Genomic DNA, 72,089 nt, shown 5'->3' with positions numbered 1-72,089 from the left:
ATTCAAACAAAATTGAATGCCTCAACTCCTACATTGTCAGTGTGGGGGGTCCCCAGTTCAAATATGATTATTTGGGTTGAAAAGGTTGAGAACGACTGGTCTAGGGCTAGGCCATGCCTTATAGAAATGGAGTAACCTAGTCTCGCCAGTTATGCTACGAGTTGGAAATAAGATGGATATAACAAAACCAAAGTATTCCAAGTGTTAGATTCAGCAAAATACAAATAGCAAATATGATATTATTTATTTGGGGGAATTATAGTCAAATTATAAAACAGGGTTGTGTGCTGTCATCCGTATCAACTTAGACCCACTTTGGAAACCATGCCTGAAGTGGGATTTATTAAGCAGGTTGGAAAATAGGAAACGGAAACCAGATCACCAAAAGACACCCAAATGCCACTATTTTGGTTAGGCTACATTGTTAAAGAATTATTGAAGATATCCTTGGCCCGGGCGGCTGGCATAGCTGTCTGGGCACCTAGGCTGGTAATCCAGTCTGACAGAGTGTCGTGGGTTCGAGTCCCGATCCCCCCGATAAGCTTTGCTGCGTGTCACCCCCCATTCCCTGTCAAAATACTTTGTAATATATGTAATATATCAATAAGGCAAAAAGCCAAAAATAATAATCTTAAAAGAAATATATCCTGCATATATAGTACTACCAGATTGTTAATTGCATTCTAACTCCTTGATTGCACAACTAGATTGACAAAGATACCAGGTGGTATGGAAAACCAGCAGCAGCTACTAATGGTCCCTGATCATTTGAGTTGAAAACCATGCACTGCTTTACACACTAGTAGGACTAGGAACTCTCACAGAACGGTTAATCTTAGTTATAAATGTTCTTGCCAAGATTTATAGAATAGAATTTGTTTCTCGATCTGCTCCTGGTAAAATTTGTTTTAAACCTCTACAAGGTTTAAAACAGGACATAACAGTTGGGAACAAACTGTCATGCATGATGACATTCTGAGAAAAAATAAATCAAAATATATCAATAATAGAACCCTAGGTGTTTGTAACTTTGTGAAGCTTCGTGTTACAGGCAGCTATAAATAGAAGAAAGGCTTCTATACCGTGTTTAAATATTACAAGCAAATATTTTGGCAAGAAATCCAAACCAAGTATTACTGCTCTCACTTCACAATTTTACAGCGCTTATAGGCCCTCGTGGGGAAATTGATTTTTGTTATTTTCTGCCAGCTTAGCAGTTTCCCAGCGTGGCATTATCAGAGTGTGTTTGAGCACGCGGCTAAACGCTAAAATGCGGCTGTAGAATGCCCTTATCACCCCGAACACACTGTAACTTCAGCTCCAGGTGTTTGCCGCTGTGTTACTGTATATAGGCCTACCTACCTAGCAGCGCACTTGGCCGTGTCGCTAATTAAAGCAATCCCGTGATTATCCTGAGAGGGAAATACCTGGATTAGAGGGAGATTTGCAACTCAAACCTAAGACATGGCTAATCAATTTAAAGCCATTAGACAATTAATTCACTTTGGGCGGTGGGTGGATATTGCGCATGCAGTAATCTGGCCTCTGAGTTGTCACCGTGTGTGTACAGATGGGTATTGAGCGTGCTGTGTACATATACAGTGACAGGAATGGCCACGAGCAACCTGTGAGCAGGAACAGAACAAACACTAGCATGTTTGATATTTGAGCTTGAGGTCAACAGCTTCTACATGGCAGGAAATGATGAGGTGTCAGTGGGAGGAGCCCAGGAGAAAGTAACCACTAACAGAGTAGGGTATCAGGTACGGTCGCCCCTAAACCATCTCGCCCCTCAATTATTTTCCGCCGAGCTCATGCCGACCGCCAGGGCCAGATTTACCCTCCCAAGAGCCCCCGGGCTAGACAACATTTCAGGGCCCCCTGGGCATTTTGAAATTTGGGAAAAAAATAGCCATATTTTGTTCTAATTTTGGGGTACCAAGCACCCCCAAAAGAGAAAGGCAGGCAGGCAGGCAGACAGACTAGTCGCTGAATGCAGGCTGCCATGCACAGCGACATTGGCAGGGGTTTCCACAGCTACCCCACAACACAGCGTCACTGTCTGAGCAGAGCTTTCAATGTTTTAACCATAATTCTAAATGTACAATAACTAAACATAAATCTCACTTGAATTGGATTGCAATACTTTACAATTTCAAATCATAAAAAAACAAAAAAAACAAAAAAACATTTTTTATTCTTTATTCTTTTGAGGGCCCCCCCTGTCAGGGCCCCCCGGGCTGTAGCCCACCCTAGCCCAATGGGAAGTCCGCCTCTGCCGACCGCTCTGTGCCGCGGTTCTTGTATTCTTTATTTTGTTTCACTGAGAATGAGGTTAGAAATAAGTTCAGGGTTAGGCATAGTTTTACTGGGGTTAAGTATAGGAATAGGGTCGGGTTTAGGCATAGTTTTACTGAGGTTAAGGTTAGGAATAAGTTTAGTTTTAACCGTTTAAGAATCATTTACTTAGGTTACTTTAGGAATACCAGGCCTCGCAGTTCTGCTGGCTGTACGCCCGGGGAGAGTTGGTAAAGGAGCGACTCGTCTGGTATTCCAGAGCAGCATGTCACGAAGATATGTACTATTTTTAATACATTCGGTAAACATAGATTCTATATATATATAATATATTTTGTATACATTATGGATACATCGTGTATGTGATACATTATATTCTGTCATTGTCTCCACCAGGCCGAAGGCATGGGGAGAGAGAGTATGCACTGTGTGTGAGTCTGTGTCTGTCCGTCCGTCTGTTACCTGCTAATCTCCGGCACCCTTAACCCGGTCGATGCCAAATTTTGCACACACACACTCCCTGCATGCCAACAATGAACCTCTGCCCCAAATTTTCCAGAGCGACCTGTTATAGCACCAACAGGAGGCCGACTTTTGAAAAACAAATCTTTTAATATTACTCCTCCAGATTCAGTCCAAAAATCCCACAAATCGTTACACACTATCTCTATAGTCATGTGTTCAAGGCGGATCTGTCCGATCTTTCATATTCCATCCTAATTGGCTAACATTAGCTTTCAAAGTTTGCAGGATTGGCCAAATCATGAACGCAGCGTGCAATTTACATTAGATCTTTCATGGACTTTGTTACTAGGCTGAGGAATATACCCCAACCTTTTCACATTGGCCTGTTATAGCGCCACCAACAGGTGAGGTTTTGCAAAACAAAGTTTTGGAACAAAATGCCTCAAATCATCCAATTGTAAGAAGAAATGGCACCCTTTTCACATTGGCCTATTATAGTGCCACCAGGAGGCCACAACCTGACCTGCCCTGGTGGAGACCTGTGCCCCGAGGGGCACTTTATCTAGTTGTGTGTGATACAGTCAGGATCTGTCTTAATTTGCTGTCAGTTCTGCTAACCTGAGTTTTGAATCGACTGGAGAATAACATCTTTGTTTTTCACTTTGACTCAAACTCCGGGTTTTTCTGCATTTGGATCTATAGCTTAGAAAAACCCTGACCGATATACTTTCTGTACACTTTGAGTGTATGATTCAATACATATACACATTCTGTATAGTGTGTATGATATATTATGTAAATGTAAGGTCTACCTATTCAGAAATGGTAAATGGCACATTTATATAACACCCTTTATCCAAAGCGCGTTACATTCACCCATTCAGACACACATTCATACATCAATGGCAGAGGAAGCCAACCTGCACATTGGGAGCAATAAGGGGTTCAGCGTCTTGCTCAAGGACACTTCGACACTAACTCTGGGGGAGCCCGGCATCGAACATCCTTATACCGCTCTACCCCTGAGCCACTGCCGCAGCGGCGCCTATTCATGATAGTTTACAGTTTAGGAGGGACTGCTATTAATGTATACAACAGTGGAATTCATATGGACCACTCTTAACATCCCCTGGTATCATGGCACATACAGTATAGGCCTTGCATAGCTGTAATATGAAAAAAAGGTGGCTATAGGTAACGAGCTAACACCTCAGCCACACATTGTCCTTTATCCTATAGTAAAGATGGTGTGAATATTCCTATATGGGTTTTTATGTATGTATTTATTCATTTATTTATTTATATTTATATATAAAAAAAGCACATTCATTCCAATTAAAGCGAGGCTGTGCAAGTGCAGCGAAGCAGCTCTGTTATTCAATTCCATTAGAATGAACGATGCAGCCGCATGCAACCATGCAGTTAACAGGAATTAAAACCATAGGCAAGATGACGGATTACACAGGAAATCGCGGTTGTGTGCGTGTGCGTGTGTGCACACACACGCTCGCTCACACATATTTTCACTTTTTTGTATATTCCATATTCCAATATTGTACATATAGAATTTTTACCAGCATGTCTACGTGACTATTAAATCCAAATGCTTTCAACACTGAATACACTGTTTAGGTCTATTTGTGGTTGCATGGCTCTCAATGTACTTGTCAGCATTTGCCAGCTGTAGTTATTACATGATATATGGCGGCGTTCTTGATGCATGCATGACAGTTGGCAGTCATTAATCATAGTTAGAAGATAGGATGTGGTTTAGGGGTCTGTTTCTCTGCTCCTCCTGGTAAGTCTCATCTAAGTGCTGCTCAGTGTTTGTGCGGTTCAAATTTAAAACAATGTCTCTGTGTTTTGTAATAGTGTGGTGTAATGATTCAGTACATTTGGACTGTTTTTTAATTGGATGTATATGTTATACACAGTATAGTGAACAATCAAATTCTGTTCTAAGATGTGACCACAATTGGGAGACACCACACAAAACCACACGGTGAGGCAAAGTCAATGTTATTTTATTCCACTTCAGAGCAATAAAAGCAGAGGAGTGGAATATTCAATGTTCAATGAAACGGGGGGGTCATAAACAAAAGTACAAAACACTGTAGGATGCATAATGCAGAGTCATTAAATGTATACAAGTCCCAATGCTTAGAATACAAGATGGCAGATTAAAGTGGCTTGTGCTACAGCATATAGTGCTTCCAGCCAGCACTAATGGCAGCCTGCAATGAAGTCATTAGCTCATGCCCTGCACCTGTTGAACTTACTTCTCTAATTAGAGTCATCAATGCTGACCTGCTGCCACTGCCACTATGTAGACTGGCTTCCAAAACACTGCAACTCAAAATGAAATGATAAAGAAAAGCATGCCTCATGCACACAAGATCAACATCAAAAGGAATCAACATAAAACCAGCTATAATGTAAATATAATCAGCAGTCTATTGTATGTAAAATTGTGTTTTTGTATGTTGTTTTTTTGCTGTGCATGCACACGCAGTCACGCACGCACTGCACACAGTCACAGTGTAGTGTACCACCACAAGTACTACACAAGCCAGATGTGAGTGTGAGCATGTGAGACATTGGTTTTCTCATACCGTGCCTTGTTTAAGCGATCCACATTCCATCATACAGATGTTTGTTCTGCCTCGACCGAACTTGGACAAAGCAGTTTTCAAAATGGAGGAACCGAGTTGTACATCACCAATCCATCCCACAGCCGAGACGGGCCTGATCGGAGCGCTGTCGAGGACAAAATATCTCAAGAAGAGGTGTGTGCACGGCGTGGGTGTGTCAGTAACCGGCTCAGCGAGTGTGTCTAAACTAGTAAAACCACATCATGGTGACACACCCCCTCCCTAGCTCTGGCAGCACCTTCAACAGAGTAGACTAGTCATGCAGTTAATTAGAAACAAAAGCTGGAAATAACTAATTAGATGGCAATTCTTTTTTCTTTCTTTCCTTTTTCTTTTTTCTTTTTTACCCCTGCCAAACTTATAATGGAGTAGATAGGCTTGCGGAATTTTACAGAAAATAATTAATTCAAGTTGAAGACAAGGAGAGACCAGGAAGACGAATGGTCACCGTGCCACCTCTCACACCCCTCGGAGCTGCCTGGGGTCCTTCTGTGGAGGGTCATAGTTCATATGCACTGGTTGGTCGGTAGTTATACATTTCCAACATACCAAACCAAAAAGTCTGCAAACTGACCGCCAGCATGGTAACTCTTTGAATAAACACCTTTATATCCTAAATATGAGGTCAGTGACATTTTGAAGCCCAGCGGTATGCACCAAATGGATGAATGTCTGTGGACACTGTGAGAGGAAACCTGCCATATAGATAGATAGATAGAGCCATGAGATATCCCATCATGGCTTCACAAATCAACATCGGTGTTGTGTGTAGCTGGAGCGCACGAGGTCGCCGACATTGTTTGGTAAAGGGACGACGAGAGGGTCCACTTTATGTAGATGCGTTTAGAACAGGACAGACAGAGTGTGATGCAAATGCCTCAGTCGAGATGAGATTACATGCGATTCAAGGGTAATGTGTTGTTTGGCGTGACCTCCCCTGTTTGCTTATTGTTTATTTCAATTACAGGTGTTGGTGTTATGTCTGGGCATAATCTGGGTATGGCCACTCCACCGTGCTCTTATCTGGAAACGGATGCTTTCTCCTCCACACGCCGTGATTAACATCAAGTGGCTCACCTCGCTCACCTTTCAGAGGAGACACGGAGGTCTGCCTGAGGAACATGCAATACCGGGCACTGGGCTGTGGGTATGTATCTAACCAGGACACGATGCATTGCATCATGTAGGATAGTGTGAATTCAAATACATACAGTTCTGTTTACTTAACCACTTAAACCCTATAGTTGACCAGATTCCCAAGGACTGTACACTGGGGCCATATCCTGTTTTTCGCTAAATATCTCTGCCCAAAATCTTCTAAATCGTCTTCTATTTTCACAAAATGTTTATCCCTGAATAGAATGGGAATGCTAAAGTTCAAGAGGTTAAGTCATGTGATCAAGTCAGATCTTTCCATATTCCTTCTCGATTGGCTTGCAAAGTTTGCAGGACGTCCTGGTGTGTTTTGAACAAAATGCCCAAATCATAAAAGCAGTGTGTGATTGCCATGAAACTTTGCAGTTTGCACACACATTGCCACTATAGGCTGCAGAGGAAGAAATGCCACCCTTTTCACATTGGCCTGTTATAGTGCCACCAGCAGGCAGATTTTTTACAAAACACATCTTTTGAACACAATACCTCAAATCATCAACGAGGGTCCGCCATGAAAGGCAAAGGAAGAAATGCCACCCTTTTCACATTGGCTAATTATCGTGCCACCAGGAAGCAACAATGGCTTACCTGACTTGGCAGAGACCTTAAGAGTACTTTTACTAAATGCATTTGCTTTAGCCTTTTGTCTGCCTATTTATTTCAAAATGTGCACTTTTTATTTTCTTTGTTAAGCTTTTGTTCTTGAAGTCTTGGTGACCTTGTGGACGACTATAAAACACTTGAGACCTACTATGTTTGAAACTTTGATGCCAGGTGTGAACTGTCATGCAGATTTATTGAGAATGTGTCTCAAATGGAGACACATTCTCAATACATCTGGATACACGACATACAGAGCTCTTTATAGGGATGGCAGGGGAGGTGGTCGGTAGAATGTCCAATATGTCCACGGGCCAATGTCCACCATGAGGCCTGCTGCCAGTATAAGGGAACAAAATACATTTTCCTCTGCTAGGATTATCTTCCCGTGATCCCTCGATAGCTTTTAATTGCTTAACTTGTGGTACATTTTTAACAAAACTCTGCAGTGAACTAAAAATGGAGATTAATGGATGCCTTGTTCCATGGCCATTTTGAGGACAAGATAAGAACAAAACCAAACAGATGAAAGAGAAAAGGACACATTTACACTCCAATTAGTATTTTGAGAGCCTCGTCCTGTATATCAAACGCAGTAAACACAGCCTCTGTAATGAGTCATTGAGCCATGGCTTTGAACGGGTCTCTTCTGTCACTGTCACGGCCACTGAGTGCCTCAGTCACATTCAAATTGGCCCAGAGTCCCCAGACATTGACAGAGGGCCTGTGTGTGGTAAGCGGCGTGGAGGCTAATTCCTCAACGTTGGGGCTAAGGCAGTCCAGCCACTGTCCATCACCGCGTCGTTATTTGCATTGGCCTTAATCAGCGCAGAGCCGCGATCAATGCACAGCCAAAGTGAGCTTTCTGTTGGCATTAGGGGCTGCCCTCAATCACTGCCGCTAAAGGTACAGCTTATGTGTTCCTTAACACCACTTCCAACCTGGCATCCCACGTTTTTGGACATTATAGGATTTTTCTTTTTTTTTCCAAAACATTTAAAAACAATTACGATAATGACAATTCCGTACATTTCAAAAGGAATTTTAAATGTTCGAAAATAGCAGATCTCACTACTGTGTATATGCCGTGATGCAAGGCATTTTGAGCTTGTAGATCAGCATTTTTTTGCTATTCGCCATACACAGTATGGGGCTTATAAGTGGTTAACATAAAAAGCCTTATGTCAGAGGAACAGGTCCGTGTTATCAACGGCATCATATTGTTCACTGTTGTGCAGCCACTGGTGCTCAGCATGCAGTCTGTGCTTTTAATGGCTATATTAAATTGATATTGTCATAGGCTATATAGCCAACCGAGTTCTGGGAAGGGTAGGGTAAATGCTACTGATCGCACTATTCACAGCACATCAAACAATTCTAAAATGTACTGACTTTATGTTATAGCAATTAGCAAGTAGCAATATTGATCATATTTGCGCATGCATGCACGTATCCCCCCCCCCTATTAGAATATAAAAAAGGCATGAATCACTGCAGTTTTCTCTATCTTTCCTCCCTCCCCCCCACCATATTGTCTCTCTCGCTTCCCAAAGTAGCCAGTTCTGGCTGATGATTTACGGCAAAATTGCTTATAAATTGGAGTGGAAAATGTTTTGCAGACCTGGCAGCTTTCAACTCCAGCGCCCATTTGTCACCCGGCATTTCCTTTTGTGTCGCGCTACAGGAATTAATTAGGCTGCGTGGTAGGAAAAGTTTACGGCCGTAATTTATGGGGAGATGGGATTCCTTGGACAGCAGCCATCTTGGTCCCGTGGCGATTCATTTTTTTTATTATTATTGTGGTATATTGTATGTCTTCAACTTTTGAATGAGGTCGCCCCTGCACGCTATAGCAGTAATCCGAGATTCATTCCCTGTACTCGGGGTGTTTGTGGCTAAGTCACTCACAGCCATAAACAAAAACACAGTGCGGTGTAGTTAAACAAACAGGATAATACACATTGAAGCGGATGTGAAAACATTCCTTCCAATTATATAAACCACCACCACACACAAACACACTGCACAGTAAAAACCCTTGGTTGTAATTTAGCCATTGAACCTCTCAGAGTATACAATTGTAACCCGTAAGGGTCCACGCAGATTACATTTGTATATTCACAGTCCTAAATTAACACGGAGGATTTTACTGTGCACACTCACACACAAACGTACACCCACACACACACAACAAGCATGGCATTCGCCTATACACAAATATACATACAGGCACACACACAGTGTTAGAATGGCTGTTAAAGCGCATGTCTTTGTCCATTGTTTACATTGTACTCTGGGCTATAGGCATTGTTGGAGGGTTGGCAGACCCCAGCAGAAATGGCCGCCTGAAAGACAAAGCAAATTAGGATTAATTACTGATTCAGAACAGAGTACAGTGGCTTATTGGAGCAGGCTGGTTGACGACTTGCTGCATGCCTGTGTGCGTGTGCACGCGTGAGCGTGCTTGTGTGTGTGCGTGCCTGTGTTTAAGTGTGCTTGCTCACGCACGGCACGCACACGTGTGCATGCATCATATGCCTGTGTGTATGAGATGAACATAATGTCCATTCTGTCCTTGAACAGATTTGAAGTGGAGGAAGGTATTGCATCCAGACAGACGTCTACACGCGTGCGCACGTGCACACACACACACACACACACACACACACACACACACACACACACACACACACACACACACACACACACACACACACACACACACACACACACACACACACAGCGAGCAGTAACAAGCTGTATCGCAGCTATACAGAAGGGTTCACCTTAACCTTGAGCTACATGTGTCCCATGAGAATTAACATGTGTGTGCATGTGGTCTGTCCCATTGGATCAACACCAGGTAGCACCCAGCACACACACACGCACGCACGCATGCACGCACGCACGCACACATGCACACAGAGCTGCTCTCAGAGCCATAGTAGGAGGTGTTTGGGATCAATGGTGTATAATTGGGTCTCCATGCAACATAATCTCACATTAGCAGAGCCAGCTGTGCAGGAACCATGCAGGGTCCCCGTGTTTACGTGTGTGTGATGTGTGTGTGACGTGTGTGTGTGTGTGTGTGTGTGTGTGTGTGTGTGTGTGTGTGTGTGTGTGTGTGTGTGTGTGTGTGTGTGTGTGTGTGTGTGTGTGTGTGCGCGCGTGATTGAGTGTGTGCACGTGTTTGTGAGTGTGTTCTCAAACATCCAAACGTATAGTCGTACCCACTTATTTGCCACTTGCACAACTGCATACGTGCAGTAGCTGAGCCGGGCCATGATCATAATGTCCTCTACCTGTGCTCTGAAACCACCCTGTATCAATCGGCAAGTTCTATACTCATCATCTGACACACACACACACACACACACACACACACACACACACACACACACACACACACACACACACACACACACACACACACACACACACACACACACACACACACACACACACATGGCGGGCGGGGGCGGTGGCTCAGGGGCTGCAGTGGCCGGATGCTAACCACACTGTTGCCAGTTCGAATCCGGGCTCCCCCATGAGTTGTTGCCTTGCATGGTTTCCGCCGGTGTGTGTGTGTGTGTGCGTGTGCGTGTGCGTGTGCGTGAATGGGTGAATGTAATGCGCAATCTATGTAAAGCGCCTTGGATAAAGGCGCTATATAAATGCACCATTTACCATTTACACACACACACACACACACACACACACACACACGCATCACATACACGCACGCATATACAACCCTAAACCCTCGGCCTGCCCTCACCACCTCATCCCTTGCAGCCCCCCCCCTCCCCCCCACCCTAAAAAAAGAAAGCAAAAATGAAAAAGAAAAAAAGGAGAGGAGAGGAGAAAAAGCTCCCTCACACAGCTTTTGTAATCAATGCCCACAGTAAATGGGATTCCTCCGGCCCGCCGGCAATTAATACATTTGTGTCCTTTTTTAACACTAGTGAGCCGAGCTTGAAATTACCAGCGACTGGCTCGCGCTCATTTGCATATTTATTACAGCGGCAGGACGAGATGGGAGGGGTGGGGGGGGTGGGGGGGGGGTTGAGCGGGCGGCGGCGGCGGCGGTGGTGGGGAGGTGGCGAATGATTGATGTGGAGCTTGCTTCCTGCATTCCAAACAGCCCATTATTAGAGAGAGAGAGAGAGAGAGAGAGAGAGAAGGCTGAAGCGTGGTCTGGCGTACAGTTGATTAAAGTTGAAGACAGTGGGATCAGATTTTGTCCTCCACCCTCCCCTCCTCTCTCTTTATGCCCCCCCACCATACTCCTCCTCCTCCTTCTCTCCATATTCCTGTGAAGATGGCCTGGGGGGTGGTGGTTGGGAGGGGGGGTGTGGGGAGGTGCGTTACAGGGCCGTCTGTAATGGATGTTGACAAGGAGTGGACTAACAGAAAAACCTGGCCCTGGATCTGCTTGAAAAGATTCAATCCGACATGTTTTCACAGCGATTAATTGACGACCGCACGTGTGTGTGTGTGTGTGTGTGTGCATGAGTGGGTGCACACGTGGGTGTTGGGGTGGCATGGAGGGATCACAAGAGAAGAGGTGTGAATGAGTGTGATTGTTCCGGGGGTCGCCCCTCTACCCCCACGACTCTCCCTGTCATTTTGAGCGATAGTTGGGAAATGTCCTTTGAATGATGCTAAAGACCCCCCCCACCCCCCCCCCCCCCACACACACACACACCCCAACCACGCACACACTCGTGTGCACGCACCCACACGCACGCACACAAACCCCCCTCAAATTATTATTATGGGGGGGGGGGGGGGGGCGATACAGGACAAGACTATGGTGGTTTGGTTTGATTGGATTGGACCCGCTATCCTCTGCCTCTCTCTGACAATAGTCATTAAGACATGCGAATCCCTTGACTCCTTCAAAACCGCTCTCAAAGGGCTGGACGGCTGCAGTTCCAAACTGGCCCCCGTAAATGAATCCCCCACCCCTTTTTCCCCTCACTGTATATATGTTTTCTTTTACCTTTTACCTCCTATATGATGATTTCCTGTTCTTTGGCTATATAGAAGTGTATATTTGTACGTCTATACATTTTTATGATGAATTGAACAAGGACCCTCTTGTAAACAAGTGTAATGCTTTATTGGGTCGTCCACTCACTTTTAACAGTCTTTGTATTGAGTTGTGCTTGAAATGTATACCGGTACTTGTAATTCTGCAAACTGTTAATAAATACTTCAATCAATCGATCAATGCTGTCAAACTGTCTCTCACACACACACGCACGCACACACACACACACACACACACACACACACACACACACACACACACACACACACACACACACACACACACACACACACACACTGTATATAAATCAATTGTGGTTGCATTATTTTTCCCACTCCACTACCAGATTTTATTTTATTTTTTATTTGCGTGTTCCAATGCTTATATGTGTACCTGCATGGCGCCCACTCCTCAGATTATTCCACATTATGCTAATCCAGTGCTACTGAAACTGTGCCACACAGAGCCGGGGTTGTGTATAAGCCTGACGATGGGAACGGGTCCCATGCACACACGACATCTGTGGCATGCTGCCCCTCCCCCCCCCCCCCCTCCTCTCCAAACTTCAGCTTCTTCTCAGAAGTGTGCGCCGCAAAGTCGGCTTTTGGCGGTGAAGGGGACAGAGAGGGGGGGGAGGGGGGAGGGAGTGCGCATGCAGCAAATTGGCAGCTCCATCAAATTATGCCGGCATTAAGGGGGTTTGGCAGGGTGTAATCCACCCGGCAAAGCCTACCAGCCCCTCCCTCCCTACAACGTGTAACTTTTGTCGACGTAAACGCCACATTTCATGCTCTGCCATTAATCTGTCGGATTACAGAATGCAAGCAGTTAGAGCAAGAGTTTTGGGGCGGGTGTGTGTGTGTGTGTGTGTGTGGGGGGGGGGGGGGGGGGGGGGGGTGAGAGATGGAGAGTAAGGGTAGATTTGTAATGAATTCTCTCTATCTTGGCTTAACTTTTGGAGGTGTGGGGGCTGTCAGAGCAGAGGTCTAAGGACCTGCATCAGACCTGTGGTTGCAGTGCACTTGCGTGGACCCAACTCTGGATGAAACACATGCTGTCCCCTCTCTCTTTTAATAATAATAATACTAATGAATGAAGAATTTACGTCAATCAGCTATTTTTGTCCTACACAAACATTACATTCACATTGACAATGAATGGATGATGTACGATGATAATAGCGCCCCTCACTTCTCACGGGTGTGATTTAAATGTTTTAAGGCACTTTGAGCAGGCCAGAAGTGGAGGACCTGAGGGGGCAGTTTGAGACATATCTATATATCTAGGCATGAGGCAGTCATGGAGGTATATATGGAGGGTCCTAAAAACAACCAGGCGCCACTGTAAAGAGGCTATAGAACTGGAGTGATATGTTCGCTCATCTAAGTTTTAGTTAAAACCGTCGCGTTCTGTACAAGTTGTATATAGTCCGTCAGTTGTTTGTGTCCTTCCTCTCGCTCTCTCTCTCTATATGTTGAGACGCTTGTCCTCTGTCACACCCCCCCCCCCCCCCCCCCCACACACACACACATAGGTCTATACCATGGTCTCTCCCCAGGGTTATTTGGAGCTCAGTTTAAACATGAGCTTCTCCAGGTGGGCCTCCACACACACTCGCAGGGTTCCTGCGGTGGAGGGGAGGATGTCACGTGGAGAGGATCGATCCCTCTCCTGGCGTGCTGGAGAGGCAGAACGTGTCTGGCACACTCAGGGTGCCTGGCCTCTCTCACTGGGGTTCTGAGAGGTTCTCACCATGGGAGGGATCAAGGAATATAAACCAGCACACACATGGGGGACCATGACTCTATGCTACTGCCAGGGGAGCAGACCTCACTCTATATGCTGCAGGGCCTGTTATAGTGTGTGATGGTTTACAGCTACAGCTAGAGCTCTCAATGGCTCTATATTTTCATATAATGATTCATTTGCAGAAACGTACAGTTCTCAGTCAAAAAGATATTTCCTAGAATCACAAGTTTCCTTACCCTCCATCAGGCGCCCCGGCTGACCGTGGGGGGGGGGGGGGGGGGGGGGGTGGGGGGGGCGTCAAACAGTTTTGATGCTACATAGCCTTTGCCTCCAATTGCCTTCACAAATCTCTTTTGCTATTATGTAAGTAGATAATGTTTAATATTGTCGTCTGTTTTAATGTTTTGTTTTTGTGGCTGATGCTATGCCAAGCTATGTTATAATGTTCCATTCACACCTTGAGGTGGTCTCTCTCTGTAATGAAAACCTGCATTCAATCATTTGTAGCCCCATCTACAAATACATTTCTTTCCATATCAGTGCTTGATCGTTAGGTGGATATAGATATAAAGTGTTAATCTGATTAAGCCCTATAGTGAGAAGTGGAAGTGGTGCCCATTGTTAAGTACCATCGGTCCGAAGACCCATCGGCATGACGCATTAACCTAACCATAATTGGTAAATGGTGCATTTATATAGCGCCTTTATCCAAGGCGCTGTACTTAGATTGTGCATTACATTCACACACACACATTCATACACAGATGCCAGAGGAAACCATGCAGGGTGTCAACCTGCGCATCGGGAGCAATTAGGGGTTCAGTGTCTTGCTCAAGGACACTTCGACACTAACTCTGGGGGAGCCACATGGGTTCGAACTGGCAACCTTGGGGTTCCCATCCAGCCACTCTACCCCTGAGCCACCGCCACCATAACCTCAAAACTATGGTTAAGCATCTACAGCACCGTTATAGCCAAGCTTTCACTCTTCTGTGAGACACAAGACAGGTGGGTGCTTTGACAGGGAGCGAGAAAGGGCTGGGAATTATGAAGGCTGCAAGGCTCTCTCTGTCTCTCTCTTTGTTTCTCTCTGTCTCTCTGTCTGTCTGTCTGTCTGTCTGTCTGTCTGTCTGTCTGTCTGTCTGTCTGTCTGTCTGTCTGTCTGTCTGTCTGTCTGTCTGTCTGTCTGTCTGTCTGTCTGTCTGTCTGTCTGTCCCTCCCTCTCTCTCGTGGGTTCGGATAGAGCTGGCAAGGTCCCTGTCACACTGGGGACGACTGCCGTCTCTGTCTCCCCATGGTGCTGACGGGCCACGCTCATACCCAGCCATCTTGCACCAGCACTCACCCGCTCGCTCTGGGGAATAAATTGAATGTCTGAACAGACGCCGTTTGTAAAACAAGACAAATAATGAATCACCCCCCACCCTCGCCTTGCCGCCACTACACCCCCCCCCCCCTCCCATCTCTCCTCTCCTCATCACCCATCCTTGTCCTCCTCCTCCTCCTCCTCTCACATCTCTCCGCCTCCTCCTCCTGTGGATCTGCATGTTATTTGTTTCCCCACCCTTCTTCCATTATTCTGTCTTTCTTCTACTATCTCTATCAGTCTTTTCTTTTCACCTCTCTCTCTCTCTCTCTCTCTCTCTCTCTCTCTCTCTCTCTGTGTCTCACTCTATCTCTGCGTTGGCATGTGTGTTTCTCTCTTTGCATGCCTCGACCCTTGCAGTCCTCTCTATCTCTGTGCTGTCACCGCGCCTCGTGCCAAACACTTCTCTCCCTCCTCTCCTCCGTCCTTCCTCTCCTCTCCTACCCTCTCGTCTCCTCTCCTGCTGCTGTTAATGGTGAGGCAGTGCACACTCCAGTCCTCTCTGCGGGAGATGTGTAATCTCCTGTCTGCTCTTGTTTTGGCTGCAGAGAGTCCCTCAACATCTCTGTTATGTACTGTACAGTCTGGGTGTTTTCATTGGCTGCCTACATTTCCCTATGCAAGAGTTTGGGGCAGGCTTGAGCGTGTCTCAATTTGTTTTCCTTTAAGTGCACCGCCCAACCACCACTACCACCATCCCATAATGCCTATAGTTAAAATGTCAGCCGACGCATTTGTTAACATTTCGGAAAACAATGGGCTCCATTTGTCTTGACAAACGTCCAATCTTAGTCTGAATGCTTCCATTACAGAATGTTAAGTGAACTCTAACAAGCGGCACGCTGAGGGCCTTTTCTGCGTACAGAACAACACAAATGTGACACACTCTTTTATTCTCAAGGTGACGCAGAGGAGCCGAGAACTTCCACTGTTTAGAGAATGAAGTGAAGATTTGCAGCAGTCTGGGAGATAGTGATTCATTAGTAGTCTCTGTTCCAGGCCAATGCGGGAAGAGAGTCAGTGAAATGACAGACAACCTATTTGGTGACCTGCACTATATAGCACGGAGAACATGGCTATACTTCTCAGGAATGCGGAAGGCTTTACGGAGAATTCTGTCAACTCAATTACAGAGCTTCACTAGCACACTCCCCCTCACCCCCCACCCCCCCACCCCCCTTCTCATGCTGATATGAACACAGAGAGAACCTATCGCTGCAGGGCTGGAACAAGCTTGTTAGATACTTAAATCCTCTTTGATCTGGGCTTCGTGGAGAGGGCTTGTCTGTGGGTCCTGTGGTATAACACTTTAGTACAAGTCAGGGTCTCTTTGCATCATGTTCCAGGAACTCTACATCCTCTCTCTCTCTCTCTCTCTCTCTCTCTCTCTCTCTCTCTCCATTTTCATATTTTGCTCCATTTCACATTCACACAGTAACTCTCTCTCAATCTCTTTCTGTCGCACATATACATTCTATTCTTTCACCGTTCACTCTCTGTCTCCCTCCCTCTGTCGCTTGCTTTCACTCTCTCTGTTTTCTTCCTTTGAATTCCGTGGACACTAATTCCCTTTCTTCAAGGACAAGCATCTCGCAGCACATCATCTGAATGAGACTATGAGTCTCTGTGGCCTCTCAGGGCTTAAGTTCTCAGAGAGCTTCTTGTCTCATCCTCCTTGTTAATGCCCTAACAGCAGCCTGCTGCATGGTAGCGTCAGTAAATATTACCGTCCAGAGAGAGGAGGAGGGAGGTGGGTGCACTCCTGTTATGGCCGTCTGTGCATTGTATGGATATCGCCACAGCTGTTTCTTGACAAATCTGGTGAAGGACAGTGGAGGTTGAGAGGTGTGGGAGTATGAGTCGGGAGGTTAAGGTTTTGTATATGCTGATGTTGTATAATGTATAATTTAGAGCAGTGGTGGAGACACAGTTCACATGACTTTTGTATTTGTATTTTGTATTTGTATGAACAGACTGCACTTGAATGAGAATTCATTTATTTGGATTCTAGTGACTTGAGATTTGTCTTGCAGGCCTTGGAATATAGCTACTACTTTAGTCTCGTACTTTGGTACAACTTGTTGTTATTTAAATGTGCTATAGAAATAAAGATGGTATGGTATGGTATGGTTGACTTGGATTCTAATGACTTGAGGCGTGACTTGGATACTTGAGAGACTTGATTTGGATTCTAGCGACTTTATGGCATTGCCGTGTGCACTGCAGAAGCTGTCTAGTCGTAAGATATTCAGATATTTATAAGGTATTAAACTGTTACTGGTCTCTTGTGTGACCTATGCCCTTAAATGGCAAGATACATCACGTGCTGTTGAGTGTTGGAAGCAGTCCTCTTTATTTGAGTAACATTTTGGAAAAATAAAGATGCATGTGAGTGTTTTATATTTGGTGTGCTGGCTGGTTTGCAATTGTGCTCTTTTGCTATTAAAGACTTTATGGATCTTTAGAATAAATAAAAACATACGTGAACATGGATATCAGGCGGCGGTGGCTCAGGGGCAGAGTGGCTGGATGGTAACCGACCCGTAAGGTTGCCAGTTCGAACCCGGGCTCCCCCAGAGTTACTGTCGAAGGGTCCTTGAGCAAGATGCTGAACCCCCAATTGCTCCCGATGTGCTTGTTGGTGCCTTGCAGTTGCATGGTTTCCGCTGCCATCGGTTTATGAATGTGTGAATGTAATGCACAATCTTTGTAAAGCGCCTTGGATAAAACGCTCTATATACAGTAAATGCACCATTTAGTACAAAGCATATGGTCCACCTAAATGGACGTCCCTCTCTCCAAAGTTCCAAACACACATGAGGCACGTCTCACTTTCACCCCTGTACAGTACAGTACAGTAGTACAGTACCGAGCCTGGGGCCTGCATGGCCACTGTACATATAACGCCTGCAGCAGCAGCAGCAGCACACTCTGTTGTCACACTCTGTCCCCTTTCCCTTGTCCCTGAGCCCAGATTCATTACAAGCCTGTGGCCGGGGGTATTAAGATACGGCCGCATTAACAAAGTTGTCTCGGTATCTTAATTGAATCTACCCCCGCCAGAGCCGAATCTGGATTATGTTTACCTGAAATATAAGCGGCTCGGCAGTCAGAACACGGCCCTGCTGATAAAACACTGGGTAACCCCCCCCCCCCACCACCACCACCACCCCACCCCCCACCACAACCATCCCCACCAGCCCCCACCAGCCTTCCTCAATCCTAATCCCCGACTGTAATTTGTCCCTGGATGGATGTAGCCACTGCGATGGGAGCTTCTGATTGGGATTCATTCCACCAGCTGAAAAGTATCTACAGGTAAGTTCATCTATTAAGTGTGCGCGCATGTGTGTGTGTGTGTGTGTGTGTGTGTGTCTGTGTGTGTGTGTGTGTGTCTGTGTGTTTGTATACATTACACGTGCATGTGCGTGCGTGTGTGTGTGTCCACGTTTGAACGTGTGTGTCCGTGTTCGCTTGCGTAATTTGTCCAAACATGGTTTGCATCTTAGAGATTCCTTACTTCTATTTCAATCTCTCTCTCTCTCTCTCTCACACACACACACACACACACACACACACACACACACACACACACACACACACACACACACACACACACACACACACACACACACACACACACACACACACACACACACACACACACACATCTCTCTCTCTCTCTCTCTCAACCCCCCTCTCTCACAGTGAATATACTCAATATGCTACTCTGTTCAGCTCGTGGGCCAGAATTTTAGAATCTCCATTTAACTGGGTTCATGTAATGGTTTTACCGTGTCCATTTGTCTGAAAGTCCAATCTGTTCTTATCCAATTGTCCCCATGTTGGTTGTTGTGCCTATGCTGTGTTGCAGTAAGAGCCCTTCCATCACACCCAGGAGTCAGGACACTTATGATGCTACCGGCTGCAGCGCTGAGGAACAGCCCCGCCAAGGAGAGAGGCGAAGTGCACGACCACCTTGCTCAAGGGTATCATTCTACCAAGGGAATGATACTCTCAACACGCACACACACACATGCGCGAGTGCCAGCACAGACGTCTGGCTGGAGACCAAAGGTTTATGGCAGCCGTGTGCTTGTCTGTGTGTGTGTGTGTGTGTGTGTGTGTGTGTGTGTGTGTGCAAGGGAGGACAAGATACCATGGGGGGGTCCTGTATGAGGGATGGCTCCACAATAGGTGGGTGTGTACAGTGTGTGTGTGTGTGTGTGCGTGCGTGCATGCGTGCGTGCGTGTACATGTGTGGCGTCCTTCACAGAGCATTGCACCCCTCCTCCTGCCCTGTCCTCAGACTTATCCCTCCCTCCTAACCCTCCTGGCCCAGGTGAAAGGAGCCAGTTGACTTGGCACCGATGCACCAGACTGGAGATTCCATGTCCCTCCACCACTATAGGCCCGCATATCCAGACAACTGTTCCACAATCTCCGAATGCTATATAGAGTCTGGAACTATACCTCCCGAGTAAGGAAGCTTAAAAAAAATATATATATATTTTTTTTAATTTCCTTTTCTGCTAAGCAACAAGCTATACTGTATATGCTTAGATGATTTCTATTTATATTAGGATAAATGTGCGCGACTGTAAAGACGAAACGGAAGTGGCGAGGAGGCTCCACTTCCGCTTTATATTTTACTCGTGATATAACTTCTGTTGCTCCAGACTGTATGATGGAAGCATTTGGAAATTGCGAGAGGCAACAGTCTGGCAACGCGAGACTACTCCACCACTGGTGGAAAATGTACTCACTTGTTTTACTTAAGTAAAAGTATCAATACTGCAATGTAGAAATTTTGTAAAAGTCCAGTAATTACAAAATTGAGTAAAAGTACAAAAGTATTGGTATCAAAATGTACTTAAAGAACCAAAAGTAAAAGTACTCATCATGCAGAATGTCCCATTTCAACTTTTCAAATGTATAACAATCTTTTGAAAATAGCAGATCTACAAACTCTTGTAGATACAAACTCAAACGCTTGTTGATCGGCTATTTTCGTACTGGAGTAAGGCGTGATTCATACTCCTATTTTAGAGCCGAATAAAAGTCGGTTCGGCTCTGTAGAGCCTACAATGTGACGTCATTTGAGGTTCGGGGGGGGGGCGGGTACCGTCCTAAAGTCGGCTCTTCGGTGCTACTGAAAATTTCTGACGAGCCAAAATCATTTTGGCACTACAGCGGTAAAATGAATGTATGAATCGGCCCTAACATTTACAATATTCGAGTAGAAGTACTGGAAATTAAAATGGAAATACTCCAATAGAGTAAAAAGTACACCTCAAAATTGTACTAAGTATAGGCTACAGTACTTAAGTGAATGTAATGAGTTACCTTCCACCACTGCCAACAACAGCATCAGCTCCTCCAGTAGCTGCTCTATAAGGGGTCAGGGGAGAAGGAGAGGGAGGGGTCAGGGGAGAAGGAGAGGGAGAGGTCAGGGAATGCATGGGACCATGGGATGGATGGGGTGGGGGCTTAAATAGAGCTGATGGAGGTGAGATGGGGGGGGGGGGGGGAGTCTTCCTCTGCATGAATGTTTCAGTCAGCAAGTCGTCCACACGTGTGTCATAAATCATGTCTTGCCACCCGAGGCTGCGTGGGTGTGTGTAGGGTGGGAGTGTGTAGGGGGTGGCGAGGGTGGGGGCTTGCATGGACCTTGATGCGTGTTCTGCTGCACAATATTTTCATGTTCTTAGCGGCGGGTACATTTGCACAATTCTGCATGTGACCAGGCGCTCGTTGTATCTTAAGTCACTATACCGGAATGGGATCGATATCACTGCAGATAAATGTCATTTTCACAGACGAAAGCTTGGTGATTTTCTTTTTTTGTGTGGATCAATGTAATTTTTTATTATTATAAGGTGTAATAGTTACTGGGCAAATAAGGTACTGTTTTTGTCTGGAAACCGTTCCGTGTCAAATCTATTCTCTGGATCAACATTCAATAATTGCACCTATAGGTCATTTGTATGCTTTAATGTGTTGATTCATTGATAAATTCATTGTCAGAGATTATACCTGCATGTACTGATTTAAAATGTATTCCAAAGGAGGTTGGTGAACTTGATCAAAATAGCTAACTATGATTTTATCCATTTTATTGTATTTAGAAAATGATATGGATATAATTCCACAAAAATTAACCTGGCTAATTTGGTAATTGTCTGCGTCTTCCCAAAGAGAGTGGGACAAGGGTGTAACTTCTACTTTCAACAGAAACTCCACATGGCGATCGTTGAATCCCATGACATTCATTTCACTAAATATGGAACCCTCATGTTCTATTAACAGGGGGAGATGTGAGATGACATAAACTGCTGTGCCCATTGGATTACTATATAAAAGCCATACCTGCACTGACAAGTGCCTGTACTTCATCACTGGCGACTGCAGTTGCCTTTAAACTCTAATTACACAACTCCTCCTCGGGCATGGATGAAGGCTAAACAAACACACTGCACCATCTGTACACACTCGTTGCACTCTGCTCCGGGCTTGAGGAGCTACCTTGACAGCTTTCTTACCCCCGTACCTTCCCCAGGCAGCCAGGAGAAACAGGTGCTGCTGGGGGGGGCTGCACAACACACACTCCATCCACACAGTCTTATCTCCAGCAGGAGGGCTTAAGATAGAAAGCACCGTGTACAGTAATTACCACCCCTCTCTCTCTCTCTCTCTCTCTCTCTCTCTCTCCCTCTCCCATCCACATCCTTCAATCTCTCTCTCTGCCTTATTATGCCCTATACCACTTTACCCGTATTCTACAATCTCTCCATCTTCCCCAAACTTTCCCATCGAGAGTCCCCCCACCCCACCCCCCCAAGACAACTCCATTCCACCCGTTCCGTCTCCCCATCCTTCACAGCCTCCTTCATCCTGGTCTCTCTCTCTCTCTCTCCCACGTCGTCCCTCTGGCCCAGACTAAGCCATGTTTAGCCTGGCTGCTGCAATGTCGCTGAAAGAGAGACAGCAGCACGCCCCCCGGGGCGTCACGGAGAGCCCGGTACAGTCGGACGTGGCGTCGCCTCTCCTCGGGGGTGACAGTGGCGTGCCGTATCCCGGCTCCCGCTTCTATATAAGCCCCGCGTTCCCGCGAATACCCCCACCCCGAAACAGATGCTCGGGACCAGGGCGGGCGCCAGTCAGGGGGGACGTGGGTTAATTGGGGTAGTAGTGGGGGTTAATTTCAATTAAAACTTCATCTAATGGAGGTCAGGGAAGCGTCTGCAAATACCTGATTAAAACAAATGGTGCTGCCAGTCAAAACTTTATCTTGGTCAGCCCCCGGCGGAGCTCAGTACGGAGAGAGAGAAAGAACAAAAAACAGGGGAGGGAGGAGAGGTAGAAAGGATGACTAATAGGGGGGACACTTGTTAGCGCAGCATCTGCAGGGAGAGGAGAGAGAGAGTCGAGGCTGCGCATGCATGTGCAGTTGTGCACGTGTGCCTGCCTGCACGTTTGTGTGTGGTTGCACGTGTATTCCTCTGCAAACGAGCGAGTCAGTGGGAGGAGGAGGGGAGTGTGTGTGTGTGTGTGTGTGTGGTGGGGGTAATGTTATCCTCACTGTACCCAGGCTTGCTGTGCCACCCTGCTGCCAACCTGCTCTGCCAGGCGTGCCACAGCAGCTCCCGACATCTGGCGCAGGCCCTCCGGGAGAGCGGGGGGGGAAGTGGGCGCCCCCGCTGCGACTAAATATGGCGCAGGGTTACGCTGCGCGTCCCTAATCACTTAGCCACTGTCTGGCAGCTAGCGCCGCATCCACCAAGGCCGCTCGTACATCACCGCCGCTAGACATCTGTATACCCGCTAGCCATCTCTCTCTCATATCGCCTCTCACCCTCCCTGTCTTTCTCCTTTTCTTATTTCAATCCATGGTGACAAGCCGTGTGTACTTGAAGTAGTTCCTCGTTCCATGTACAGTATTACATCTTATACACCCCTAAAAAAGTAACGAGGTCATTGCATCTGCTGTTGTTTATTGACATTTTAGTGCAAGCTTATTAATGAACCCTATAGCCTCTTGCCTATAGTGTCTCAATCTATAGGCAGACATTCTGCAAAAATAGATCTACAAACCCACAGTGTGTCGCACTGGCAACGTGATGTGTTGTGAGCAGGGGAAAGGGAAGCATGGGTTTTTAGGGGGTAAATCCACTGTAGTGCCGACATTAATCCTATGAAACAAACATGTTGCACTATACTGTTTTCTCTCTTTTCTGTCTTCTCGCTTTTTTCTTTCTTTGGCTCTCGCTTTCTCTTTTCTCTGTTGTTTACTTATAGCTCAGCGCATCGTAAATGGGGTTAAGCTCTTATATGCTGTTGTATGATGAGTAACAAATATAGCCAACACGACTTGTAGATCTATTTGATTTGATCTATTTTGGACAAATTTGAAATGTTAAAAAATGAAGATAATTGTTTATTTTATTGTAACAGCCGTTGGCTGTATTTATTATTATGTTTGATTAGTAGTAATAAATATAGAGCTAATGCTATATCTGTATATTTATTAGTAGGCTTGCTTAGCTGTACTAGGTTATAGAGACAACTATTATTGCCTGGTACTGTTTTCTGTTCATGTCATCCCTGCAGATGATGAGTGTTGTGTCCTTAATGAGTTGCCGTCTTGAGGAGGGCCTGGCTTGGAACCTGATCAGCCCTCATTGGCCAAGCCGGTCATGACGCACTGGAGGCCTCAGTGCGTCTGCTATAAAAGACATGCAGTCTTTGCCTGGACTTCGACGAGGAAACATCGCTTAGCGTTGGTCTTCCCTCCAGCCGCCTACGTTCTGTTATCTTCATCATGTCTGCTTTATTTCGTTAGTTTATGTGTTGTTCTGCTTTACCCTTAGTTTCACTCCCTTCGGGAAGGAGTATTAGTTTCGTTTCGTCCCGTTTAGTTCTGTGTAGTTCTTGCTTGTTAGGTTTATTGTAGTTTCGTATTTGTATGTTTGGGGTTTTGAGTTAGTGTTATCCGTCTTGTCATCACCACCTTTTCTTTTGTTCAGTCATCATTCTGTCATATAAGTGTTTATCCATTCATTCAGTGCTCCCAGAGCCATTCTTTGTAACTATTCGAACTATTCAAAGAACAAGATTCCTTTACAGGATCTCCTCACAGGAGCCCTCGTACAAGGTTTCTTCGACTATGCATGCACCTCTTGGTACCACAGCACCTCAAAGGGGTTACTATACTTTGGTCCGACATACCATTGGTCCGATCGACTACCTACCCCAAACCCTCACCCTAACCATATCTGTGAGCACGGGGCAGCACACCTAAACCTAACCCCCGACCCTATCCCGAGTCGGACCAATGCTCCTTCGAACCAATGATATGTCGGACCAAAGTATGCTCCCCCTCAAAGGCCCTTAAAACAAGGCTCCAGACCTCCCAAAACAAACTGGTCAGGCTCCTACTTGGCCTCACCCCCCTCACCCCTGCCCACTTTGACAGGCTGGAATGGCTTAGGGTCGATGCCAGAGTACAGCATCTTGCAATGGGTCTGGTCCACAAGATTCGATACACCACAAAGATACCCTACCTGTCTAAATACTTCCTTAATGTTAATGAAGTCCACACCCACAACACCAGAGGGAGTGCAACAAACCATGTACAACCCAGATTCGGCACAAACGAGGGACTAAATTATTTTCGCTCCTATGCCACCAAAATGTGGAACGCCCTACCAACAGTCATTAAGATATGTGAATCCCTTGACTCCTTCAAAACCGCTCTCAAAGGGCACCTACGGACAGCTGCAATTCGAAACAGGCACCTGTAAAATCGAAACCCCCCCCCCCTTTTTCCCCCCTTACTGTATATGTTTCTTTTCCCTTTTTACCTCCTTTATGATGAATTCCTGTTCTGTTCTGTTCTTGGCTATATAGAAGTGTCTATTTGTACGTCTCTAAATGTTTTGATGAATTGAACAAGGTGGACCCTCTTGTAAACAAGTATAATGCTTTATTGGGTCGTCCACTCACAGTTAACATTCTTTGTATTGAGTTGTGCTTGAAATGTACTGTAATTCTGCAAACTGTTAATAAATATTTCAATCAATCAATCAATCAATCAATCAATCAATCAATCAAACATAATACCTGCAAGGAGAAAAGGATGCTGTTGAGTCATTGATTAAGGCGATTCCATTCTTCTGCACTCGGCATGTCTGGTTCAATAGGAACATGCTCTTTCACAGCTGGACAGCTAAAAGACAGACACAGTAATTGCAATGATAGTATTGACCAACAGCTCCTCGGTACTTAAAAGCCTAATTCTAGTGTAAAGTAGCCTAGTATTTGTGACCTGTCCTTGCCCTATATATCTCTAACCTGGAATGGTCATGTTCGCCAAGAAATAACGTGTTTCAGTTATGAATAAATATGACCTTACCCGGTTAGTTCTTTCTGTGCTGTATTTCAGTGGTTCCCAAACGTTTTCATGTCAAGGACCCCCAAATTGACACTAATTGGCCCACGGACCCCCCATTTGAAAAATATATGCTAGGGACCCCCATAAGAGAAGATCTTTACGGAGTTATTCCCAACCGTTTAATTTCAAGGATCCCCATTCAATGGCATTTCTATCTCTGAGACCCCAATTTATAGTATAAAATCAATGTTAATTTAACTCTGAGAGTGTACAAAATGGAACCCGTTAGGGTCCATTTGGTTCCATTTGTACACTCTCAGAGTTACAGACCCATAAGGGTCCATTTGGTTCCAAACTATCATTTAGCTGGACCCCACTTTGGGAACAGAACAGTGTTGTTTTTGGCAGCAAATTTTGATTTTAGTTTTAGTCATAGTCTCTTGAATAGTTTTCATTTAGTTTTAGTCACATTTTAGTCACCTGGAATGTTTTAGTGTTAGTCTAGTTTTAGTCGACTAAATGTCATAATTTAGTTGACTAAAATTTATTTTGGCGGGCCTTGATGCCGTCGTAAGGACTGATTTCACACTTAGCCGATCTACAAGCCCACAACGCGTCGCAGCGCGACACATTGTGTGCTTGTAGATCTGCAATTTTCAGCATTCAACCAAGTGGAAAATGACTTGTACTGAATCTCTTGTCCACTAGTCCCATTTTAGTCTAGTTTTTATCTGTTGACGAAATTGTCAATACATTTTAGTCTTAGTTTTAGTCACCATAGCTTAGTTTTAATTTAGTTTCCATTTAGTTTTCGTCAGTGGAAAAAGGTAGGCCTAGTCGACGAACATCTTTCGTCGACAACACTGTTTGGGAACCACCGGTCTATAGCTATGGCTCTCATCCTTTTTCTCTCTGCTGTCTTAACAGTCCATTATTCACATGCACACCATGCAGTGATCTGCTGCATCACGATCATTGTCTTGTCATGGTGGTTTGTCAGTCTCTTTTGTCAAAGGGTCGCCACACTGCACAGACTCTGCTCTAACTGTCTTTCCTGTTGTCAGACTAATATCTCTTCCTCTCAGCCTTCCTCATCATCGTCACCCCTCTATAACTCATAATTCATTTGTTAATCATTATGTCTGCAGGCCACAGGATATGGGGAGTAGATCTAGCATTGCTCTCTCTCTCTCTCTCTCTCTCTCTCTCTCTCTCTCCTGCAGACTTATGACTTATATCACTATAACCATTTCATTTTGTGCATATACTTTTTTTTTTTGTCCATATGGTTTTGTCCAATCAGAATATATAGGCACCTGGCTGGCTGTATATGTGGCGGCGGGCATTTTCAAATGATGTGACGTTCGCTCGACTCGCTCGAGCATCTTCTGACGCACTTTAGTCTTGTAGGTCTGATATATTTGGCGCGACTCGGCGCGACAACATGGTGTGACGATTAAGTGTAACCTAACTTCAGTTATGTAGTTGTGTGGTCTGCACAGCAGGAGGAGACATACCTGCACTGCAGAGACGTCAAGCTTCTTTCACAAATGAATGGAAGAAAAAAAAAACACCACGGAAGGACAGGAGAAAAACAAAACACTGCATGGATCTGGATGGAGAAAGAAAAAGTTTAAATCCAACGTCACCATGCGTTGTATAAACTTGTTGTGGCCCTGGGTGTGTTCTTTTCCGTCTACTCTACTGTATTAACTTGCTGCTGCTCATGCCTGAACTTTGTAGAGAAGTAGCCACCATGGTTCACATGAGGCTTGGCTTATATCCTTCAGTCATGTTTCAGAGCTAAAGAAGACAACAAAGGTAAGAAATATAACTTTGACTTCTATGCTGGTTTTGCTTATTATGTTATTGTATTATATATGCTAACTTTTTCATGGCCGCTACCATACATTGACATACAATAAAGGTGAACGCAGCAGGTGTTACTAATACTAATTAATTAACAACATCGGCAGCAGCACCCTGATCTGTGTAGACGTTTATTGTTTACCCAGGGTAACTGGACTAAGCTCAAGCACTTGTTTACAATTTACAATTTAGGCATTTAGCAGACGCTCTTAATCCAGAGCGACTTACATTAAGCAAGAACAAAAAGCATGGGAATACATCACAAAAAAGCATTTATCATAAAACATAAGCTAAGAAAGTAACAGTGGAATATCTATATTATGAGACTATACATATAAACTATATATATATATACTACTATGCTATACATATGTACTATGGCGTGCTATGACTATATACAATGCAATTATAGTGCTGTCTACATAACATGCTACAAGTCTGTATCAGATGCTATCTAAGTCTACAGAAATGCTATCTAAGGGGGTAGGGTAAGTGCTAGCCCTCCAAGCAGAACCCAAATGCTACTGAAGTTTCTGACATTTGTTCGACCCAGTGCATTGGGTCCTGTTCCACGTCGTCCATGCCACCTGATTAAAACATTTACTGGCTCATGTTTACATGTTAAAACGCCTCCCCGCGGCATGTGACGCCATTATTTTCCTTGAGTTATTCTGAATTCGGTAACTTTAAGTAGCTATACATCCCGGTGCGAATATCTCCTGTGGCGCGGAAGCCGTTAAGTATTTTTAATATATGTTTGCCCGATTTGGAAGCTTGGATTCTTCTTGTTTATTGACACCTCATTGTACCGCCTATCTGGCTAGCTAGTGGCGCTATAGCTATGACACAGCAGATCAGAGGCAGGGACGTAGCCTCACAAGCCAACCGCACACCGGGAGGCGGTACAATAAACGGTAAACAAACAAGAAGAAATAAAGCGACCAAATCGGTCAAACAAAGATTAAAAATACTTAACGGCTTCCGCGCCACAGGAGATATTCGCACCGGGATGTATAGCTACTTAAAGTTACCGAATTCAGAATAACTCAAGGAAAATAATGGCGTCACATGCCGCGGGTCCTATTTTAGAGAGAATCTCCACATCCGCATTTAGGAATTTCCATACGAAAATACACTAGCGAGCAGGGACCCAACGTGAAACTCAACAAAATATCAAAAAAGTTTTACGTAGGGTCCCGAAAGGGGCTAGGTAAGTGCTATGGGCCATGATGGAGTCTGGAGTTTCAGACTACGGCGGAAGATTGGGAGTGATGCTGCAGTTCTGACTGCAATGGGAAGTGCATTCCACAGTTTTGGAGCCAGAAGGGAGAAGAGTTTGGGACGTGTGGAGCGTTGTCCCTCGTTGTACAGCCAGACACCTTTTAATTTCAAGGACTCCGCCACAAATGGAACCAAATGACTTCAATTGAATGATTAATAGAATCCATTCTGCACACAATATTACTTTAATACTATTACAGATCTGTAGACCTTAAGCCTTGGGCTTTTGTTTGAGGTCTGAGGCCTCATACACACGTATCAAACGAACATTCTGTGTTCGGTCTGCAGTGTTTGATGGCCGCCTCAATGATTTTCCAATGGAAGTCACATGGTTTGACCAACCACTGGGGGGGTAACAGGCTGAATGTGTCTTTTGGCTATTATTTAATATCATACTAAATCAGACATTATGTTGAAGCTTTGCGTATATATATATATATATCGTTTGGAAGTGAGGGGTCATGCAGGGTTAGACAAACATGGCATCAGAAAAGGTTGGCTGCTGTTTAGATTGTTGATAATGAACTCGATGGTCATTAGACTCCCCACCAGACCCATAAGATTAGGAGAGAGAGATGACAAAGGGCGAGGATGAAACGAGATTCAGACTGGAGAAAAAAGGTAGTAGAGAGAGAGACGGAGAGCAAGAGAGAGGGAATGGTACCAGGAGAGGGCAAGAAAATGAGGCGAGAGAGAGAGAGAGAGAGAGAGAGAGAAGGTGTCAGAGGGAAGAGAGGGCGAGAGAGAGAGCAGCTATAGGATAAAGAGAGGCAGTGAGGAGGGGGCAGAGCAGAGTGTTTGTATTCTGGTGGAGGTGCCAGTGAGAGTGCTTGTAAGGCTGTAGGCGGGCAGTCACCAATCATTAGACCCTGTCACTGATACCAGATCAGCACCACCACCAACATATTATATATATATAGAGACACCATGCTCTCTGATGTGCTTTATGATACGTGTGTGTGTGTGTGTGTGTGTGTGTGTGTGTGCGTGTGGACACGCTTTAACATTACATGACCGTGACCAGTGAGCAGATACAGTACGGAAGCATCTATTTGAAAATGTTTGGAAGGATTAAACTTAAGCGAATATAGAATATCGCAAGACGTCATAATGTTTTTGAAAATTATTGACTTTACGATACGTCCGCATAACGTGTGTGACACACACAAAAACAAATCTAAAAGATTCCATAACCTTTTAATTTTTTTATTGTGAAAATGTAGATTGTATATTTTCACTATAGTTTTGGCCCTGGGGAGACTGGAGCTAAAACCTTTTGGCAACCACTGAACTAGACAGTAGTTGTCCACACTACTTGGTCCTAAACAATACCTCAAAACTGGATTACTATTACTAGCCTATTGCCTATTTCCTTTGCATCTTCATGAACCCTATACTGATATTGATGACTTAGTGCGGGTGCAGTACTTATAGTTTAGACAGTTTTTGGTTTAGACTAGTCATTGGTTAGACCAGTCATTAGTCCTACAACTACAACCTATATCAAACCCTCACTCTAAACCTATAACCTCCCACGGGGCAGCACACCTAAACCTAACCTTTACCCATGTCTAACCAATGACTAGTCTAAACTAAGTATGCACCCCCTTAGTGCTCTTTCCTAGTCTAGCAGCATCCATAGGCTAAAATATCGCCTTGCACACAAGTTATCTCAAACTCTGAAGGGCGAATATGGTTCCATCTCTCTTCCACATTGCGTTCACATTAACCAAACCACAGGCTTTCTTGACCTTGCTGCTCAAGGAATCCCTCCCTGTCTCCAGCAAGGGACTGTCCCTACAGTGCCGAGCCCCCTACCTCTATACACAGACTCTGATTCCCGGTATAGTGGGTCTAATCTTCACCCGCCATGATCGCTCCTCCGCATCCGTCATCACTTGAATCACTTCATGCATCCACACCCTCACAACGCAGAGCAGGAGCTGCAAATCTGCTCTCTGGCTGCACTGCAGGAGTTATTTAAGTGTGTGTGTGTGTGTGTGTGTGTATGTGTGTGTGTGTGTGTGTGTGTGTGTGTGTGTGCGTGTGTGCGTGTGTGCGTGCGTGTGTGTGTGTTTGCGCGCATGTGCGCTTGTATGCGTGTGGTATGTGAGGTGGTAGCTGGGAGCATGTGTTAACAAGCCTATCTGCCCATCGGAGTGTTAATCTGTGAGATGCCCACTGCTAGAGAAAGGAGGGGACGGGGTTAGCCCTGTCAGTCCCTCTGCCCACAGCACAAGCCCATCACTTTGCCCTTCCACGCCTCCCTGCCCGGGCACAGGTGGCACTCTGTGTGTGCCCCCGCATCTCTGCCTCCCTGTGTTTGTCAAGACTGAGACTGTGTGTGTGTCTGTGTGTGTGTGTTACCGTCAACCCTATGTCAGGATAATCTCCCATCCTGCCCATGCACAGGTGGCCATGTTGATTGTGTGTCTGTGTTCGTGTACCGTCTGCATGTGTGCATACTATGTCATTGCCATCGGGTGGAAACCTTGTATGTCCACACTTCAACCCCCCTCCAACCCTCTACTGAGTCTACTTTGTCATACTATACAGTTTCATGCAAAAAGTGAGCTGGTATATCGACTATTTATTTATGCAACTTAGTGGAAGGCTATTTTTGTAACTTTTGAATTTAGTCGAAGTGAAAGTGGTTAATTCGATCTGGTTTTTAAAATGATTAAAGTAATTGACAAGAGCTTATATGATGATGATTAAATAATAACATATTTTCTTTCCTGAAAAGTAACGGTTTTGGACATATGAGGTTTCTGCCCAACATCTGTGCGTGTGTGTGGCGTGCATGCGTGCGTGTGTGGCGTGCGTCCGTCCGTCCGTGTGCGTGTGTGGCGTGCGTCCGTGCGTGCTCAGCGTTCAGTGGCTCCCTCCATTGCACACAGCACCCTGCTCAGTGCATCTTGTCCTGGCCATCTGCCACTCCGGGCCCCAGGCGGAGGGAGCATGCAGGCAGAGGGCTGCAGCTCCTGCAGGGTGAAGGGGCCCCTGTAGTGTACCAGTGGCATGCAGTCCACATAACAAGTAGACTCTCTGTGGTATATGAGGAGCTGCAGCACACACACACACACACACACACACACACACACACACACACACACACACACACACACACTGGCAGATGCCCACAGCCTGGAAAACCATCCCGGCCGTGTGAATTCACATTATCATGTGTCTTCTGCAGAACGGTCGGTCTGGCCCCCGCATGAAGCGCTTTGTGGGCGTCTTGCAGAAACCAAAAAAAAAGTGGCAGAGCCAGTGTTGGCGCTCAGGGCCCTGTGATTGACAGCCCACTGATCGGCTCTTCCACTTTTTGCGTTCTGCAAAACGCCCACCCGGCGACCAGTCTGTAGGAAGACACAATTTACGCGACTGGGATTGGTTTACCAGGCTATAGCAGATGCACGCACGCATGCACGCACACACACACACACACACACATACACACACACACACACACACACACACACACACACACACACACGGATATAGTGTCAACCTAAACTGTGCTCAAAATGGATGGGAAGAGCCAAAGACATTAGTCTCCGTGCGCTGACGTACGCCGGTGGACTGACCCACATTAATACGGTGGGCTTCAGTTAATTTTCTGTTGCGTACAGTAAAGTGACTGAACCATGACCTGCCTCCCCGCGACCAGCTCTGTAAATGTCACCCACATGGCCCGCTTATTCATTTTCCCACAAAACAAATTCCCACAAAAGAGTGAGTCCAAGTGTATTTAAAAGGCAACAGCAGCCCGAAAGAACCCTCTTATCCGACACTCATTTCTCCCACGAGCAAGAGGTGCTCTTTTAATTTTCCTCCCAGAAAGGTCAGCCGCAATGTTCTCCATCTCTCCTTTAATTGATTCTTTAAATGCAGCCGGCCTCGCAGTGGGTTGGTGGAGTCAGGGAGAGAAACTGAAGAGGTGTTTGCCAACCTTTAGTTATGGTTAAAGGCTCCTAAAATCCCCCATCCAACCACCCCCACCCCCGTCTCTCCGTAATTGTATTGTCTGTGTATAAATGTATGCTGTCGGGAGCTTGGAACCTAGTTCTAAAATACTGTCCTCTGGCATATAAAAACCCTGGACGGAGCAATTTGTAAATGGAAAATGGAAAAGGGGTTGTGTTTTCTTTTTTTTCCTTTTTTCAATAGAGCCGTCTTATAGAGCTGTGTCACCCAAACCTGAGGAGCTTGCTTTGTGAAGACGACATTGGCTTTGGGTTGGATTTCACTTGTGTTAAATGTCAACAGTGGTCAGAATACCTGATTATTTTGTCATGGACATATTGTAATTTGCTTAAGAGCTAGCAGACATTGTACACACACACGCACACACACACACACACACACACACACACACACACACACACACACAAGGTTTGTTCTTAAGCACCAGGCCAAAAATAGGCCAGGTCTCACAATAGTGCTGTTTGAAAAAAATACTTTATACTAGCTATACTGTTCTTTGTTGAGGTTTGACTCACTCGACCTATCAGGCTTGCATGGTTTCTGGTTTCATGGTTGTGTGTGTGTGTGTGTGTGTGTGTGTGTGTGTCATTGTTTCTGGTAAATACAAATTTGCAATAATATAATTTGTTAGTGCCTCTCTAGGTATTGTTTTTCTTCTACCAGGATTAAACCTTTCCAAATGTGTGGTATATATGACAGGCTGACAGTAATGGTATCAGATGATGTTTTCCTAAACAATCAATGATTTTTGAGCAGTATTTTTTTAATGCCTGTTATGTACAATGCAAGTGTGAGCAGCCATTGTCTCCATCTGTCTGTGGCCTACCAAATGTTCCTGAACGATAATGGCCATTAATTCTGCTTTTTTTTTACGACATCGCTGTCTGTGAGTGGAGCATCTGGAGCATTTAGTTTAACCAATAAAATGCATGTATTCGGCAATGAGCCACTCAAATCTCACCATAAAGTATTGCCTTCCCGGGGCTTGGCTTGGCTGTCCTGTACAGCTGCACTGACAAGGCAGTCAAACAAACAACTGGCTATGGCCTTCTGTTTAACATTAAAAATGACTCTGCTTTCTGTCTCTCATCCACTGCACTACACCAATGAAAGTTAGCTCAATCAAAGCTGCTGTCATTGTTGTCGGCACATTGGGTAACATTCTTGGATGGTTTGTTTATGACCAGTACCACACGAACGAGCATATACCTATTCTGGTCTGAGCATTTTACAATAGGTGAACATTCAGCCGAATTTGATGCACAAAGTGGGTAACCCATTGAAACCAGGAAAGCATCTCTGTCATTTAAGAGTTTTGCATTGGCTATTCAAAAATAGCAGATATTTGCGCACAGCAGGTCATGTGACACGCTGTGAGCTTGTACTGTATATCTGCACATTTTTTAAAGTCTTTACAAAACTACTGATTTAGAAGGCATCTGTAGTATCAGCCTCAGGCCTTGCCGCCATAATGGGTTAAGCGGTTGAAAGAAGTTTTAGTGTCACAATAGGTTAAAAATGCACCTTCTGCATGCACAGTAACTGCATCTGGGTTTCATGTCCAAGATTAAGATTTATTGTGAAAGATTTGGGCTTTTGCTATAGATAGAGCACCGAAGTCCTGACGTCACTGTCAGTAGAGGGCGCCAGTCCACAGGTTTGTGTACTTTTTATTTGCATTGAAATCCCCCATTTTAGATCTCTTCATATAAGAACAGTGTTTGAAAAATAAACCGATCATCCTGGCCTTTTCACTCATATGGATATGAAGCATCGACTGAAGGTGGAAATGTACAAATATACCCAAAAAGTAACACAATAAGCGCTAGAAACGAGTCAAACAACCCAGAGTCTACATTTCCGGGTAGGCGGGGTGGCTGCAGCTGCCCGTCGCACAACATAAACTGACATTTTTTGTATTGATATTTAATGTTTCGTGGTTAGTACGAGTCGAGTCACCGCCAACTGAGCTTACGTCAACGAGGAATCTCAGGGATGCAATGTGTTGACAGCTGGGCGTGACGTATATTATAGCAGCGACATTGTTTTCATATGTAGTTTCAAGGCTTTTGCGACCAAATTAATTCCATTTTCTCCAGAAACTGGCTGTGTCAAATATGAATGGACATCATTAACGAGGCACAGCCACCCCCCTGACAGAAACGCCGGGGTGATCGGTTTATTTTTCAAACACAGTTCTTATATGAAGCGACCTAAAATCCTGAAATGGGGATTTCAATGCAAATAAAAAAATCACACCCGTGTGAACTGAGTGGTGCAACTACCCTCTCCCCCTGCCTCTCTCTCTCTCTCTCTCTCTCTCTCTCACTTTTGCCTCTACTGGTACTCTAAACATAGTCACATAGGTTAGGACATAGGGACATTGCTGTTCTTTTTGAGTGGTTGCACCACTCAAAAATACATGAACCTAACCTGGTACTGAAAGTGCTCTATACAAAAAGTATGGTGAAATGGTTACACTGGAAAAGTTGCCAGATGTAGAGATGTCCTTGAGCATGGATTCATGCAAATTCTAGATCCAAAATGAATTCTAAGTCACTCTGGGTTGAAGCACCAATTATTTGTATATGCAAAGATATAAATTTCCAATAAAACAAATCGAATGATGATGATGAACGTGGACAGTAAACGGAGCAGAGACATTTCTCTCTATTGTCAATGTAGAATGTTCTCCGTGCCAGTAATCTTTAGTCGCTGAATATTTACCTCTGACTCGTTCCAACAGATTTGGGGGAAAAGATCTGTCGGTCTCTCAGACTGTGTATCGGCAGTGTGTATAGCATTACTACAGTATTTGCTGAGACTGTATTCATACATTCAGAGTCACCACCTCAGAGCAAGCTCAGCTCCAACTAAACATTTTAGTCCAATATGGTGTGAGAGATCTTGGCCTGAATTTACTTTCACCTCTACCGTATATATGCGCTCTTCTCTATTGTCGCCATTAGTTCTTTTGTCTTTGTATTTATCTTGACATTGTGAGCCTCATGACGGGAAACCATTTTAATGTCCCTGCCCTAACGGGTTATCTGTTAGATTTACAATCGATTTTGAAGATTTCAAAAGTCATATTAACAATCCGACCTTTTTTTTTTTTTTTAAGATATTTTTTGCGGCTTACGCCTTTTATTGATTTTTGAAGGGACAGACAGTAGGCTGACAGGAAACGGGAGAGAGATGGGGGGATGACATGCAGTAAAGGCCGTGTCGGGTCCGGGAGTCGAACCCGCGGCACACTGCGACTGGATTACCAGTCCGGTGCCCAGACCGTTACGCTACGGCCTGGGCCACAATCCGACCTTTTACAAGTCAGTATGAGATCCACATACTGTAGGCCAGTCAATCTAAGGTTTGAACCAAAATAAATTGCAATAGTACCATTAACAAACATATTACACACATAAAAAACCCAAGAAAGTGTTCCTTGTGTCCTAAACATCATTAAAATTAGCTCTGGTTTAAAGCGTAAATTGACTGGCCTAACAGATAGACAGGACAGGACTCTTGGCTGTATGTTCGCAAGACAAGGAAAGGACAATGATGTCATGGGATGTAGTAAAACAAAAATAAACATTTTTCACAAGTCTTTGAGCTCGAATCCAAGTCAGAGTCGAGTCTCAAGTCATATTAATGGCGACTCCAGTGCAACATGAGTCTGAGGGCCGTATCTTGTGTGTCATAAGTAATAGGTCTTATTACTTAACTTAAGACCTGGAGGCATGGCCAATGCTGTTTAGTTATTTTGAGTGGCCAAACAGCATTGGCCACACCTCCAGGTCTTAAGTTAAGTCATAAGACCTGGTACTTAAGACACTCAAAATAGGGCCCCGAGTCTCTAAGTTGAGTACCCATCTCTGGCTAGAGGAGTAAAACTCCTGCGGCACCTTCACTATATTTCACTTTTGATTAGATATTATGCCTTTGATAGGTCCATCAATGAAAACCTGTAAACGGGAAGTGAGGTGTTTTCCTCTGATGTTAATACGATGTGATCTTTCCTTGCCAGGGCAGATATTTGTTGGACTTAATTAGTGGTTATTGTGCTTGCAAAACTTCATTATTTCTATTAATCTTATTTATTCTATAATAGTTGCTTAATATTGAACCCTGACTCGTTCAAAGGGTTTGGAGAAAAGGGTGGATTTACTCTGTCTCTCAGACTGGTCCTGAATAACTGTGCTAAGATAAGTGCTACAGTAGATAAAGTGTATTGTTATATTATCACTGTTATAGTACTCTAATGTTTTCTTGCGGTTTTTGTCTGTGCTTTGGACTGCTCTGGGCGAGCTGCTGTTGGTGAGCATGGCACCTATTGACCAGGGTCTCTCCGTGAATGATGATTCACGCCAGCCTTGTAGATTAATGACGGTCATCAGCCCGTCTCCATGCGCTGGCGCTGACCCGCTCTTCAACCCACTCCCCTGCCCCCTCCTCCATCTCCGCGCTTATCAGATCGCCATTTGTAATGGTGTTGTACAAACTGCCACCGTCCCTTGGCTCCGCGGCCCCGGATCAAGTGTCACCCAGAGCACGAATGCACACACACCGTGACTTTAATTACTGGCCCTCGAGCAGGAGGCTGTCCAAGCAGGCTGTACAGTATACAGTGTGTGGGCCGAGACAATAAGATGCTATACAGAGAGCCTCGTGCACCACAAACCCACTTGAGGATGAGACGTCGTTCAGACCGAGCCAGATAAGGGGACATGACTGAGTCGAATTTGGTGTGTTTGCACAGGCAAAATGGAAGGTTTGCAACCAACATTATAAGCACACAATTTGGCTTTGAGCCCTGTAGTGTGTGCACTGTGCTGCAGGGCCAAGCTGGCCAGCTGACCTAAACATTGTCACACACGTTTTCAGTGCCCGAACCCCATCTGCAATCTGGCGATCTTTACACACTATAGGCTGTAACGATACGTAGAGCCGGTTGAGGTTGTTTCGGCATCTAGTAAGCAGTATTGTTTTTGGCAGCAAATTTCTATTTTAGTTTAGTCATATAGTCTTTGGACTGAAACTTCATTTAGTTTTTGTCACATTTTAGTCACCTGGAATGTCTTGGTGTTAGTCTAGTTTTAGTCGACTAAATGTCATTAGATTTTAGTCGACTAAATCTACAGTTGATTTAGTCGACTAAAATGTATTTTGGCGGGCCTTGATGTCGTCGTAATGAAAATACTATCTACAAGCTCACAAGCGTTGTGAGCTTGTAGATCAGCTATTTTCAGCATGCAACCAAGTGTAAAATGACTTATACTGGATCTCTTGTCCACTATAGTCCCTTCCTAACATTTTAGTCTAGTTTTTATTTGTCAACGAAATTGTCAGTATATTTAGTCTTAGTTTTAGTCACCGTAGCTTAGTTTTCATTTAGTTTCCATTTGTTTTTGTCAGTGAAAAAAGGTAGTCGACGAGCATTTTTCGTCTTAGTTTCAGTCAACGAAAACAACACTGCTAGTGAGGATGCTTCCTATAAAGTCCCATCCCCCAGGTTTAAGTTTCCCATCATGTCCACCTGGGAGTCGTCCACTCCACGGGTCAGACCACCAGGTGGAGGGATTGTATTGTATCTCCACACTGGCCTGCATGAACGCCTCGGGATCCTAAAAATGAGAGCTGGGCTCATGTGGCCATGCAGGGAAGGTCGTCTGGGGACCATGACCAACTGTATATACAGTACCTCCATGGCCCAGCGATACAAGCTCACAATACACTTTAAGCTTATATGTATACCACCACATTGTGTGCGTGTGTGTGCACGTGTCCGTGACTGTGTGTGCGTGCGTGCGTGTGCGCATAAAGTTAAAGTTTGAAGCACTTGATGTTTCACATAATTATGTTTGAAAAGTCTGATTAAAATGTGCTTGATATTTAGACAGAAGCACGGCCGCTGATGACAACGACAGCGACGACGACAGGTTGATCTCTCACTTTCTGTGTTCCTCCTCCTGTCTCAGGAGTACAGTTAGCAGTTATCTGCACTCTGGAACTCTCACAGGGAGAAGCCAATCCACTCCATGGGGGGATTGGGAGGGAAGAGGGGGGGGGGGGGCAACAAAACATGATCTATGGCATACAAATGAGCCCTATAATTTATTCATAAATCATCATGACTGCCGCTGCTGGCAGGGCCCTTTTTTTTAATTGTCTTTGATTAACAGTGGCGTGCGTGAGAGATACGTTCAGGACACCCCTTTTGTTGTGGCATGGCGTCTGGCCACCCAGGGAAATCATGTGTCACTCTAAGAGTGTGTGTGTGTGTGTGTGTGTGTGTGTGTGTGTGTGTGTGTGTGTGTGTGTGTGTGTGTGTGTGTGTGTGTGTGTGTGTGTGTGTGTGTGTGTGTGTGTGTGTGTGTGTGTGTGTGTGCGTGTGTGTGCGTGTGCGTGCGTGCATCATGTGAATGACAAACTTGCGTTTGGCAGCCCTTCATGCGAGCGTAACAGACACGGGGTACAGACTAAAGGAACATATGGGTTTATAGCGCCCTACTCACACATCCTGATAATCTGCATGTTTAAGCACATGCAAATGAAGACACAGACATACATAGACATACAGTATACATCACACATGGACGCACGCGTGTGTCGCGTCCGTGTGTGTCGCGTGCGCAGACTGCGCACACAGAGCATTTCCAGCACACAGTCTTAAATCCAACCCATCACAGATGCACATCAATAACATGAGCCACAGCATATGCAAATACGCTGTCGCAACTAAATCTACATTTGTTTCCTCAAGTACACATGCATTTGTCCCTCAAGCACCTCTCATTGCTCTTTTTGCTCTATTCTGTGTGTGTGTGTGTGTGTGTGTGTGTGTGTGTGTGTGTGTGTGTGTCTGCTAAAAACTCAGCTTCCCATCATGCACCTGTGTACAGTAGGGCTGCAAGCCTGCAACTAACGATTATTTTCATAATCGATTCATCGGCCGATTATTTAAACGATTAATAGATTATTCGGATTTAGCTATCACCTTAAAAATACATTTGAGGTTATTTTAGTATATATATATATATATATATATATATATATATATATATATATATGTTTTGTTCTTGATAATATAATCGTTATGTGTTATATTTTGCTTTGCAGTCGCTACTGTGCATGTGCAACTATCATCAGATTGTAAGGGAAGAGAGATGGCTCACTCCTCTTTAGTTTAGTTACACTTAACACTGAAAGAACTATATAAGGTTAAGTGGGAAAAAACCCATGATAAATTGCAAAAAACTTGCAATTTGCCAATTTGATTAATCGATTACTAAATTAGTTGACAACTATGATTGAATAATCAATTTGATTACGATTAATTGATTAATCGTTGCAGCCCTAGTGTACAGTGTGAAGCTCAACAACACCACTTTGTCACCTGTTGGTACCCTAGACAGACAGACAGACATAGGTAGCCTAATCAGACTGTGTGCGTGCGTGCGTGAGTGCGTGCGTGCGTGCGTGCGTGCGTGCGTGGGTGCGTGCGTGCGTGCGTGCGCGCGCGCGTGCGTTTCCAATCTGTGTGCTAGACACAGCCAGAGCTGTTTTTGTCACTCCATCACATCAAAGCCAACAGATTGTGGGCCGAAATGGAGTAGCCAGATACAATGTGAGGTATTGATCATGTGCACGGCTGCGCAGTGCGCACATGTGCTTCTTCATCTGTGTTGTACTGAACACAGCCTGGCTGGAAATCTGAGTATAATCGGGAACAATGCTGTCTATATTGGATTAATCAATGACTCGATTGTGAGAGAACCAGGGACGGGTTAACCCCCACATAAGGGCTCCTGGGACGGTAATCTTTCGGCGTGTGTGCGTGCGAACTTTTTATGATTTTTTTCCCGTGTTTTCATCTTTTTTTTGACCTACATTTAACTAAATCAACGGCCAATGCAGGGCCTCAAACCCAATACCACGCGGTCCAATTTACCCCGAAGGACCCCCTGGTCCATTTGGCCCTGGAGAGAATGTATCACAGTATATTGGTTTAGTCATGTATCATATGAAACAATTTGACTATGTTCACAACTTGAAAAGTGTGAATGCTTATCTTTGATCTATATTATAAAATGAGAAGTTATGTTATGATTCTGAAATATTATAAGCAATTTGGTCTGGTCTGGTTGAGTTCAGTTTAACTGAGCATTTGTTATCATTTTATAATCTATTTCCTTACAAACAGAAGAGATAATGCATGAAGCGCAAAGCACTGCGTTCATCAGCTTATGCCCGCTGTTGCTGCATGGGGTTACAGTCGATCAGCGTGTTCAGGTCAGCTCAGCTTTGGCTGCAGGGTTATTGGGGGAAATATAGGCTCGCTCTCTCTATTCGCCGCTCCCCTCTAGGCCATTGGTTCCCAAAGTGTGTGTGTGTGTGTGTGTGTGTGTGTGTGTGTGGGGGTGGGGGGGGGTCATAATTTGACCTGGAAATGAGAACCACTACAGCATATCCATAAATCCCTCTTTCCTTCTCTGCTGATGGCAGACGCATGCACGTCAACGTGCTGATATGAATGCATTATGAATGCATTGTCCATATATAGGCATAGCTGCGCGATAGCCACACACGGACGCACGAACAGGTGCTCAACGTGAACTTTATTATACTAGACCGACCGGTGCACGGCTGTATAGACTATAGAGCACAGAGTCGGTAACGATGGAAGTTGAAGATCTCTCTGTGTCCCTTTATTATATATACTGTATGGAGTTCTGTGTCAGGCATGCCCCAACAATGGAGTGTTGTGAACTTGCGATGTCGGAACCGGCCAGCTCCATATATGGAGCATGGGCAGGGCCTACATGTTGTCCAGAGCCCGGGCAGAGGCCTATTGTGGCGTCTCTGGACAACCGTGGGTCCGGCGGACTCGACACCGGGCACTGCTGCACTCCCCTGTGAGGGTGTGGAACGCGTGTGTCAGATTTGAAGTCCGTGGGGCTATAACGGTTCTCGAGTTACGTGCATTACAGCCTTACACACGTATACCATACGTACAGACAGCCGTACTGAGACATGGTGCATTCATAGATAGATCAGTACATTTCAGCATCAGTATATAGTCAAAATTATTAATCACATATTGAATTAAAAACATGGTTAGTCACATCGATGATCCGTCAATATCATAAATGTTCCATTAACCCATTTTGGGTGGGAAGACTGGGAACATAGTTTGTCCATTTTGTCCAGCACGGCAACAACAACAGCACGAGTTACCGAGCGGTGCTTGTTGCGCAGCCATGGACCGCTCACTTCACACCGGGTGTGATTTCCTTTTCTCTCTGTTAATGGCAGCACTCATACCCCGTGTGAGAAAGGTATGAGTTGGGCAGCGTATAGCCTAGCTGCTGACGGAGCAGTCAAACTTTATGTAATCATATTAGTCAAAGGCAATATTACAGCTGCTGCCAGGGTGTTTTACGGCCTCTTTAGGGTCCTCATTAGCTTTAATAGGAGGGTGGTTCAGCTTGGTCTTGGCTCACAGTTACTGTTAGCTTGCCTTGGGACAGCAGCTCAAAGTACAATGACACACACACACACACACACACACATACGCGTGCATGCAAACACAATGTGCTCACACGCATGTGCACATATATATATATATATATATACATGCATTCACTTATGCACGCACATGTGTGTATTGTCATCCGCATGTGTGCGCATCCATATGCATGCGCGACCACACGCATGCACGAAATAAATATCCACGCGCGTTTCACTGAGGACTGACTTAAGTGAACCCGTCCTCAGAGTGCGCACCCCTCTCTGTTCTTCTCGTTTCAAATTGCCGTGTGGAAGGACAAAGGAGGCACAAGAATGCCAGTTTAATGTCACCTCACTCACTCTTAATGCGTCGCAGCGGCCTCAGGTATAGCGAGCCGGTACGGACGAGGAAGGGGCACGCAGGCTGGCATCTCGTTGAGAGGCTGATTGATGTGCGCGCGCAGGCCAGTGGCAGCGCTCACGCTGCGCGGCGTCGGTACCGGCGCCACGGCAACAGGCGGAGGAGGAGGAAGTGAGCTGACCCGGGGGGTCACGGTGACAAAATGCTCGACAACACCAGCAAGGCATTGTGGGTCACGGTGTCAGGGTCGCACGCGTTGGACGACGGGGGAAGAGGCCGTCTGCTGCCTTGTATCATATTTTATTCAAGGTTGAACAGGAACCCTGGCTGTCTTTAAAGGCACATTACACCCAAGTCCTCTGATGTGTTGTAGGAAGCTACTGTATAGTATACTGTATGCTCTTGTGTTTGTGTAACTAATGCCTGCTGCATGCATAGTATACAACTCAACGTGACATTTTGTCAGAGCATGTCAAATATAACGTTTGCAGTCTCCAGAATCTCACTATTTCTTTCCTAAAGTGTGTCTACCTATAGGCAGCTACGCATTCGACCAGAAATATCATGGCCATGGGGGCGACAAACGCTTGGCCACTGATGTCGGAGATCTCCGTCATGTGGTCTTTTCAGTGGTTCCTGATAGATTGGGCTCTTTGCCAGCGTGTGAATGGTTCAAGGTTGCTAAACAACGGATACAACCTGGAAATTAACCGGAAGTGACCGTTCGCCTCCATGTTATCAGATTTAGTCAAATACTTTTATCTCGGATTTGTTTCCCAGATTGCGTTTGTGGTTTAAAAAAAAAAGCTTTATTCAACGGTCAATAACTAAAGAACCGATGATGGCCGTTATACGATAAAAAATGTACGGGTGAAGGCAAAGACGATCGTCTCGGGTCCCGGTGGACCTTCAAAATAAGGGTGTTCACAGAAAAAAATACTGGCAGTGGCAGAATAATTAATTCAATGCCTGGCAGTTAACGCGTTAAGACGAGACGTGCCACCAGTGCGGCAGCACGCGCGCGTCTCCCCGTTTCGGGTGTGTTTGCAGTATATGCACATGTACATTCATGTGCACGTCTCATATGCATCGCCTTGTCCTTCAAACTGGGGAGACGGGGATGCCGAACAATAGGCAGCAGTTAGCTTGTATTTTACATTCAGAAGAAGGAGAAGAAAAGAAAGTGCTGCGACATGACTGGACCCTGACCCCAGCCTCAGTCACCCAGAGCCTCATCTCCATGGGAATCAATATACTACTGTAATAATGGTGATCTATGGGCCAACATCAAAGAAGTCAATGACCTCTCAGGGAGGAGGGGGTGGACAGGGGGGGTACAGCGACCTTCGGGAGTGTGTTTAGAATAAATGTTTTGTCACTGAGCTAAGCTCACAGAATTGCATATTGGAACATATACACATTTTACACACACCTGCTTGCTTACTCGCATATCTCTCGCTCTCGCTCACACACACACGCACACGCACACGCACACGCACACGCACACGCACACGCACACGCACACGCACACACACACACACACACACACACACACACACACAATTTACCTAGCAGATTGATATCCAAAGGTTCTCTATGTGTAATACATAAATACCGGTACCTTGTTTTGTTTTAGGATCGCACAAAGAGGAACAGCAAGGACAGTAGAATGAATATAGATTATAATAAATTGTACGGTACACCTGCACAACACAAGTGTACGTGTAAATACATACAAAATGGCTATAGATTTTGTGAGTTTGTTATTCAAATGAAATACAATTCAACTTTCATTGTGGCATAGTCAAACTGTGCGGAACCCCTTTTTGGTGTTTTAAGCATTATGGTATACTTTAGCTATTGAAAAATATCAGATCTAGAAGCTCATAGCGCGGCACCGAGTGTCGCGCTATACGAGCTTGTAGGTCTGCTATTTTTGAGGAATCATGAAAATGTGACGCAAATCTTTCAATATTCATTCAGAGCGAACGTTTTTAACTCAAATTTGCTTCTGGGGGGGTCCGTGGAACAGCATATTTTCAGATGGGGGTCGCCAGCTAATTACATACATTTTTGGGGGTCCTTGACATGAAAATGTTTGAGAATGACTGACACATAGAAACATGGATTTCTATCAGAAAGTTTAATTCTGTTGAATACGATAGTAAAAAAAACCCATAGTGTGTTGTCTCACTCTCCTGACGGATGGAGGTAATTATCCGAACTACAGCCAAGATGGCTGCTCTTATGGCTTCCTCTCAGAGCTGCAGGGTGGCTGAACGGGCCTGTCGGGGCCCAGAGGTCTATAGATGGAGAACTACAGCCAAGATGGCTGCTCTATGGCTTCCTCTCAGAGCTGCAGGGTGGCTGAACGGGCCTGTCGGGGCCCAGAGGTCTATAGAAAGAGACCACTGACTGAGCCTTATTTCAGAAGCTTAACCAAAAAAAGGCCCACATGTATGCAGAGGTATATTTTATGAACGGGCCAAGTAGGCCAGTGGTTCCCAAACCTTTTCATGTCAAGGACCCTCAAATTGACACTAATTAGCCCCGCGGACCCCCCCATTTGAAAAGGTATGCCAGGGACCCCCATAAGAGAAGATTTGTATGTCTCTAGCAGTGAATTTCAACCCGTTTCATTTCAAGGACCCCCAGCTTGACATGCATTACTCTACGGACCCCCCATTTAATAGCATTTCTATCTCTGGGACCCCCAATTTATATTATAAAATCAATGCTAATTTAACTCTGAGAGCGTACAAATGGAACCCGTTAGGGTCCATTTGGTTCCATTTGTACATGAGTACCCTTATGAGTTACAGACCCATAAGGGTCCATTTGGTTCCAAATTATCATCTAGCTGCCCCGGACCCCACTTTTGGAACCACTGAAGTAGTCAATCTAAGATTTGACCCAAAAGAAATTGAAAAAGTATGGTGCATGTTTCTTTTTAAGGATCCTTAGGGTCATCCAAATAACATATTAAAAATAGAGTATTATATAAATTGTGGATCATGGTAAATTCAGGGTACCATGAAACCCTATAAGGCAAAAGAATATAATTTTTATTATGCTTTAAGAAGCATTTAATGTGTCAAACTAGGTGTTTTCATGATTCTGAATCCAGTCCAAGCATTAGTTTTGCACGAAAAATACTCCTTGGGCTAGATACTAGACAGTAGTACTGTATATTTAATAGATGCAGTAAACTTTAATAGATATTAGACGGCAGACGCAGTATATTAATAGATACTAGACCGTATCTTTAATAAATAGTACTATCTTTAGATACTAGATGCACAGGATACCAGATTTGTCTACAAAGACACAAGAACAGGTCAGACGTGTGACAATTCAAATGGTTTGCTTCGTCAAGTGACATGAGTTTCTTTGCACGCACGAGCGCACACACACAGTCACACAGTCACACAGACACACAGACACACAGACACAGACACACACACACACACACACACACACACACACACACACACACACACACACACACACACACACACACACACACACACACACACGTGCGCTCTTACCTTCAGGTCTCATGTATCTCCCTCCCCCAGCCCAGGAGCATCTCTCTGGGGTCGTTATGGTCTCTGACATGCCCTGCTGGATCTATGAATGTTAATGCCCAGCGGACAGAGCCAGAGGACCGCACACGCACGCACACACACACACACACACGCACATGCACATGCACGCACACACGCACGCACAGGCACACACTCATGCAAATGATGTAGAAACACAAACCTTTGGACTGTTTTGATGGACTGTTTAATATGAACAGTGTGTGTAAAAACACAGTGTTTTGCTTCATGGTGTTGCTATCGGACCAAGCATCACACAAGTGGCCATGGGAGATAGGCCACTCATGTTGTCCAAGCAGCCAGGAGGAAAGATGGAGATAAGAGAGAGAGAGAGAGATGATGGAGAGAATGTGTGAGATACGGGAGAGCGACTGAAAGGGGCTCAGAACACTGTCAGTCTGTCTGTGTGTGTGTGTGTCTCCTCCATAATGTCTGTCCTATAACAACTCTCCATGTCCTCCTTTCACTCATCCTGTCTTCTTCTCCTCATCCCTCTCTCCACTCCCACACTTCTTGTCACCCTTCTTCCTCCCCTCTCACCCTTACTTCTCCTCATCTCTCTCTCTCTCTCTCTCTCTCTCTCTCCACGCTTTCTTGTCATTTCTTTCTCTCATCTAGGGGTGCATCTCTCTTCCGCTCCTCCCTTAGCCCTCTTTGGTTCTGCTCTTGTAATCTATCTCTCCCACTTTCTCATATTTGTGTGTGTGTGTGTGTGTGTGTTTGTGTGTGTGTGTATGTGTGTGTGCGCGCGCACACACGTGTGCGTGTAGCCTGCTAGGCTTCAGATGGAATAAGAATCAATGTATTATTTGATAATCAGTTTATTATAATCCTTGACCCCAGCCCTGCATTTCAAACAGGGATTGGTGTGTGTGCGTGCGTGCGTGCATGCGTGCGTGCGTGCGTGCGTGCGTGCGTGCACATGTGCATTGAGATTTTGATGAAGACTCATACTATTGTGTTCTTTGACCCATCAACTGCAAATTATGTGATGAGATTGATTCAATAACACACACACACACACACCACACACCACACACACACACACACACACACACACACACACACACACACACACACACACACACACACACACACACTCACATGCAGCAACATCACTTCAGTGTGTTTAAATTAAACTTGTTTAGACATAACTTAAAGGACAACTTTAGTTTTTTTTCAACCATGGTTCATGTTTTAGGTTGTTATTGGAGAAAGTAAAAGATGAGTGTTAATTTTTCTTCATTTGCTGCTTTCTTTGGTTTTAGGGATTTTAGCGGTTTTTGACAGGGGGGCGGGGGCATTCGAGCATGGGGCTAAATATGTATTTCTTTACAAAATATTATGGCGATTTATTATTTTATTATTTACTATAGCCCTAATAAACCCCAGGAAATTACATCTGGCCACAAAAGATCACAGGATCTACTGAATGTGACGTTAGCCTACTGGGGGGAAGCCATACTGTGTGTCATAGGCTCAATATGTCAGTTTGACACATTCAGTAGATCCTGTGATCTTTAATAAATCGCTATAAAATCTTGGAAAAAAATACATATTTAGCCCCATGCTCGAATGCCCCCGCCCCCCTGTCAAAAACAGCTAAAATCCCTAAAACGAAAGAAAGCAGCAAATGAAGAAAAAATAACACTCATCTTTTACTTTCTCTAATAACAACCTAAAACATGAACCAAGGTTGAAAAAAACGAAAGTTGTCCTTTTAACATTTTACTGAATTTAACTGAACTGGATTTTATTTAGACAAAGCGCTAAAAGAGAATGTGTGTGTTTTTTTAATGTTTCCTGTCCTGTCTGTCAATGAAAATGTGAGACAATTTATTTGGACTGATTTGACCTGAACTGAAGTCAAATGAATGTCAACGGATTTCAGCTGAAATGAATTGCCAGATGACAGTGATAGAGGGTGAGGTCCTTCTGAGTTTAACCTAATACTGTATATTAATTGCAAAAACTATAGCTGATCTAATGTGATCTTGCAGATCTGCTATTTTAGAAAAAAGATAAATTGTTTAAAATTTGTTTTACTCTCCCCCCTTCGTTTCTTAGCTTTCTGCCTAAAACGACATGGCCAAAATTGTGATGCCAGGTTGAAGGTGGTTAAAGCATCAGTCAATAGAAGAGAACGTGCCTCTCTCTCTCTGTATTGTACTGTACAATATTGGCTTGCAGAACAACAACTAATCGCAGGACATTTTTATCAGGTTGTAGGTCTGTCTCTCTTTCCCGATAACTTTGACAGCTTTCAGAGAGAGAGAGAGAGAGAGAGAGGGAGAGAGAGAGGGAGAGAGGGAGAGAGGGAGAGAGGGAGAGAGGGAGAGAGGGGGAGAGGGGGAGAGAGAGAGAGAGAGAGAGAGAGAGACGGAGACGGTAAAAAAAACACAATGTCAGAGCAAATAGTGCAACAGTAAGCCAATTGAGTGTGAGAAAAATCACTCCTACATGCATATTGGCAGGCAACGGAAATGTCCCTGCAACCTGCTTTTTAATAAATGGTGTGAGGGCCTAATGGGGAAAGAATTCCCCAGAGACATTCTTACTTTTCCTCAATTCTCGCACCCCCCCCCCCCCCCCCCCCCCCACCCCTCCACCTCCCCCCCCCCCCCTCTCTCTCTCTCTCCCTCTCTCTCTCTCCATCTTTCGCACACTCTCATTCAGAATCATCCATTCTCCTCATAGCTCTAACATGAGTTCTGCCCAGACCTCACATTCTGGTTGTCTGTTGTTTGGCATCGTAAGTGACAGTTATGCTGCTGTTAAAAAAAAAAACGGTAAAGAGAAACATGATTTGTGTGTGTGAGTGTGTGTGTGTGTGTGTGTGTGTGTTGTTTTTTTTTGTATGTTTCTGTCCTGTCTGCCGATGAAAATGTGAGCCAATAGTTGCCGGGGTTTACAGAAGTGTTCACATCAGCCTTGAGGGAGGACGACAATTTCCAGCCAGCTGCAGATTAGAGACTTTCTGACACCATTCCTTCTGCCCGTGTATTTTATTATTCTTGCTATGGGCCACTGTAACCTATAGACATAAAACGGTATAGACGCCTCCCTTGGCTCGGGGCATGTGTATCGTATGGCTGCTGCCATTTTTGTTTCCAATATGGCGGCGGCACGTGCACGCCATAGACATATAAATGTAGACGCCTCTTCCGGCTCTGGGGCGTCCGTATCTCAACGGAAGGCAACATGGACGTCATGGGGGGAACGGGAGGCGATGGCGATGCGTGATTGGATTGTATTGGCTAGCTTTTCCCAGATTCCTTGTGAAGCAAAACGGAAGAACGGAAGGGGACATTCGGTTGGCCAATCAGAGGCGCGACTCCCTCTTTCCCAGCAGCACTTGCCTTCCGAAATTCTGCTTGACTTCCTCCTCCCGTTGGAGACGGGTCTCTCAGGAACGAAAGTGCATGCAGCGACCAATGAGGCATCTATATTTCTTTTTTAATATCTATGCAGCACGCTGCCGCCCCAAAGTAACAAGTCGCCAATCACAGTGTGTCATTACTGGGACTAGTCAGAATCTAGGGTGCGCTCTATTTGCGGCGTAGCAGGCCTATTATACTCAAATCTTACACTTCTCAGAGAGAGAGAGAGAGAGAGAGAGAGAGAGAGAGAGAGAGAGAGAGTGTTCTGGTGTGTTATCATTTAGTTAGAAGGTAACGGAGTGAGAGAGGTAGACAGAGCTCCCCCCAGAGAACACATCAGTGTTAATTGAAAGCTTAATGCACAGGTGGGTCATTCAACACCATTAGTAGCAGAGAGTTAAAGAAGCCTCCAGGATGCCCACATCCCTGCTGCTTCTCTCTCTCTCTCTCTCTCTCTCTCTCCTCTCTCTCACTCACTTTCCCTTTCTCTCCCCCTTTCAATTCGCCTATGCATTTCTTAGCTTTTTCTTGGTGTTTTTTCCCCAATAAAGTTGATTATTTTTTGGTGCTCTCCTCCAATTACAATTTAGGCATTTTTTTTGTTTTCTCCCCCTCATGTAAAGCATCTCATATAAACTTGAGATATTATTATTACACTAACTGTGTGTGTGCGTGCGTTGCCATGTGTCCATGTGTAGTGCTTTCCTGCCTCCTTGAGTCTATGCATAAACCTGTGCAACACTCTGCATCACTCTGTGCCACCCTCTGCTGTAATACACAACAGTGCCATCTAGTGGTCGATCTGCTAAAGTCACAGCGGCCAGTTAGAATGTCACAGCAAAGTGTATTGATATCGCTGTGCAATGGCACATAAATGCCACGCAAATATGCAAAGCTGCATTTTTAATCGCTGTGTGTGTGTGTGTGTGTGTGCGTGTGTGTGTGAGAGGAGACTGTGTGTAACTGTGTGTGTGCATGCACGCTGTATGCTCTCTGAGTTGTGACTAACAGGGAGTGTGTAGGGGCTTGAGTTAATGAGGTTGGGTGAGCTATGGGGGGCTGGCGGTGGTCTTCAGGGGCCGTTAGGGCCCATTGATTCCTCTCTGCTCTCACAAGCAGAGAGAGAGAGAGAGAGAGAGAGAGAGAGAGAGAGAGAGAGAGAGAGAGAGAGAGAGAGAGAGAGAGAGAGAGAGAGAGAGAGAGAGAGAGAGAGAGAGAGAGAGAGAGAGAGAGAGAGAGAGAGAGAGAGAGAGAGAGAGAGAGAGAGAGAGAGAGAGAGAGAGAGAGAGAGAGAGAGAGAAATTCAGAGATTGAATGGAAGAAAGAAAGTTAGAACGAAAAAAGAAAGATTGGACGAAAAGAGAAAGCTTTGAATGCAAAGCAGACTGTGGCCAACACTATATGACATAGACAGACAGACAAAGTTATGGGGTTGTCTCCATCCATCGCAATCAGTGTCACACCGTCTGTAAAATCTCAATATTATACCGCTCTCAATATTATACGGTCTGCCTTTTGCCTGTTACTCATCCAGACCGCCTCGACGGCAGCAGGGACTTGCATGCATACCACGTCACGTGTCCACAAATGTAACCACAATTTTGGATGGCAATCAGACAATCTGCCTGATTGCCATGTATACTGACTGGCTGACTGTGGATGCTGTTTAGAAGTATATGTGATGTATCAGGCCTCTATACACACACTGAGACACGCACGCATGCGTGCGCACACACACACACACACACACACACACACACACACACACACACACACACACACACAACACACACACACACACACATGCGTATAGGCAATTTACCTCAATCCTTCATAGGCAAATGCAATAACGGATATATACGGAAATATTGTAAATCTGCCCACCAACATATATGATATGACTCTCTTTGTCATTCGCCGTTCCTCCCTTTATTCCGCCTCTCTCCCTCCCTCTCTCCATCTATCTATTTGTCTCTGTATGTTTTACTTCTCTCCTATTTAAAGGGCAGTGAAGATCAAGCTTTAACGGAGCCTCTTTAATTTACTGAGTGGCCTTTCGGCAGAGGCCCACCGCGCTCAGACTGGGGGCTGCTGTGGTACAGTTAATGGTGTAGAGCTGTTAAATGGCAAACATGAGCCTCCGTATCGATCATCTGTGACGGAGCAGGTACACCACATTAGCCCTCTGTCACACTTGCACCGCTAGACACTTCACCTGTTTCAAGTCATGTGAGGTAACGTACATAAAGAAACGAGCTACAGTATGGTGGTATAGTGCTGTCTGGGCGGCACAGGGCGGTGTATAAGGATCCTTCAACGCCGCTGTGGAGATACTGGAGTGCCATATCTCCACTGCGGTGCCTCCCGGCGTGGCACGGCACCGGAGACAATTGGACCGTGTTTTGCAAGTTGGTCTGCTCGGTATAGGGTGGAGGGATAGTGTGTTCTTCCGCACAACTTATTTATACCCTCCCAGTGATTGTGAAAGTCCCTTAATCCATTTAGACCTGACAGTTTTCTGAAATACCTCATGTTTTCTGTATCAGTGGTGCTCAATATTTCATGTCAAGGACCCCAACAATGATATGTAATTGGCCGCCGACCCCCATCCGAAAATATGTTATTCCAGGAACCCCTCAGAAGCAAAGATTTGAGTTAAAAACATTCGCTCTGAAAGAATATATATTCACGATTTTCACGATTTTTCAAAAATAGCAGAGCTACAAGTTCTGTCCGGCTACTGCGGTTGTACTAGTGACAACACATGAGACATTTGGTTGTCTACACTGTGCCTAAGACCAAGTATTAATTGGGAGAAAAATTTAAAATATTTTGAAAAGAAAAGAAGAAAGAAAAGTTAATTCCCGTACCATTGAGTTGAATCAGAAATATAATACAATACAATGTAATGTATTGATAATGTATTGGTGGTAATCAGGCTGCAGAATAGTGACAAGATAATATAGGCCTACACATTGATTATGTCTTCTCACCTACTTCACTTGATTGATTATTGCGTGAAGCATATTGAGCCTGTAAATACTGCGTACTGTAGTCTGTAGTAATTGCATAAGGAAACACATTCACTATTTTATTACAAACATTATTACTTCCATGTAATGTTTTCTCATTCCTCAAAGGATCTCTCCTGATTTGAACCCCTTCCGGAGTTCTGGTATTGCAGAACAGAAGTTAATAAAAAGTTCATAGTATAAAAGTGAAAACAATTAAATCATGTACACTGTCCCTCTAGGGTCTATACTAGAGCCTGTCCTTTTTGCCTCTATCGGATATAGTCCATCTACAAGCTCACATGTTTCTGCTAAGCGTTGTGAGCTTGTAAATCTGCTATTTTCGCAGAAGGTTCGCCCCAGAATAAGGACGCCACAGTTAAAGTGATTAAATATTATAGCAAAAGTGAAATAAATTAGTAGATAAATCTAATAAAATGCAACACCATGTTGTAAAAACGTATTAAGACTATCTAAGATATTCTTATAGAAAGACAGAGTAACCCTAACCCAAAAAATAGTATGAGATTACATGAAAGTTAAAAACATAATTGTGTCAAACAGCTTTGCATACCGGTAGATCCAAGTCAGTAAAACAGGATTTAGAATTGATTGACCATGAGTTCTCTAGTTTGGGCAAAAACATGTTTTATAGTTGTTTTTAATCTATAAACATAGACAAAGTATTAAAAGAAAACTACATAACGTAAAGCTCGGCTTGCCTGTATGGTCCGTCAATGAAATGATTCCCCCTCGTCCACAGCTGCCAATATGGCCGCGATCTTGAAATGCTTTGCTGTTTGTCAAGCAAGCGTACTACAAGCAATACAACTAGATGACCTCATCATGGACTGTAACATGCATATAGGGTTCAACACACTCACCCACAGTGGACAAACCTCTCAATAATATCAGCTGTTTCCTTCTTTCACTTGCAACATCGCAGATGCAAATGCATACAAATTCATTCATGTATTTGTGTTTTCTATAGGATTGATTACTGTTACGCATTGTTTCCTATAGCTGTGCCCACCAAATCTATGCTGAACACACTACACATAATTTGAACCTGGACGTGTGACCATATCACACTGGAAGACGTGCATGATTCCACACAGAGTACAATTAGTCACAATTATTAGACCTACATATTGGCGTGATCACAATTATTTGAACCACAGTTATTTTGCATGAAAACAGGCCTCTCCGCCCCATGATTGTCATATCTAGAATTGATATTCTGTCAAACATTGGTCTACTTCAGTCTTAACCCAGAGGAGGTTACAGTCTTTCTTTTCACACTTGTCACCCAAAAGAAGGGCAGTCAGTTCCTCAATGACGGTAATCTTATTGCTGAATAAAGAAGAAAACACTTGCACAGTGTGCAATCAGTGTGCAAGTACAGTTTGTATACTGTCCGTCGCTCAGCACCTGCCCAAACTTGGGTTGGGGATGTGCATGCAATTGCTCTCTTTACCAACATATCTAGCTTTAAAAAAAATGAAATAAAAATGAATAAATAAATAAATAAAAATCGGCTTCCCAAATTGCTTTACAACATAGCACCTGTTGTAACCCAGCATGCCTTGCACTGCATCGACGCGCATGTGACGAGATTGGCCATAGCCAATTGGAAGAAGGAAACACAGGGACAGGAGTCCATGGGCCGTTTTCAAATGCTGTTTTCTCGGAATGTAGGCGACATCCCTGGTGATTGAACGCTGTCGCGTGTGGAGATCTCGGAGAACTCGCAGAATGCAAAGGGGAAGCCTATGAGGAAGGGCATCAGTTTTGCCTTATACGTCACGGTGTATGACATTTTCCGCAACATTTTCGAAATGAAAAATGTGTGAAAAAAAGTCAATACATCTATTCTACAAGCTCACAATGTGTCACGGTGCAGCGCTTTGTGAGCTTGTAGATCAGCTATTAACACTATTTATCTTACAAAACAGTATAGAGTAAAAGCTATAAGCGGTTAAGGAAATGCCCCCCACACACACACATACACACACCTGTTTGTTTTATAAATTGAACCCTTGCTTCTAGCATCATAGATTTATTCTCATGGATTAACCCATTTTGTGCGGGAACCCCTTTTGGTGTTTTAAACATTGTTATAATTTAGCTATTAAAAAGTAGCAGCTCTACAAGCTACGAGCTTGTAGGTCTGCTATTTTTGAAAAATCGTGAAATTGTGTCGCAAATCTTTGAATATATATTCTTTCAGAGTGAACGTTTTTAACTCAAATCTTTGCTTCTGGGGAGGTCCCTGACCAACATATTTTCAGATGGGGGTCAGCGGCCAATTACATATAATCTTGGTGATCCTTGACATGAAAATGTTTGAGAACGAAACATGGGTTTTTCAGAAAACTGTTAAGATTCAGAAGACATTTTGTAGAATCGTTCCCAGGTCTAAATGGATTAAAGTTCTCAGTCTCCGTGACTGATTTCAGTCATTTGTCGCCATGTCTTCTATCATGGAAGCATGTTGCGCTGCAGTGAAAACACTTGAGAACCTCCCTGTGGCCACCCGGGTGGTGCCTGATGGAGGGGAAAGGAACTGGTCGGAATAACGTGTTTCTTCCACGTGCTAAGTCCGGTGAAAAGAAGCAGCTTGGACTCCTCATGCATAGAAGGAAGCATGAGGTCAGTCCGCTGCCCCCCCCCCAGGTTGGCAGAGGAAGTGTAGCGCCCAGAATTACATTAGATAATTGACACTGGGTGAAAAACATGTGGGATAAAAATAAATAATAATAATAATAATAATACAATACTTGAGAGCTTCTACAAGCTCTCAAGTATTGTATTGTCACGCATTCAGAGCTTGTATATTATTCTAAGATTACAGCATTTAAAGAGGTCAAACTAGAAATATGTTCAGAAGCATCTTCCATGAAATCTTAATAGTCTCGGATATTTCAAATAAAAGCAACGGTTTAAATGCTCAGTCTGTGGTTTCTTCACCTGGTTGGCAGTGTTATGTAGAACAGCAGGAACAATATTACTAAAACATAATTATACATCATCGTGTTAATTGTTTAGGAATCCCCGTTAGTCTGGTGGGCGGCTCCTTCCTTTCACACTGTTTGTTTCACAAAGGAATTGGCCACACAAACATTGTCAGTCGTGAGGTTTTGTTGTTTTGCTTTAATCCACTCACACGTGTTTTTCACATTTAAAATGATCCAAATTATAATAACACAGTTTATAGATAGTGGTCTTATCATGGAGCCTACAGCAGACAATACACACCATTGTGTGAACCAGACAGACAGACAGACGGGCAGGCGGGCGGGCCGACAGATTTATTTTTTCTTCTTTCTTCTATATGATCATGCTACAATATAACAGACAGACAGACACACTGACTGACAGGTGGGTAGAGAAAAACATGTTGATGATGATGATGCACAGCTGCGCCCCTGATGATGCCTTATCTTCACTCACCCCCATCCCCCCATCCCCAGCACGCACGCACACATGCACGCACGCACCTGCGCGCGCGCGCACACACACACACACACACACACACACACACACACACACACACACACACACACACCACACGTTACGTACACCCCCCCCCCCCCCCCCCCCCCACACACACACACACACACACGTTACGTACACACCCCCCCCCCCACACACACACACACTCACACACACACACGTTACGTATACACACACTGTCTTTATCACGGCCCGACACTTGTGCTAGGCTCGTAATCAGAGCACCCCCCCCACCACCACCACTCCCCCTCCCCTCCCCTCCCTTTTTTCCACGGAGGCAGAGCACATTCTAATCTCAACTGTTGCATATCTAATATTAATTGGAATCCTGCAACTGGGTCACTCTCATTGTTTTTCAAGTACTGTCAAGTCGAGGGAAAACATGAAGCTGAAATTACACCCCCTTTACCCTCATGCCCATCCATCTTCTCTCTTCCTCCCCTCTGCTCTTCCCTCCTCTCTCCTCCTCTCCTCTCCTTTCCTCTCTAGTCCTCTCCTCTCCTTTCCTCTCTCCTCCTCTCTTCTCCTTTCCTCTCTAGTCCTCTCCTCTCCTTTCCTCTCTCCTCCTCTGTAGTTCTCTCCTCTCCTTTCCTCTCTCCTCCTCTCTAGTCCTCTCCTTTCCTCTCTCCTCTGTAGTCCTCTCCTAGAGAGAGAGAGAGAGAGAGAGAGAGCGCAGATAATGCCACAGGCAGATACTGTATGTGTAGTCCTGTAAAAAGTACTCGCACTCTTTACTTAATCAATGTAGAAATAGGCCTATATATCTGTCACAAGTAAAAGTCCGGAATTCAAAAATGTACTTGAGTAAAAGTACAAAAGTATTGGACTCAAAATGTACTAAAAGTACCAAAAGTAAAAATACTCAGAATGCAGAATGTCTTATTTCAAGTTAATTCTTTTTAAAAGTAAATATACTTAGTTACTTTCCACCACTGGTAAAACACACACACACACACACACACACACACACACACACACACACACACACACACACACACACTGCATGCCACGCACACACATCTCAATGGTTCTATTGAAGGGTCCAGAGTAATGATTGAGAAGAGCTCAGGCAGCTGATGCTCCCCATGGTGTGTGTGTGTGTGTGTGTGTGTGTGTGTGTGTGTGTGTGTGTGTGTGTGTGTGTGTGTGTGTGTGTGTGTGTGTGTGTGTGTGTGTGTGTGTGTGTGTGTGTGTGTGTGTGTGTGTGTGTGTGTGTGTGTGTGTGTGTGTGTGTGTGTGTGTGTGTGTGTGTCCTAAAACCCCACAGTGGGGCTTCATCATGCGACGCAGACCGTCGTCTCAGAGCGCTGTGACAGTTTCGGGTCGCTTCTGTTTGTTTGTGTTCCGTCTCATAAAAGTTGGGCCTGATGCCCACCACGCCCCCACCCCAAAAGCAATCAGATTATCGGGCTATCATCCGCCCCTCAGACCCTCCTAAAACCCGCCACAACAAATCTATACGTTGAATTGGAAGTGTCACAGACAGACCGGGCGGGCTGCATGCCCGAGCTCCATGTGGCTATAAGCTGCGGCGGGCGAGCTGCATGCGGCCTCGACCGGCGTCTCAAAAGGGGAGCTCTTCAGAACGCGTTGTGTGCACGCCTCTCCCTCCCCAATGAGATGCTGAGAGGATAAATAGCCCATTTTGACCTGAGATCAGATTCTAAAAAATGTCTTCTACATCCTGACAGTTTTCTGAAAAAGCCATGTTTCTATATGTCAGTCGTTCTTCGATTTCTCAAAAATAGCGGACCTACAAGCTCGTAGCGCGCCACTCGGTGGCGCGCTATGAGCTTGTAGATCTGCTATTTTTCAATGGCTATAGAAACATATCTTAATGCTAATTGCTAACACCAAAAGGGGTTCCCGCGCAAAATGGGATAGAGATGGGGAGGATTAGTTTAGCACTGTGACGAGGACAGGATCCGAATTAACGCTGGCCTCAATCACCCGACCTCCCACTTCCGTCCTCCGCCAGCTTGTTGCCATAGGAGAGGGAGAGAGGTCCGTGATTTTCTTCTCTTGTACCGCCGCCTAATGTCTGAGCGGTTGATTGGCAGGAGGACATTCTGATCGGGCACCGTGGTCAATTCGACCACTAATTCCCGCCTCGACGCTCGGAAACTCCGACTGATGTCAGGCCCTCCTCCCCTCCTCTCTGCATTCCCCTTTCAGATTACAGTCCCGGGTGTTCTCATTTGAATATTTGAATAAAAAGCAATCATTTTATCTATTTATCCGCGTATATAGGGCTGTGCGAGTCGTTTAACCCGTTTAGGCCTGACGTCGAAATTTAAAAAAAATGTCTTCTGAATCCTGACACTTTTCTGAAAAACCTTATGTTTCTGTATCAGTGGTGCTCAATATTTCACGTCAAGGACCCCAAAAATGATATGTAATTGGCCACCTGACTCGCATGTGAAAGAAGCAGAAGATTTGAGTTAAAAACGTTCATTCTCAAAAACATATATATTCCAAATTTGCGCCACATTTTCACGATGTTGAGAAAATAGCAGACCTACAAGCTCATAGCGCATGAGCTTGTAGATCTGCTATTTTTCAATAGCTAAAGTATATAACATAATGCTTTAAAACACCAAAAGGGGTTCCCGCCCAAAATGGGTTAAGGACGGGGGGGTGGGGGGGAGGGGGCGCCGCGTGATTCAACGCAAACACTGAGATTTGTAATTTGTTCCTTTCACGCCGTCGGTCCGTTCTGAGCGGTCTGATGACGGCACGTGGTGTTATTGTGTCGGCCGTTGATTAGAAGGCCCGATAGCTACAGCCGTGACTCGCGGCCATACGCCATTGCGGCTGCTGTACGCTCTGCATGTATATTAGTGGGATTTACCCCAGAGGTTATATTGGATCATAATAACTGGTTGCAAACTGTGTGAAAGTGGATGACGAAGAACGCATCGGGCACCTTGTTTTGCATACTGAGTGAACATTTTATCCACCCAACCCCATGCATGCTTTTATACACCCTTTGAATATTACATCGTGTGGAAGAAAGAGGCAGTGTGTGTCTATATCGGAAACACAGTTGCTGACTATACACTCGATAAAGACCGGCGTGTTTGTTGATAAAGCACGACAGGACGCCAAGCGTTTCAAACAAGCCATACGCAGTGAAGCTTAATTTGTCCTCCATTGTGAAAGGAAGTCCGTCGCTTGGTGTGTTGTCGGCTTGTGAATGTGTTGTTCTTGACGAGCGACACTGTCATACTGTGGCATATACATTAGCCTAAAGTTTGTCTACGAGTGCAGTACTTAGTTTAGACAGTTTTTGGTTTAGACTAGTAATTGGTTAGACCAGTCATTAGTCCTACATCTACAACCTATCTCAAACCCTCACCCTAAACCTAACCTCCCACGGGGCAGCACACCTAAACCTAACCTTAACCCATGTCTAACCAATGACTAGTCTAAACTATTTGGTTATGCGGGCCCTTTGTCTAAGACAAATTTCTTCCTCGGGAGACAAATAATAAAGAACCTTGAAACTAAGTATGCACCCCTTGTCTACAGCAGTGGTTCCCAAACCTTTTAGCTCAGGATCCAAAAGAGAAATGATAGGCATTTTCCCGGGACTCAAACTATTATAGTCAGCATACAGTATCTGCAGGCTCCCAATGCATTGCTTCGAGCCGCGAAAACGAATTATTTCAAAATTATTTTTCCACCAAATAATGAATGGACAGAAATCAAACATAAATACATGAAAACGAAAAACAAAACAAAAACATAAATGGCCAACTAGTGCGCAAGCAGAGTGCGCAAGTCCTTTCGACCGCTGTAAACTGTCAAATCTCAGTATCTCTGTGAAGGAACGTTTGAAATGTATAATTTTTAGATGTAACTATTTGCTACCTACCTACCTACTTTATGCATATAAACACCTAGTATTATTAAGTATGATTCAAGTTTCTATCTATATAAGTTTGGGTGAAGAGCTAGTCATACATATACACACCACGTACTCTGGTCCCAGCAGATCAGGCACAACTTGCTATTTTATTTTTACTGATTATGTATATAGTATACGTATGACTAGCTCTAAATGATGACGTAAGAGATATGGTAATTTGTGGTCGTTTGGTCCCAGCAAAGCAGGCATATACTATATACCATATATAGTATATATATAGTATATAGGCATATACTATATACGTATACATATATACTATAGAGTGTGTAGTTGTAAGTTGATTAGCGGTATACTGTGGTTACTTTGCGCCAAAAACCGTGACAGCTGTCCCGCCATTTGATGTTTATGCAAGAAAACAGCAAATCTGTGCCTGGTTTGCTGGGACCAAACGACCACAAATGACCAGCAGATCAGGCACAATTTGCTATTTTATTTTGACTGATTATGTATATAGTATACGTATGACTAGCTGTAAATGATGACGTAAGAAATATATATAGTATATATATAGTATATAGGCATATACTATACGTATACATATATACTCTATACTCTATACTGTATAAAGTGTGTAGTTGTAAGTTGATTAGCGGTATACTGTGGTTACTTTGCGCCAAAAACCGTGACAGCTGTCCTGCCATTTGATGTTTATGCAAGAAAACATCAAATCTGTGCCTGTTTTGCTGGGACCAAATGACCACAAATGACCATATTTCTTACGTCATCATTAAGAGCTAGTCATACACATACACACCACGTACTCTGGTCCCAGCAGATCAGGCACAATTTGCTATTTTATTTTTACTGATTATGTATATAGTATACGTATGACTAGCTCTAAATGATGACGTAAGAAATATATATAGTGTATATATATAGTATATAGGCATATACTATATACGTATACATATATACTCTATACTCTATACTGTATAAAGTGTGTAGTTGTAAGTTGATTAGCGGTATACTGTGGTTACTTTGCGCCAAAAACCGTGACAGCTGTCCCGCCATTTGATGTTTAATGTTTATGCTAGTGGAGCTAGTCATACGTATACTATATACATAATCAGTAAAAAATAAAATAGCAAATTGTGCCTGATCTGCTGGGACCAGAGTACGTGGTGTGTATATGTATGACTAGCTCTTAATGATGACGTAAGAAATATGGTCATTTGTGGTCATTTGGTCCCAGCAAAACAGGCACAGATTTGATCGAATGGCGGGACAGCTGTCACGGCGGAAGAGACCGGGCGAAAACATTACTTGCGCGCTCTGCTTGCGCAAGTAACAACAGAAACCCAAAGATAAACAGAAAAACAGCTTTGACATAAACTACAACAATACAGCATTTTTCAAATTAAGAGTAAGGCAAGGCAGGAAAGAGCAGGAGACATGATGACTCACAATATACAGCAGATATATATATACCCATATTTGTCACCCCGGCCTGCATCCAGCCCTCCGAGCCGCGCATTATGTGCTTTTTTGTACATTTTGTAAATTATTTGTATGTATTTATTTTATTCGTGAAATACGTATGAAAATGTATGTATTTTTTTCTAAACTTTTTTAAATCTTTTGACTGACACATCAGCCATACCGTAAATTCCATGCTGGCTGTTTGACGACGCATCGCAGCCCTTCCAACACGGGCATGTTCATTATCGGACAATCATTTGAAACTTACAAACAACAAATAAACAATGCAGACAAATGAGAGGAATAGAAGAAAAAACATGACCGCACACTTCTGTCATGATTATTTTCCCCTTTTACCCCCCTCTTTTGTCTATCTCAGCACGGTCCTAGCATTCCTCGTCACATACTGGAAAATGGCATTTGGGAGACAAACAACTTCATTCCGCCGTGCCTCAAGTAATTAGCTGCGGAATTAGCGGGCCTGACGTGCCTCTGCAGATCAGCCGGGCCCTCCAGGGAGGCCTGCGGGTCCAGGCAAGCCGCATTTCCAATTATTGTGTTGAATTGCTAATTTAGTTATTGTGCCTGGCGTAATTGTGATGGGTATTGGGTGTGCGATTCAATTTGTTTTAAATATTTGTGGGCTGGTGGATTGGTAATGGAGCTGACCTATCTGCCGGCCCAGCACAGAGCTAGGAGGAGAGAGGGGGCGGGGGGGGAGGGGAGGGGAGGGGAGGGATGACGACAAAGGTAGGGGAGTGCAGAGATGTCGTTCCCCTATAGTCCACACTGCATGTTTTCTCTCTCTCTCTCTCTCTCTCTCTCTCTCTCTCTCTCTCTCTCTCTCTCTCTCTCTCTCTCTCTCGTCTCAGTCTGATCTGGTTCATCCCTCCTAAGACTGTTGAAGTTAAAAAGCTTGAAATGTTTAAAAGAAATAGCACTTTGATCATCGTTGGGCTGTGAGACGCAGCGCACGAGACATTGAGGCATTTGGCTTGATGATAAGTGTCGTGTGTGTGTGTGTGTGTGTGTGTGTGTGTGTGTGTGTGTGTGTGTGTGCCGGCCGGCCGGCCTGCGACAAGAAGAGTTGTATTGCGATGAAGGTAGAGGCGTGCACTGCCACTTGGCGGGATTAGGCGGCCATATGTAACAGGAGGAGTTGCTGTTTGTCTCACAGCAGGGATGAGTCTAAAAGTTCACTTCCAGCTGAAGGTTCAAAGTTCATGGCATGCCCATTTGAAAATCATGAAGGCTGTTTAACTTCACGTCCCACCCATCTGGTGTGGGTCTATCGCAGTGCTGTACAATTTAGAGGTATTTGTACGAGAGTATATAGTGTAAGAGTATTTCCAATACTTTTACTTAGAGCTTTCTACTGTTTCTGTAGTGTTTCTGGGTAGAAAATAAATATCTGGCGCTATTACATGTTAGCTCAATGTGTTCGATTCCTATGACGCGCTGTAGGCATATCTAATATTTATTTATGTTTGTTTCATAATAGATTTGTATTGGGGGGGGGGGGCGTGGTTTCCCTGTTCTGTCATTGCTGACGACTCTGTGACGAGTTCTACAGACAGGCTTAGCTTCCTTGGTTTACTCCAAACAGGAGGTGTTTGTGTCTCTCACACACACGCACACGCACACACATGCACGCGCACACACACACACACACACACACACACACACACACACACACACACACACACACACACACACACACACACACACACACTCCGGACACACTCCGGACACACTCCGGACACAGCTCCCAGGGCTGTGTCTCCCCCCCCTGCAGTGGATCAAACACAACAGTGAAAGAGCTCATAGTCAGGGCTGCACACAACTTTTTTGGTCTAGTACTCAGAAGAGCACCTGGAGGAGTTACTTGGTGCTCCTAAAATGCGGCGACCCGTCTCGCCGGATGGATAAAAGAGGGATGAATAACTTATAGCAAAACAATATTTATTGGATGAGTGGGGAGTCAATGGAGGGTATTGCAACTCTAGATTCATCCCATTATTTAAAAAAAAGTTGCAAATTGCAGCTATAGGTCCATGTGTATTCCAGCCCTATATGCATATTCTAATACAAACTTCTTAATACTTCCTCCGGATCATATGAGCATCAAAGCAATATTTAGATACTTTTTATTTTTTTTATTTAAATAGCCGATCTACTAGCTCACAACGTGTTGCGGAGGTGACACGTTGTGAGCTTGCAGATCAGATATTTATTTAACATACGACACGTCGTACGGCGAAGCATACGTCAGGCTTCCCTTTTGTTTTTAGCCGAGGCGACACAGTACACAGTCAACACAGAGTCAGACAGTCAGACACACATGGCTCCTCCGTGCAAAATAAATAATGTACACTAACCCGACTTTACGATAATAAGGGACAGTATGTCGGGACACGCTGTTGTCATGTTGATAATAAGCTTCATGTTGTGCAGCAGCAGTGCCAGTCCGCAATGCTTTGCACTCCTCCCACTCCACTATTGTTATGATAGTTATTAATTTATTCAACTACGTGCTCTTTGCTTTTCTCGTGCTTATGAAAAGCTGGGTGACTGAAATTATTTATCCCTGTATAAAAGGTGCAGTTCTTATCGATGCTCACGGCATAGTTTGCACCACAACTCGCTGCGCTCAGCATTAGTTTGGAGCCAGCCGACATCATCCAACCACTTTTCCGCAAACACACGTTTTCTGTGCGGTTCAGGTGGTGGTTCCGTTTGGCGTCTCTTCGGAGGTGGTGGTGCTGGAACACCAAAATAGTTACTTAATGGCGCTTGCTTCTTGGACATTTTGACGAGAGTTTGGCTTTAATACTGTAAGAATAATGTGTCAGGTAACTTTCTCCGTAGAAAAATCCAGCAGCATTCATGGTTTGGAACCTCCCTCGTTGGAGTAAGAATGCGCTGTGATTGGCCACAATTGGCCAGTGCACTCTCGCAAGACGTGCTGTGATTGGCCAGTAGCCACTTTGAGTGGCAGTCGGTGGGAAACGCTCTCGCCACAGAATGTACTAGTATTCTGGCCATAATAATCATTCTGGGCGGCCCCAGCTGTTGGTACGCAGAAGCGCTTCCCGACGCTTGATTGACAGCGCATTTTTAATTTTGACGACGCATGCGCCGTGGCGCACCACTTATGTGCAGCCCTGCTCATAGTGTATACGGACAGCAGAAAGAGCTCATAGTATATACGGACAGCAGAAAGAGCTCATAGTATATACGGACAGCAGAAAGAGCTCATAGTATATACGGACAGCAGAAAGAGCTCATAGTATATACGGACAGCAGAAAGAGCTCATAGTATATACGGACAGCAGAAAGAGCTCATAGTATATACGGACAGCAGAAAGAGCTCATAGTGTATACGGACAGCAGAAAGAGCTCATAGTATATACCAGGGGTATTCAACTGGCGGACCGCGGTCCGCGACCGGACCGCGGACCACCTCTTTGCGGACCACCCAAAAAAAAAAAAAAAAAAAATTTGTATAAGCTTGGCTTGACCATACTAAACGGGCATAGAGCCCCGCTCTCCGATGGACGCCGCGCATGGGACCGGACCTCGGTCTTATTCAAAAAAATATTTGTGGACCTTCATCATTTCTAGTTGAGGACCCCTGGTATATACGGACAGCAGAAAGAGCTCATAGTGTATACGGACAGCAGAAAGAGCTCATAGTATATACGGACAGCAGAAAGAGCTCATAGTATATACGGACAGCAGAAAATTGGTGATGCTAATCTCTGACGGCTTGCTTGTAAACGACTAACGCCAGGGCTCCACTGGGCGCGTCTGCGGCGCGTCTGCGGCGCGTCTGCGTCGCGTCTCCGTCAGTGTCGGGAATGTGCCCTTTTAATCAATGGAGGGTGGCTCCACTGCCCGCGTTGCGTCGCGTCTCCGTCACCATAAAATTGAACCGGTTCGTTTTTTGACGCACGCACGCGTGACGCACGCGTGACGCAACGCGCCCAGTGGAGCCCTGGCGTTATACATTGTAGGGGTAAATATGCCAACGTGACGTTGCAGAATCTGTATTGTTTTTACACCTGTAACAGCTACAGCTATATTTTAGCTTTTAGAATTTTCATTATTGAGGCGGTCTGCTTTGTGTGGCGTTGATTCAGAATCTAATGATATGCATGCTCCACTCCGCCCCCCCCCCCCTCAACAAGGAATAACCACGCCTGCATTTCGTTTCATTTGTCAATGGTCATTAGATAAATGACGAGGGGGGAGGGGGGGGGTGTCCTGACCCTTTTAGTAAGAAATGAGAGTACTTTTTCCACCACTGTCGGCTGTCGTGTTGAGTGCACAGATGGGTTTTCAGAGAATGTTTATTTTACCTAGAAATGGAAACATTTACGTAGGTTTTATCAAAGGAACATTTGAGTACTTGTAAAGAGACACCCAAGTGTGTGTGTGTGTGTCTCTGTGTGTGCGTGTGTGTGCCTGTGCGCGCATATTGACCCTGGGTCAATATGAAAGACTGAGTTAAATAAAACCTCTCAGCCTCTTTGAGATGTTCTCTTCTCTCTCTCGTGTCCATCTGACATGTAAATACTAAAGACACACACACACACAAGCCAAAAACTGTCATTTGCACCTGGCCGGCGTTTGAACAATGAACATCATAGTGAACACCTCCGTTGTGTGTGTGTGTGTGTGTGTGTGTGTGTGTGTGTGTGTGTGTGTGTGTGTGTGTGTGTGTGTGTGTGTGTATGTGTGTGTGTGTGTGTGTGTGTGCGTGTGCGCAAAGCTTTCATAAATGTGTGTTCAGGTTGTTAGAAGTGGTCCAGAGTGATACAGGGCAGAGGATTCACCAGTTGGCTCAATCATGTAAAACATGAAACCAGACGGAGGTTTGATCTTTTGTAATATTTGCATTCTGTTCTTGAATGGCGATGAATGGAGTGAATAAACTCTGAGGTGAATGAACTACTCTATGGGTAGTAATTCACGTACGCCCACACACATGCACGGTCGTATACGCACGCACCCACACACGCACACAGGCACGCACGCACGCATGCACAGAGCTTGGCAGATGCAATATGTGTTGTGGTGTGTGATCTATACTCTATAGGATGTTGTGTTTCTATGTGGTCAGGTGTGTGTGCTGTATCGTGGTGTGTGTGTTGCGGTGCAGTGTGATACCAGAGAGCAGCAAACAGCTGCACGTTCCACAGAGGCTGTAGGAATACCGTAGCTTGGTAAACCATCCCAGTTGCGTGAATTCACATCATCACGCAGTGTTGTTTTTGGCAGCAAATTTAGATTTTAGTTTTAGTCATAGTCTCTTGAGTAGTTTTCATTTAGTTTTAGTCACATTTTTGTCACCTGGAATGTTTTAGTGTTAATCTAGTTTTAGTCGACTAAATGTCATAAGGTTTTAGTCCACTAAATCTACAGTTGATTTAGTAGGCCTTGATGCCGTCGTAAGGACTGATTTTACACTTGCTGAAAATAGCCAATCTGCTTGTAGATCTGCTATTTTCAGCATGCAACCAAGTGGAAAATGACTCATACTGAATCTCGTCCACTAGTCCCTTCCTAACATTTTAGTCTAGTTTTTATCTGTTGATGAAATTGTCAATAGATTTAGTCTTAGTTTTAGTCACCATAGCTTAGTTTTCATTTAGTTTCCATTTAGTTTCCGTCAGTGGAAAAAGGTAGTCGACGAACATTTTTCGTCTTAGTTTTAGTCGACGAAAACCAAAAACTGTTATCACGTTAACCCTATAAGTCTCACATACACACCTGCACCTCATTCTTTGATGGCTGGCTCACCGGCACCTCATTCACTGAGTGGCGATCAAACAGGGCTCCCTAACGTTCTTTCCAATGAATCTCCAAAACTTTATGACTAGTAAGACGCCCTGAGGACAATAAGCAACCTCGCCCTTTGGGTTGGCATCGCGCTGAAACAACAGAGCTTCTCAGTACGGTGCGATCCCTGACCAGACGGCGGCAGCGCTCGTCGGCAGTCTCCTCCGTGAGAGTGTGGAGGTCGCGCTGCTGGGGCAGATCGGCACGTGCACGCTTCCACCTGGGTGACGGCAGACTGCTGGGCGAGCGCTGTCACTTTGACCAAAAAAAGCACAATGAAAAACAGGTATGGCCATGGCCATATATAGCGCGTCTCCATATATGAAGCGTGTCACGAGGCGTGATGTCACGAGGCGTGATGTCACGTGACGTCCTGACTTTCTCATATATGGGCTTAATATTGATGACATCAGGGATCTCCTTATATGGGCATAACAGGGATTGGTAGGTGTGACGTCACGAGGCGTGACGAGGCGTGATGTCACGAGGTGTAATGGACTGGCGACCATATACGGAGGCGTGGCCCACCGAAAGACTGACGCAAGTTTTCATAGTAATCTGCGACCTTTGGTCGCAATAATCATTCAGCGCAATCATGAGTTTCTACTCCATTTGTGCCATCACTGCCATGCCCCAAAAAACAGGCAGTGAAGCAAAAATAAAGCATAGAATGGTATTCCAAATTCCGTGCCCAAGTTTTGCATTCCTTATAATACCAGTATAGGAGCTGGCCTTACATCAGGCGTGAAATACAGTACGTGCCGAGTCTGCCGACACCAGCAGCTATACGTTACGTCCCGATAGAACTGGATAATTCATCGTCCAACTCTCATCAGTATAGGTTCCCTCCCCCCATGGGGTGAAGTTAACGTGTTGTGCTGACTGATTCAGTGCAGTGATGACGCGACACCGCCGTTCAGAGTATGGGAAAACATATAGACACCCCATTGGCTTAACCCATGTCAGTTGTTCAATTAAAAAAAAATAGCAGACCTACAAGCTCATAGATCTGCTATTTCTCAGTAGCTAAGTTGGAGTGCCATGATTTTTTTCCCACCCTAAAACATGATCATCAGGTCTTATTGTTATATAAGGAGGAAGACGTTTTTCAAATAAGTGTACAATATTTGTTAAAATGTCGTTTTCATGTGGGCACCCCCGCCAGTTCATTAAGTTTGCCTGGTGGGTGGTGATGGGTGGTGATCCACCTGAACTTAAGCCGCACCCACAGCTGTAGTTGTATGATAAAGGGGGAGGGGTTAGGGGAGGGGCTGATAATGTGTCACTATATTACTGTTTTTTTCATTGGCACATTTGACTGTCAAGGTTTCAGCCTCTAGGAAGAAGCCCTAAATACAAAGGGAATACATCATTGCACATAACAACTACTCCAGGCTGTCTAATGAAGTACTGTCACCTCATAGACACATGGAAAACTGGAAAACTGGAAAGCCAATGGGGCAAAAGTGACGAGACTAGTTGTTGTAACTCAATATAGACCAGCTTTTGCAAGCTGTGAGCACTTCTTCCAGCACCGCTATTGCGGTGAGGGCTACGGGGAACCAGTTATACCTTGATGATGGCTGACTTAAAGCAAGAGGGGGGATCTAATTCCCTCAGAAAGGGATCCAGCACAATACTGAGGACGTATAGTAAGCTCTGTGTTTCTCCTCCTCATCCCCGGCCAGCCGCTGGAGTGCAGCTCGCCCAGTATACCGTTTATCAACGATGAACTCACCAGGGGTATAGACTATAGACACTGGCCCTCTGGGCTCCACCCATTGTCGGGGAATGGGTCGGTTCCATTTCAAAGCTGCGGATCTCGGTTCGGGTATCTGAAATGCAGAATACCCGAAATGCCCGTGCAGGACCCGAGCTTTATTATATATTGTAACGATCCCAGGAACCGGAGGCAGAGACGTAGTTCCAATGATAAAGATCTCTCTTTATTATAGTTCAACAATCATCCATATAACCACAGCATTTGTGTGTGTACATGCTAGCCAGGTTTGCTCTCTCAACCTAACTACCAACACAGCCCCTCACAGGCTCACATGCCGCGTCACTCAATCCTCCGTCCCGGGAGTCCCACCCCCAAGAAAGCCATAGCTACACTATATAATATATAAACCTTTCAACTTTAAAAATAGTTTTTGAAAATAGACATGATATTATGGTTATGCGTTACGGTTGTAATGATTATGTTCTAAAATACACGCCTCGAGGATTTGGAAATGGAACGTATCCACTGGTGGTGGGTGTGTCACAGTGTGTGCGCGGTCACATACACAGTCAGTATGTGAAGTCAGCCTTCCGATGTGAATGTGATCCACCGCAGTCTGGAATAAAGTCTAATTATTACAGCACGTCGTCCTTTCTGATTGTACACATTGTGCAACGCAAGACACAAACTGTAGGCCTACTTAACCATGCGACGCATTGCGAGCTTGTAGATTGGCGCTTTTCAGCGCTCCTTTGTAGAGGAGGGGGTGATGCATTGCTGACGTTCAGTGTTCAGTCTCATAATCACAGTGAAAATGAGCATAATATAGGACTGGACACACCACGGGTGTAACGGTCGTCGGGTCTTTCAGACCGGGTAGGGTTTTTTTCGGATCCGAACCTGTTTTTATCGGCTCCGGATCGGACCGGGTCCAATTATTTCGGGTCCGGTTCCGGCCGGGTGCGGCCAATTAGAATGTTTTCGGATCCGGATCGGTTCGGTTCTGATATCACCGTGTCCGTTTCGGGCCGGGTCCAATTTTATGGACCCGTGCTGTGCTCTAGCGGGAACCCCTTTTGGTGTTTTAAACATTATGTTGTAATTTAGCTATTGAAAAAATAGCAGATCTACAAGCTCATAGCGCGCCACCGAGTGGCGCGCTACGAGCTTGTAGGTCTGCTATTTTTGAAAAATCGTAAAAAATGTGGCGCGAATCTTTGAATATATATTCTTTCACGGTGAATGTTTTTAACTCTGGTCTAAATGAGTTAACCCAATTAGAAAATTAAAATTTATGAATTTGGGAGGTCATTGAAAAATCGTGTGTGTTGTGTGACGTGTGTTGTGTGTGACATGTGTGTGACATGTGTGCGTTGTGTGACGTGTGTGTGTGTGTTGTGTGTGTCATGCATGTGTGACGTGTGTGTTGTGTGTGTGTGTGCTGTATACTTTTATACCTCCCATGCATTCATGTGAGTCCTCCCTGGCAAACACCCTCACAGAGGACACAGCAGTCTGGAACCATGCAGCCGCATTCAGTCACAACGTGCACGCACGCACGCACGCTCCGCACACGTACACGCGTACACGCACACACACGCACACACGGTAAACAGCACAAGCACCATGCTGTTATCTCTTAACCAACCACCAATGGCCATTATCTTTATGATTTCAAAATGTTTATTATTCCGCTGCCTGGCTTGTTGTTTCCTAAAACAAACGGTGGACCGATAGCAATCTGACCATTTCTGTTGTGCTTTTATTAAATGTTTTGCTTGGAGACAGAGAGAGGGAGGGAGGGAGGGGAGGGTGGGGGGAGAGAGAGGGGGGGGGGGGGGCAGAGAGAGAGAGAGAGAGAGAGAGAGAGAGAGAGGGGGAGAGGGGGGGAGAGGGAGTGAGGGAGTGAGGGAGAGAGGGAGAGAGGGAAGAGAGAGAGAGAGAGAGAGGGGGAGAGGGGGAGAGGGAGAGAGGAGAGAGGGAGGGAGAGAGAGAGAGGGAGAGAGGGAGAGAGGGAGAGGCTGAGCCACAGGGCACTAATATAATTACTGTCAGATGGAAAACTCATCCAAAACTTTCATTTTTTAAATTCAAAAATAGCAAAAAAAAACCCCAAAAAACAAACAGTTCCAAGCTCGTAGATCAGCTATTGTTTTTAGCTTTTTTGTATGTCAAACTTGGGAATTAATTAATGAAAAAAAGATCAAACAAATATAAAATAGGGAGATAAGAGGTTTCTGCCCAAAAGTAACGGAATATTGAATGAAAGGTATACAGCAATGAATAGGTGTTGACGAACAAGAGAGAGACTGCAGGACAGACCTGAACAATAAGAGAGAGAGAGAGAGAGAAATAAATTAAATCAATTTGAGGAGTGTGGAGGTAATTGGTTTTCTAAAAAAGAGTGGTGTCTTGAGCATCTGCACGGCAACACACACACACAACACACACATACACACACACACGCACACGCGCACACACACACACACACACACACACACACACACACACACACACACACACACACACACACACACCACACCACACCACACCACACCCACACCACACCACACCACACCACACCTCACCTCACCTCACCTCACCTCACCATACTTGTAGATCTGTGTGTGTGTGTGTGTGTGTGTGTGTGTGTGGGGGGGGGGGGGTCAGTTACAGTACTTACAGTACATGGATGTACTGTATGCGTATAACATGTATGCATGTAATACAATATATGTGCATGTACGTCTTCTGTTGTGTATGTTCATGTGTGCAACAAAAGTGAAAAATAACACGGACAAATCAAAGCACAAACGCAGCAACAATCTCTGTCTGCTCCGCCAAACACCAGCCAAGCTATCATCATGGCGGTTCTCTTCTCAGCCCCTCGTATGTAAAACATAAAGCCCATAATTC

Source organism: Protomyctophum parallelum (genome assembly GCF_964188405.1).
Source record: "Protomyctophum parallelum genome assembly, chromosome: 9".
In the NCBI taxonomy this organism is placed as follows: Eukaryota; Metazoa; Chordata; class Actinopteri; order Myctophiformes; family Myctophidae; genus Protomyctophum; species Protomyctophum parallelum.
This window is presented reverse-complemented; position numbering follows the sequence as displayed.